The sequence below is a fragment of the Phragmites australis genome, chromosome 13, assembly GCF_958298935.1.
Source record: "Phragmites australis chromosome 13, lpPhrAust1.1, whole genome shotgun sequence".
NCBI lineage: Eukaryota > Viridiplantae > Streptophyta > Magnoliopsida > Poales > Poaceae > Phragmites > Phragmites australis.
Window position 1 is genome coordinate 2,904,885 of NC_084933.1, and position 72,089 is coordinate 2,976,973.

A 72,089-nucleotide genomic window follows, 5' to 3' on the forward strand; every position below is an offset into this window, starting at 1 on the left:
GGCGCAACCAACACATGGTTGTGGTCCCGAGTCAAGCAGCGTCATATAAATAAAGGGTTCTGGCGCCTCCCGGTGGGCAATCAAATCCCGTGAGGTCCCAAACGCTCTAACAAACTCTTTCCGATCCTAACAAGGCGCTGAATCGACTCGAAGACCGTCGCCACTGCAGCGACTAACTATGGACCGAATGGGTTCTCCAAGCTCCGATATGTGTTCACGCTTTCGCTATTAGGATGTTTAATCTTAGGGCTAGCCAAGCTCCGATATGTGTTCACGCTTTCGCTATTAGGATGTTTAATCTTAGGGCTAGCTATAGTGATAATTAAGTGAAGTTTTACTTCTAACAGTATTAACAGACAAAAAGCTTCAGAATTTAACTGCACGTATGGCAAAACATCGCTCCTGTTTGCGGCCATATATAAAGGAGTTGTTGAAAAGTCGAAAAGGATGGACACTTTAGACCTTGGTGTTTGCTGCAGCTAGCTTCTCTAAGTTAAGCTAGCTATCCAGGCTCCAATTATCAGTCATCCCTGCAGTTCAATAGAAAAAGGAAATGGAGCTAAATCCCACTTTCTAGCGCGAGGTTGTTATTTTGTTGCTAGTTTTTGATATTTTTTGCCTTGTGGAGCAGAAGAAACCGCAGGACATGCGTGCGCACACACAACAAGTGTTGCGAGATTGCAACAAAGATCGATGGTGACAATAGGAAATGCAGCAAATTAAGGGGAGGCCAGGCAAAGTTGATGACAAGGTACGTACGTAGCTAATTGTTGGTCGCGACAGGTCGGCCGGGAGTTGAATGAACAACGCTTTGGACTTGCATGCATGCACGCACGCACTACTACCAACAGTATGATTAGGTTGGTTCGCTGGAGTGGTGATCAGCTAACGACCAAGCTCACTACCTTACTGACAAATCAACAGGTTCGAGTACTCCCTTTCCCACCACTTCATCTTCTCCCGCCGTCACTGCACAGATTAACGGAGAGAACAAAAAGAAAGGAAAGTGTAAGTACGTACGCACGCATGTATCTGATGAGAGATAAGTCTGGTAATTAAGCACCACTTTTAACTTGTCACGTTGGAGCATAAGAACTCCGTTGGAACTTAATTTACAAATGCATGCGGTCTTGCATTTCGCGTATGTTGGCAACCTGCATGCCCTGCCGTCGTGTAGGGTTCGGTACATGCATGGTAGTTTTTTTCGATGTGAGGGGGCCGGCACGTAGACCACGTTTGCACGCACAGCCGTCAGCCACTTGGTTCATTTGGCTGCCTCACGAGTCGGTCACATTCGCCGCCTGAATATGCATGGCTGCTTTTTGCACCAACCTGTGTCTGAATTTTACTTCCGAGTCCTACATATGTCCCTTCATCTTAACAATGCCATCAGATTAGTGATTAGTGTGCCAATGTTTGGGTGATGCACATTCATCGCATCTCTTCTTCTCAAAACTGTTGTTGTCTAGTACAGTACTCTATCTCGGTAGTACAACTTTACAGAAACAAACGGAGGTAGAGTACTTGTTTAGTTCTATTTTTTAATCTATTTCTTATCTCTTCAACACTGTTTCCCCCTTGTTTTTTAGAAACTCTGGAAACTAACTTGACCTATCGGATCGGAAAGGATGTGGTGTGTGATAGAATTTTTTTACAGGAGAGAGAAGAGAGAGATAGCAGCATCAACCGGTCAATGGAAGATGTGTTCACATGCCAAGCTTTGTCCAGTGACCATAGAGATATGCATCGTCTGTTGTACCTACGCATATGTAATAATGTCACGAGGAAATCCCCTGTGTCCATATATATCAATCTTGGGTACACATCAATTGCGCTCACAAAATCTCTCATGTTTTTACTGCTACCTAGCTGCTCTTCATGTTGTCTTGTATGGATGTGTTTAATTGGAGAGATATTTTTGAATGGGATATTTAGTTTTTGAAATATTTGGTTAGAAGTACACTGGATAGGCTGGTCAGCTAAGGGGAATATTTTTCTTAGATGTTGGATGAACTCATCTCATAAAATAGGTTGAATGAAGTTATTTATATTCTGAATGAGCTTTATCTCTACTAATATGATATATTCCGATTAATTAGAGTAAACATATTTTTGTGTTAGCACGTTTTAAATGATATTATCTCCTAAACTATTTATCATATTTGCAATTTAATTGTAACATTGTATTCATTACAATTAAATCAACAATACAAAATCTCATATGATTATATTTGATAAAAAAAACTAAATATATGATAAGTAGGTCCCATAAAATTTTGGCTAACTCCATCCAAATTCTATCAGTACAACCAAACAAGAAATTGAATCACTCTATTCATGCTACTAAACAAAAAATTAGATCGCGCTATCCAACAAAACATAGATGATCATATCATGTCCAATATATTGTCTTTGCTCCCTTTAGCAAAGTCTTCATGTGGCCATGTAATTTCCTATATTTAGGGTTTATATTTAAGTACGACAAAATATGTAATTAACAGAATTATTGAAAAAGTGGGGCTAAAAGCTTGTAAAACGTAAAGAGAGATTTTACTACATGACTCTAATAAAAACTACTCTTTCTATAGGACATTGTCAAAAAAATCTTTGAAAGTAAGTGAATTCATCCTCACATTTTTCGACCTGCTTAGGTTTAAGAGGTCAACTGTTGACGCATGGTATAGTCAGGGTTCACTAAACCGTTGAAAACCACTTGATATTCATGAAAACCGGTCAAATCGATCTGCACCACATTTTGAATTCGACCGGTCTTCAAATTTAAATTTAAAAATAAAAAATAAAAATACTAGAGATAATTCTAAGATCTTCTGTGAAAAAAGTTTTCAAATAATGTCGTTTGCATCATATTTCATAGAGAGAAAGTTTGAAAAAAAAAAAGAAAAATACTAAAATGGTCGTATGAACAGGATGATTTGGCCCATCATGTTAAGGAAAAGCTTAAGATGCAAACAAATATTTTTTGTGTATGGTGTATCTTAAGAGGATCTTTAAAATTGGTTTCACTTCATTTAGAGTTTTATTAATTTCTCCATGATTTGTACAAAGTTCACAAGCATAAAGTGAACATGTTAAGAAACAACACTGTAATTAACTTTTTCATGTCTACCGTTATTTTTTCTACATAAATTATAGTATAATTAAACTAATAAAAGTGGTTTCACTAATTTTGGAGGTGTGATGGGTTAGTTATGAATTAATCTAGTTGCAATACATTTACACGATCATGCATGTTACAATAACTATTTCATGAGTTCATGTATTTTTAAAAGACATAGGATCATGTAATAAGACTAAAAAAATTGGTTTCATGATTTTTGGATTAGCAAAGAATTAACTATGCATTTAACTAGGTTTAGAAAATACATTTTCTCACAGAAAATATTCAACTTTTTATGAGTATAAATACTTTTATCATGTAGGTCATGTTACAAGGAAACCAACAAAATTTGTTTCACTTGATTTGAAGTTCAAATGAATTAGTTATTGATTTTACAAGGTTGAGCTTTTTTATTTTGAACTTCACTGCAACTCAGGAAATGCACTCGGTTAATTGGTAAATTCGACCGGTTTTTGATAAATTCGTTCAAAATGTGGCTAATTCAAAAAATTTGGTTAGTTTTTAGTGTAATTCGACCGGTTTTCGGTTGGATTCGAGCGGTTACCAAATGGTCGACTTGGTTGGTTTTTGTCTCCGATTTACAAATTTAACCGAATGAATTTGATCAAATTCTCACTAAATTTTGAGCATTTTTCAGTATTAGCGAATTTTGGAAATTCATTGTGTAACGATTTCCGTTCCCCAAACGATTTTGTAAACCCTGGGTATAGTTTCCTATCTGAGCTACTCAAAGCGATATACATTTCGCCACATAGGCCTATAACTTCGGGTTTCATTAGTTACATACGTCATGACTATTAGGCTATACACAATTAATAAAATAATGAGCACGCCCGATAGGATTTTTTATGACATGGTCAAAAAGTTTTTATGTGAAATCCTATTTGGATTGAATTGTTTTTTCTCTGTGAAATTCCTACAAAAGTTCTACGAGGTTCCTACATTACATGTAAGAATCCCCCCCCCCCCCCCCCCCAAAAAAAATTACAATTCCTATGTTGATGACAAGGAAATGCAGCAAAGGTGAGGCCAGGCAAAGTTGATGACAAGGTACGTACGTAGCTAATTGTTGGTCGCGACAGGTCGGCCGGGAGTTGAATGAACAACGCTTTGGACTTGCATGCATGCACGCACGCACTACCAACAGTATGATTAAGTTGGTTCGCTGGAGTGGTGATCAGCTAACGACCAAGCTCACTAGCTTACTGGCAAATCAACAGGTTCGAGTACTCCCTTTCCCGCCACTTCATCTTCTCCCGCCGTCGCTGCACAGATTAACGGAGAGAACAAAAAGAAAGGAAAGTGTAAGTACGTACGCACGCATGTACCTGATGAGAGATAAGTCTGGTAATTAAGCACCACTTTTAACTTGAGCATAAGAACTCCGTTGGAACTTAATTAACAAATGCATGCGGTCTTGCATTTCGCCTATGTTGGCAACCTGCAAGCGCCTGCGAGCCTGCATGCGCTGCCGTCGTGTAGGGTTCGGCACATGCATGTGTTACCGTATTCGTCATTTTTATTACGTCACTAATAATAAAATATTAGTGATGAGTTATGACTTGTCACTAATAACAGTCATTAGTGACGGATTATAATTGAGACTCGTCACTAAAATACTTCTTCTATGGCTTGAGAAGGCTTGTTGCCTATCACTGTGACCGTTATTAGTGACGGGTGTATGATACACTCGTCACTAATAATCGATCACCAATGACATGTAGTTTTTCAATCCGTCTCTGCTACTCGGTAATTAGTGACGGGTTTTAACCATAACCCGTCACTGGTGGCCGATTCATTAGTGACGGATAGATTTTCAACCCGTCTCTGAGACTCTGTCATTAGTGACGGGTATATTTACCACCCGTCACTAATTATCCAGAACCAGTGACGGGTAGCTACAACCCGTCACTGGTGACCGAGTCATCAGCGACGGGGTGTTACCACCCGTCACTAGTTATGAGTCATTAGTGACGGGTGAATTTACTACCCGTCACTAATGTTTTCATCCCCCGAAGGGATTTACCTGTTTCCTGGCTGCATCCTGAAGCAATGTCAGGATTTGGCAACCGTCTTCTCCTCCAAATAAGACACATCCAGATACGAACATAACCACAAATTACATAATCACAGTGTAGGGACATTCAAATACGACCCACATTATAGGGACAAAGTCACAAGATATGCAACCACAAATTACATAATCAAAAGTCCTCAAAACGTACAACGGCGCAAGTCCACATCAAGATAGTTACAAATTACATAAGTCGAAAGTGCAACCACAAATTACATAAGTCAGAGCACTGCCTCCCTACAATAGAACTCGTCTTTCGAAGAGATTACTTTGGTCATTAAGAACGAGGCGATCCGTGCTCGAATGTTAGAGAGTGTAGACTCCTCGATGTTGCCATCCGGTATGCTGAATTTCTGCTTAATGAAAGTAGTTATGAAAAAAGTATGCAATTAGCGTGAGCAAAATCATTTTATCATTAGATATTTGTAATGAATAAAAGCAACAATGAAAATACTATGCAATTAGCTTACATCTCGGGATTTCATATCCTTTGCTGCCATGAATAGCTGCATGACGCGCAACATAGAATCCGCAGGAGTTGCCCGGTGGTTGTTGGTGACACTGAAGAGGGAAAAAATTGTCAATTCGAAAGGAAAAAAATGTAGTAGTAGAGTATTTGCAAATATGTCTGCTGGCAGTTACCGTGAAGGCGGTCTTATGTGTCAGTGTGCGGGGCTCCTTCGGATCGTACTTTGGATCACAGCGTATATACATGTCGAAAGCCCTACATACGAAGAGGGATCTAATAGTCAATATTTGGTGTAAATTTGAAAAGTTCAATATGTAACCTAAGTCATGAAGAGCTTACTCGTCGAGGATTTGTTTGACGACAGTATAGTCATGTTGTCCCAGTTCGCCGTTAGGTCCCACCACTGGCCTTGATGAATCGAGGTACCAAACCAAGTTTCACTTGGGGGCAATGACCAGTAAGATCCAATGGCCACCCGTGTTGTGGGCGGCCATCAGGTAGTCCCTCTTCGAAAAGTGGCTCATTACGCTAGCCACATATTCCACAACAAATTGCCTTTGTTGTTGCATCATAGAAATCGACATATTTTGGGGGTCAAGGAATCTGAAGCGTTCTTTCTTCCTCGTTTCTTATATCAAGTGTCTACAGATAAGAAATTAGTTAGATTGGAGAATTTAGTGGTAATAATTAACGAACGTCTAGTTTGAAAGGGCTTACAATGTAAAGCATCGCAATAACCCCACGTCCAGGCCATCGAGGTTGAAGAGGCCGTATAAATCGTTGATGCCCACGAGAAAGTAGCCGTCCCTAGTCAAGAAGTGACGATTTTGGTAATATAAGACAACGGAAATCTTCTTCTCTCTACAGCCTTGTAGGTAGAAATTATGCAACTCAACACAAGTTTGTCCCGCCCGCCGAAGTGGATCTGCCGGCAGCAAGGGCTTCCCATGCTTGAATTTTGGGTTTGTCGTAGTCCAAGCTTCCCCTATCCGGCACTTCTCTGCGAATGAGTCCTTACCATATGACTTGGATTTCTTCAACAACTACTTCTTGGACCCTAGCCTGGACTTCTTCTTCTTCTCTGGGTTGCCCTCAAGTTGCTTAACTGTAGATGGCGAAGTGGGCAAAGGATTCTTCTTCTTCTTTGGGCTGCCCTCAGGTTGTTTAACTGTAGATGGCGGAGTGACCAAAGGTGACACAACTAGCACATCTCGAGGCTGAGGTTGGGGTAGGGAACTTAAACATCCATGAGGATCGATCCTATATGGTTCCGTGTGCACCACGATGTCCCCCCTCTTCCATTGGATCCTTTGAAGACGAGCTTGACTTAGCTTTTGTATCTCATCATTGGCGGGGGGAGGGGACAGGCAAATCTGTGTCCATGGCATTTGCATGTACAAAATCCACGAAGACCACGGCATAGCCAGGACGTATCGGGACCATATGTAACACCTAGATATTTGGATGCACCTGGCCCTTTACAACCTCAATATAGTAGCCTCCAGGTCTTATGACCAGCGAGCACGGCGTGGGCCCATCGAGAAGGTCTATGGTATCAGGCTCCACAGATGGAGAAAAGGCAGGTTATTCAACCTCCCTGGAGGCTTGACTACTCTTGTGTCCAGCAATGGAGCTACCACCCGTTAGTGCGCTAGGAATTACGACTCCCTGTGCCGCAAACCTTTGCAGGACGTCTTGATAAATTATCTCTCTGATTGACTAGGTCAATGCTTCCACATCTATTGGGACCGACCTCTTCCTCTTCTTATAAATCTCAACGTGTTCGGGGAAGCCTAACTTCCAGCCCTAGGAACTGGACACGCCTTGAATGCGACCTGGGTGCTCAGGATTTTCCAGCGCAGTGGAGAGCACGTCATGTTCCCTGACCCCGGTGAATGAACCTTTGGAGGAGTGGGTAGCTATTTCTTTCACCTTTTGAGCAACTGACTTAGTTTTGCTAGATTTGAAGGTGATTTCTCCACTATCTGATAGCATACCCCTCGCGCGCAAATATGATTACGATCGTCCCGGGAATTGTAACCAAGGATTCTCGCGACCTTCGTTTGCTAACTTTGCATTCTCTGCCTGCCATTTATCCCTTTTCCCCACGTACGCGCCTGTGCCCAGGTTGTGATTCTGCTTGTTCTTTGCTTCAAGCTGCTTCTTTGCTAAACTATCATTTTGGAACGTCTCAGAGCTCTTCAACGCCACAAAAGCTTCTCAATCCTCTCTTTTAATATATGGGTACTTGTTGAAGGGCTCCAACTCTTTTGCCATATACTCGTTCACAAGCTTGCTCTTGTGGTTTCTCCAAAGTTTAGTGATCATTTTCATAGCAGCCCTACAAGCCTTCACCTTCATGTTCACCAGGAACTCCATAAACGTATTGACACCATCATTGAACAATGCGTTCTTTTGATCCACAGTGAGGTCATCGAACTTCGGAAAGGCCAATGGCACCCTCTCTCGATCATTAAGGCCTATGAGATTCCATAACATCTGCAGGGCCTTCTTCTCTGTAGGCACGCCGTCATCACTGATTTCCGTGACGGTAATCTTTTCAGTCGACCACTTTGCTTGTGCCCTTGGCTTTCGTACTGTTGCTCCACTAAGACCTGGTTGCGCAAACGTCTGACAGGGAGCTTGTGCTTTGTCAGAGGATCCCGACAACTCGTTGGTAGACATCTAGTAGATACGAATACGCAGATACAATTGTATAAATTGTATAAGTCTTAGTAACTATATTCACTTTTATACAAATTTATGAAAATATGATGTATTTTTAATCTAAAGCAAATGATCCTAGCTAATTTCTAATAGGCAAAGATAGGTCATAATCTCATTCGAGGATATGTGGCCCGAGTAGGTTTCCATGTTCTTGTACGGTTCTGGAGAAAATTTCGGCAGCACCTCCTCACTATTCTCCAAATACACGTCTCGACAACGAGCTGAGAGGTTGTGTATCTAGAGAACAGCAGGGAGACACCACCGAAACTCTCTCTAGAACCATACAAGAGCACAGAAACCTATTACTCGGGCCACATATCCTCGAACTGTCCAAAGTACGTAGACAATTTGGGAGCATCTTCTTATAAATATGACGAGTTGCCAAGTCATATCTATAATCAAACACTCCCGAGCGGGAGACGACGTAATAGGTTACGCAAACTAAATTTATTTTTGGGATTTTCTTACAAATTTAGTTTTTATTTCCTAAATGTCATCACCAAAGCAATATGCATACATATAAACTTGAATAAAATGACTAGAACTTGCATATAGATAAATAGGACTAAAAGAAGCATATATGATTACTACTGGAAGTATATGAATTGATCATATTGGTTTGGCTGCTTAGAACTACATTTAAGCATATGCATAACTTCTGACCAAATAACATTCATGCAAACAGGTATGCTCTAAAACAGGTAGAGATGAAAGAAGGACAAGCAAACAGTAGCTTAACTGAAATTTAAACTTAACTGAAATAGTAGCAAACAATAGCTTAACTGAAACAGTAGCAAATAGTAGTAGTAATCAATTTAAATTTCAATTCCTTTTGTGTTTAGACTGCAGCAGTTTTCTGAAGTAGATTTATACAACAATAGGAACCCTTTTGGATAAAGTATAGCCACCTGCATTTGCATTCTCCAGCACTTCCAAAGGGTCCTGGAGCTCCAATATTTTTGCTAACCACACAAGTTGGTGGACTTGGACTTACACTCGGTGAGGACGATGGCGGCAGGCGTCGGTGAGGAGGGGACGACGGGAGTCCTACCTCGACGGATGAGGACGATGGCGGCGTAGAGCACGGTGGTGCGGGCTCCTCGGCGTCGGGGTGCTCGTTTGGGAGGAGGCGATGACGGTGTGGGCTCCTCAACATTGGGGTAGTTGGGGACGAGGTCGCAGGGGAAGACGGCGTCGGGGAGAGGGATGGGGACGGTAAGGATACGGCGGAGGCCTCAGGGACGACCGGGAGAAGGAGGCGAGGAGGAATGGGCAGTGGGCGCGGCAGGACTTAGGCAAAATTGGAGGCTAGGGTTCCTGAGCTTGCTATTTATAAACATATCAATAGTGACAGGTAAATTTATCAACCGTCACTAATGTTCGGATCACAGTGAAAGGTGAACTTACCACCCGTCACTAATGATCGGGTCACAGTGACGGGTGGATTTGCCACCCCGTCACTGGGACTTGTTAATTAGTGATGGGTGATAAATTAACCCGTCAATAATAACCTCTTTACTAACGCGTGACCTTATCACCTATCACTAATGTGCTCATCACTCAAAGAGTTTTACCTGTATACTGGCTGCATCCTGAAGCGAAGTCAGGATTTGGCAGCCGTCTTCTCCTGCAAATAAGACACATCCAGATACATTCATGCCATAATCACCATTCATTTGAAGATATGCAACCACAAATTACATAATCATATTGTAGGGACATCCAGATACATTGAAATTGAGACTTAACATATTACAAATTTGATGATAAGTAAGTTCATCACTACAAAAGTAGGTCCGAATTACACAAAAAAAACACCCATCCGGACTACAAAAGAAGGGTGTTAAATCCAAATTGCTAAATTCGGATTACCACCATAAACCTAGGTAAGTAATGAACTATGATTCATCAGTGTTGTCATCTGAATCGCCATCGGCGATGGCCATCTCCTCCTCCTCATCGGTCATGTCAGAGTCGCACATCTCCTCATCCTCCTCCTCCTCCTCACCGGTCATGTCGAAGTCACCGCCCATCTCCAACTCCTCCTCCTCGTCGTTGGTGTCAGAGTCGCCGCCCATCTCGTCATCCTCCTCCTGCTCCTCCTCCTCGTCGTCGTTGGTGTCGGAGTCGCCACCCATCTCCACCTCCTCCGCCAAGAGGTGTGCGATGGCCTCGTCAGTGACGATGGCCTCCGCCGTTTCCTCGGCTGCGCTGATGAGTTCCACCTCATGGACAGCACGAGCGATCGCCTCGTCGTTGTCAATCGCTTTCTCCTTTCCATCATCCTCCTCCGCCTCCACCATCAACAGGTCCCAATCGATGTAGTCATCGTCGGGGGCTGGCACCAAGGATGACGATGCCAGGTCCTTGTCGTTGGCGGCCATAGACGTCACTGGATTAGAGGAGCAGGGCGGGGGTGAGGCGGCGTCGAAGAGGATGTGTAAATCGGAGCAATGGGTGGCGGGCGTGGGAGGACTTAGGCAAAGTTGGAGGGTAGGGTTCCTGGGCCTGCTATTTATAATCATACCATTAGTGACGGGTGAACTTACCACCCGTCACTAATGTTCGGATAACAATGACGGGTGAATTTACCACCCATCACTAATGATTTGCCATCACGTCATTGGGGCTTGTTAATTAGTGACGGGTGGTAAATTCACCCATCGCTAATGACCTCTTTATTGACGTGTGACCTTATCACTCATCACTAATAACCTCATCCCTCTAAGGGAGTTACCTGTATACTGGCTACATCCTGAAGCAAAGTCAGGATTTGGCAGCCTTCTCCTCCTGCAAACATATAACAAATTTGAGGTTACATTAAAATTCAAACTTAACTAAATATCACAAATATTACAAATTTGAGGTTACATTGAAATTCAGACTTAACTGAATATTACAAATTTGAGGTTACATTGAAATTCAGACTTAACTGAATATTACAAATATTAAAAATTAATTTGAGGTTACATTGATTCATGTACTCGTCGTTTTCGTGCTTTCTTGATATGGATCCCTTCGTTATGGCCGGAACGTAGGTATGGAGTCTTCTCGTTCTATGCAACCTGTGGCATGATTGTAGTAGCAAAAAGGGGGATTTCATCAAATTGATTGTACTCGTCTTCATCAACCACGTTTTCAACTCTGACGATCCATCTTTTCCCGAAGAGAACCACGTGAAGTTTCTTATTTGTCGTGTCAGTCACATAAAACACCTTGGCAACCTGTTTAGTGAGTATGAAAGGTTCGTCCTTATCCAACAAGTTTGAGATTTACGCTAGTGAATTCGTACTTGTCTTTCGTAACGCCCTTTGTCCCATGTACCCAACAGCACCAAAGCAGGGGTACCTTGAATCCAAGGTAATCCAGTTCCCATATGGCCTCTATCTGACCATAGTATGTGTTCCTGTGCATGTTGTTATCATAAGCATCTATATGGACACCGCTATTCTGGTATTCTGGTATGTGCTTTTCTGATCTTGGGCAACCGTGTAAAATGTGTAACCATTTATATCGTACTCTTGATATGTTGTAATTGTGTATATAGGGCATGCTGCTAGTTTTCTGATCAAATCACTTGTAGGAGTACTCGATTGATTGATTCGATCTCGAAACTAAGTGTTGAACCTTTGCATATGTTGCTTCACAAGCCAAGCTTCGGTCCACCCTGGATTCTCCTGAAGAAGCAACTGCTTGTGCTCGTCGATATATGGGGACACTTCGCTCATTTGTTGCAACATGAGGAAATGAGCTTGGTCGTATGCCTTCAGCTCAGGAGTAATTGCATGTTTCCCCAGAATTCCTTGCCCTGCGATTCTACCCTTGTGGCAAGAATGAGGCACACCAATTGGGTTATGGTCCGTGTAATTAACGCACCACTCCACTACCTCCTCTGTAGAGTAACCCTGCGAGATGCACCCCTCAAGTAAAGCTCGATTCTTTATGTACGACTTGAGAACGCCCATGAATCTCTCATATGGATACATCTGATGCAAGAACACAGGGCCAAGAAAATAAATATCATTCACAAGGAGAGCTATGAGATGGACCATAATATCGAAAAAGGATGGTACGAAATACATCTCGAGAAGACATAGAGTCTCGAAGTGTCTTTTTTGTAGCTCGCCAAGCGCTTCCGGATCGAGTACCTTCTGATCAATTGCATTGAAAAAAAAGCATAGGCTCATGATAGCCTCTCTAACACCAATTGGCAACATGTTTCTAATTCCAACCGCAATCATTTACGTCAACATCACATGGCAATAATGAGTTTTCATGCTGGCAACCATTTTCAGCTCTTTCACCGAAACAAGTCTTCTAATATTGGATGAGTAACCAGAGGAACTTTCACACCGTGCAAGAACTCGCAACATTCTTTTTTCTCCTTCTTGGATAGGGTGATGCAAGATAGGGGTAGGAATTTCCCTTTATCCGTATCCTTGACATGAAGCTCCGGCCTTAAGCCCATTTCTTCAAGGTCAGCTCGTGTGTTTTCATGATCTTTGGTTTTCCCCTTCATGTTGAGCATTGTACCGAGGAGACTATCGCATATATTTTTCTCTATGTGCATGAGGTCAATACAGTGACGAACGTCTAAGTATTTCCAATAATCAAGCTCCCAGAGAATTGATTTCTTATTCCACATTCCATTTTCATCACTCGTGGAGTATCGTTTTCGCTTGCCAAGGACAACATTGATATCCTTAACCTTATCAATGCCAAGGTGCAAGGTTGTAGATAGACAGTACAATTGGCCAGGTGCTATGTGAGGTACTCATATTACCGAATGGATTCATGCCATCTATGCTCATAGCAAATCTAATATTTCTTAATTTTTCAGCGAACCACCCAAATGTGGAATCAATGGTTCACCACTGAGCTGAATTTGCGGGCTGCCGTATCATTGCATCGTTTTTACGACCCTCCTTGTGCCACCGCAACAATTAGGACTCCTTTTTGTTCTGGAACAAACGTTTCAACTGGGGAATTATAGGGAAATACCACATCACCTTTCTAAGAGGCCCTTTTCTCTTGCTGCCTTCCTCCACATCGCCACTGTCATTTTTACGCTTCTATCAATGGGTTTCACAAATAGGACATTGATCCAGGTCTGCATACTCTCAACAAAAAAGGACACAATCCTCCTTACATGCATGTATTTTTCTACCCAATCCCAAAGGACAAATTATCTTCTTCGCGTCGTAGACGGTCTTGGGCACCTTATTCCCCTCTGGTAGCATGACCTTTAGCAGATGCAACAATGCTTTGAAACTCCTATCAGACCAATGATGGGTTGCCTTCAATTGCAAAAGCGTAAGCACTGTAAACAACAGCGTGTATTTCTCGTTACAGCTAGGATAAAATGGTGTCTTCGAGTCTCATACGAGTTCCCTCAATTTGGCAAACTCACCATCACTATACTCGCCGTGCCTTTCAGCATCACGCGCCATTTGGTCCACATTCTCCACGAAATCCACGTAGTCATCATTGAATCCTAATATGTCTGCATCCCTGAGATAGAATCCTTGATCCGTACCGCCGTTCGGGAGGACCTGATCCATTTCCCCTTTGTTAAGGCCTTCCTCGCCATGTTTGTTCCAAACGTAATATCTCTCTTTGAATCCACGCCTTAACAAGTGATCGTATAAATTGTTAGGTTTTGGGAACTTCTTCTCATTCTTGCAATCACAGCATGGACACCACATTGCCGTTTTACCCTGACTTTTCATATCCGCCACCGCAACAATCAAGAAAGACTTCACCCCACTTATGTACTCATTACAAGTATGGCAATCAAGGTATATCCAACTTTGGTCCACCATCTACAAATTGAAAAAAATATTAACTCTAAATAGAAACGACAGAGAAAGTAGAATAAGTATAAAAATTCTAACTCAATTTAACTAAATTAAGTGTGTACGTGTGTTCTAGTGATATTCAAGCCAACAATTAACATCCAAGTATGATACATGTTATCTATGGCGAAGGATCTTAGCTAATTTCTAATGGGCAAAGATAGGTCCTAATCCCATTCGAGGATATGTGGCCCGAGTAGGTTTCCATGCTCTTGTACGGTTCTGGAGAAAATTTCGGCGACACCTCCCCGCTGTTCTCCAAATACACATCTCGACAACGAGCCGACAGAGTGTGTATCCAAAGAATAATAGGGAGACGCCACCGAAATTCTCTCTAGAACCATACAAGATCACAGAAACCTACTACTCAGGTCATATATCCTCAAATTATCCAAAGTACGTGGACAATTCAAGAGCATCTTCTTATAAATATGACGAGTTGCCAGGTCATATTTATAATCAAACACTCCCGAGAGGGAGACGTAGGCTACGCATGCATGTACACTAAGGTGGACAATCCACATATATCAAGATCTGGGAGAAGAAGAAAAATTGTTGATTTCATCTCAAACCCTAGAATCCACCATGCATATATAAGCAAGAGGAGGAGGAGAGGGAGGAGGCAAACCTTCAAAGGCCAGGGACAGACATCAACTTCAAATCACTGACATTTGATTTGGCCTCAACAGAATCGCCAAAAAAATTGCCCCTTTGCCGAGCTGCCGTGGCGGACAGACACTGTCTAGTCGTGGTGCTTGGTGAAGGAAATAACAGTAAACATCACTCATTTGTAGCGAGTGATAAGGACACCCGTAACTAATGAGTGTGCCATTAGTGACTAGTCTCATCACAACCCATCAGTAATGAGTGGCCTCGGCAGTGAACCTCCAAGGCTACAGACACCTGTTACTAATGATTTAACATTAATGACGGCTGAAAACTAAGACCCGTCACTAAGAACTTCTACAAGAAGAGATCGAATTTCGGATCAAAGGCATGCATGCAAACAGAGAGTACTTCAACAGATCTCATTCAACATAACAGAACAGGGAGTACTTCAAGAACACAAATATACATCCAGAAACTTGAATTTAACTCAAGTCAGTCATACAATATAGTTATGCATACATTACGTACTTATCTAAATATCCATACATCATTACACTTGAGTATTTACCGGAGCATGTAACCTCTGATATTTAACATAGATGAAATCTAGAATATTGTATCCTAGTACTTCATCGACATACATTAGCGCATGAATTAGTGCACTCTCTTTTGCTTCACATGGACAACCAGATGCTTTGCCATAGACAGTAAATAATATCTTATTAGCTGATTCATTTCCACTTAAATGAAATCTTATATCAACCTTGTAGTTGCCTTCAGCAGTGAAGTCCACTCCAGGTCCATAAAAGTTTAACCCAAGATGCTCCATGGCTTGATCTAAGATAGCATGAAAGCTAATTGCCGCAAAGGTGTCACCAAAAATATCCTATAAGCAAAGAAAATAAAATTATGAAAAGAATACACGCTAACAGTCATGTATATCAAAACAACCGGATTACATATTATTGTACCATATCATATTCATTGAACCGAGCAAGCCTCTCACTGATCGAAGCCAAATCCTCTTAGCTCTCAAGCGTTTTTATTCAAAAATAGTTGTAGTCAGGCAAAAAACAACCCATGCTTCTCAAGCACTTTCAGGCACCCTTCAACGACGGTTTTTTGGAATGCAACAAAATCGGTGATGCATTGCCACATGCCCTAATAGTGATATCCCCACTACTTTCTCCCATTGAAGGTATGTCAAAAGAGATAGATAGCTTCACAAAATTCCTTCCATCTAGAGTGGATTGCACCAAAGGTATATTACCACCTATAGCAGGAATTACCTCTTTGAGCCATACGATCAATTTCAACACCTACATGACAGGATGATATGAATTGAGCCTAACATACTATAAACTCAATTAAATTGTTGTATCCTAATTAGTGTTACTTTGAGCCTAACAATGAGGGAGAAAAAGAAAAGAGGTTACTATGATCGGTCTCAATCGTGGCTGGTAGGGAAACATCAGTGGGGGAATGCCTGGAGGGTAGTGTACGCCTAGTGCACGAGCCGATGGAGGAGTTGTCGGGATCCATCCAAGTCCGCCACAGTGACGGCAACGACCCCCGCCACTACCTTGATTCATCGCCCTAACCCTAGCGGGTAGAGGGGGGCAACGGCGTACGTCAAGCTATGGTGGAGGGGGAAGGATGGCGGCAGCGTCGGCGGTGAGGTACGAACGGCGGCGGCAGGAGGAGGAGGAGGCGAGTGGACGTGAGCGGAGATGAGAGTAGTCGAGACAGAGAAATGGGTGGATAAGATTGGTCGAGCAGATAGTTGTGGTCGGCTAAGAAATTAGTAACGGATGATAAGGACACTCGTCACTAATTACTTTAATATTAGTGACAGGTACCATAACGACTCGTCACTAATGAGTAGGCTACATTTAGTGATGTGTGCCCTATATACCCATCACTAATGACTGAATTATTAGTGACAGACTTTAATGTGATCCGTCACTAATATCTTTAGTGACGGGTCATGACTGCATCCTGGCCCGAGCCAAACATTAGTGACGGGTCGTCACTGGACCCATCACTAATAGTACATTACTGATACATACTGAGAAGTCGTCACTAATAATATGTCTCCTTTGATAGTTTCTAACATAGTGGCTACTTTTTCACCAACCTATGTCTGAATTTTACTTCCGAGTCCTACATATGTCCTTTCATCTTAACAATGCCATCAGATTAGTGTGCCAATGTTTGGGTGATGCACATCCATCGCATCTCTTTTTCTCAAAAGGAAAAAATGCAAAAAAACCCATCAAAAATCATTTGAATTTTGACTTTTCCTTAGAAGTTGTTTTGTTAAAAAAAACCTCTGAAAGGTACGGCTTTGTTGCAAAAACACCTAAAAATTCAAAACAAATTTAAAAAATCACAAAAAATTCTAAAAAACTAGAGACGATTTTAAGACTTTCTGTGAAATTTCTTTTTCAAAAATAATATCATTTGGATCATATTTTATGGAGAGTAAGTTTGAAAAAAAAAATGTGCAGCTCATTTATTAATTCGAGTTAAATGCATAGTTAATTATTTACTAATCCAAAAATCATGAAACTAATTTTTTTAGTCTTCTTACATGATCCTCTATCTTCTAAAAATACATGAAATCTTGAAATAGTTATTATAACGTGCAGGATTGAGTAGATGTGTTGCAGATAGATTAATTCATAATTAATCCATAACACCCCAAAATTAGTGAAATCGCTTTTATTAGTTTACTTAAACAATGATTTGTGTAGGAAAAATAATAGTAGACATGACAAAGTTAAAATAACATGAGTTCATAAATTAGCTGCACGTTTTTCTTTTTTTTCTAAACTTACTCTCTATGAAATATGATGCAAAGAATATTATTTTTGAAAAAAAAATCACAGAAAGTCTTAGAATTATCTCTAGTTTTTTTGATTTTTTTTTGAATTTTTAGAGGTTTTTTAACAAAGCTAAATTTTTGGAGGGTTTTTTTAACGAAACAACTTTTTTTGAGGGAGAAAATCAAAATCCAAATGACTTTTGGGGTTTTTGTATTTTTCCCCTCTCAAAACTGTTGTTGTCTAGTACAGTACTCTATCTCGGTAGTACAACTTTAAAAAAACAACTTGTTTAGTTCTGTTTTTAATTTATTTATGATCTATTTATTATTCCTTCAACACTGTTTCCCCTTGTTTTTTTAAAACTCTGGAAACTAACTTGACCTATCGGATCGGAAAGGATGTGGTGTGGGAAAGGATGTGGTGTGACAGAATTTTTTTTACAGGAGAGAGAGAAGAGAGAGAGAGAGAGAGAGCAGCATCAACCTATCAATGGATGATGTGTTCACATGCCAAGCTTTGTTGCGATGTGACCAGTGTCCAGTGACCATAGAGATATGCATCGTCTGTTGTACCTACGCATATGTAATAATGTCACGAGGAAATCCCCTGTGTCCGTATCAATCTTGGGTACTCATCAATTGCGCTCACAAAATCTCTCATGCTTTTACTGCTACCCAGCTGCTCTTCATGTTGTCTGGTATGGATGTGTTTAATTGGAGAGATATTTTTAAATGGGATATCTAGTTTTTGAAATATTTGGTTAGAAGGTACACTGGATAGACTGGTCAACTAAGGGCCTGTTTGTTTCAGCTAGAGATTCTGAAAAGCAGTTTATAGAAGCTGGATTGTGAAAAGCTGGATTGTAAAAAGTTGGATTATGAAAAACTTTTAGGTTGTAGATTCAAAAAAAATTTATGGACAATTTAGTAAAATGGACTTTCATAATCTATCAAAAGCTGAGAAAAACCAGCTTCTCAGATTCCCACAATCCAACCAGCAGATTTTAAAAAGCTATAACCAAAAGCTGTCTGTTTGTTTCAGCTTTGGATTGTAAAAGCTGAAAGCCACAATCCGAATCTGAAACAAACAGAGCCTAAGAGGAATATTTTTTTTGATGTTGGATGAACTCATTCCATAAAATAGGCTGGATAAGTCATTTAGGTTCTGAATAAGCTTTATCTCTGCTGATGTGATATATTCTGATTAATTAGAGTAAATATATTTTTGTGTTAGCACATTTTAAATAATATTATCTCCTAAATCGTTTATTAGATTTGCAATTTAATTGTATCATTGTATTCATTACAATTAAATCAACAAAACAAGATCTCATATGATTATATTTTGATAAAAAAAACTAAATATATGATAAGTAGGTCCCATAAAATTTTGGCTAACCCCATCCAAATTCTATCCATACAACCAAACAAGAAATTGAATCACCCTATTTATGCTACTAAACAAAAAATTAGATCGCGCTATCCAACAAAACATACATAATCATATCTTGTCCAATATTATCCTCTAACCAAACGCAACCTATTGTCTTTGCTCCCTTTAGCAAAGTCTTCATGTGGCCATGTAATTTCCTATATTTAGGGTTTATATTTAAGTACGATAAAATTATGTAATTAACAGAATTATTGAAAAAGTGGGGCTAAAAGCCTGTAATACGTAAAGAGAGATTTTACTACATGACTCTAATAAAAACTACTCTTTCTATAGGACATTGTCATAAAAAATTCTTTGAAAGTAAATGAATTCATCCTCACATTTTTCGACCTGTTTAGGTTTAAGAGGTCAACTGTTGACGCATGGTATAGTCAGCGTTCACTAAACCGTTGAAAACCACTCGATATTCATGAAAACCGGTCAATTCGATCTGCACCGCATTTTGAATTCGACCGGTTTTCAAATTTAAATTAAAAAATAAAAAAGTAAATAAAAATACTAGAGATAATTCTAAGAACTTCTGTGAAAAAAGTTTTTAAATAATGTCGTTTTCATCATATTTTATGGAGAGAAAGTTTGAAAAAAAAAAGAAAAATACTGAAATGGTCGTCTGAACAGGATGATTTGGCCCATCACGTTAAGGAAAAGCTTAAGATGCAAACACATATTTTTTGTGTAGGTGTATTTTAAGAGGATCTTTAAAATTGGTTTCACTTCATTTAGATTTTTATTAATTTCTCCATGATTTTTACAAAGTTAATAAGCATAAAGTGAACATGTTAAGAAACAACACTGTAATTAACTTTTTCATATTTACCATTATTGTTTTACATAAATTATAGTATAAGTAAACTAATAAAAGTGGTTTCACTAATTTTGGAGGTGTGATGGGTTAGTTATTTTTAAAAGACATAGGATCGTATAAGAAGACTAACAAAATTGGTTTCATGATTTTTGGATTAGCAAAGAATTAACTATGCATTTAACTAGGTTTAGCAAATACATTTTCTCACAAAATATTCAAACTTTTTATGAGTATAAATACTTTTATCATGTAGGTCATGTTACAAGGAAACCAACAAAATTTGTTTCACTTGATTTGAAGCTCAGATGAATTAGTTATTGATTTTACAAGGTTGAGCCATTATTTTTAAACTTCACTTCAACTCAGGAAATGCGCTCGGTTAATTGGTAAATTTGACCTGTTTTTGATAAATTCGTTCAAAATGCAGACAATTCAAAAAAATTGGTCAGTTTTCAGTGTACTTCGACCGGTTTTCGGTTGGATTCGAGCGGTTACCAAATGGTCGACTTGGTTAGTTTTTGTCTCCGATTTACAAATTTAATCGAATGAATTTGGTCAAATTATCACTTAATTTTAAGCAGTTTTTTTAATATTAGCCAATTTTGGAAATTTGTTGTGTAATGATTTCTGTTCCCCAAACGATTTTGTAAATCCTGGGTATAGTTTCCTATCTGAGCTACTCAAAGCGATATACATTTCGCCACATAGGCCTATAACTTCAGGTTTCATGAGTTACCTACGTCATGACTATTTGGCTATACACAATAAAATAATGAGCACGCCCGATAGGATTTTTTATGACATGGTCAAAAAGTTTTTATGTGAAATCCTATTTGGATTGAATTGTTTTTTCTCTGTGAAATTCCTGCAAAAGTTCTACGAGCTTCCTACGTTACATTTAAGAATCGCCTCCACCCCCTAAAAAAATAAAAATTACAATTCCTATTGCATGTCCCATCCAACTTTGAGACAACTACCACTAAAGGCGACTGATCCAATAGTACAAGAAAGTCATAGGCCTCGGAAGAAAATGGTCTATTTTACATTTGTTGACTCCTACTCTCTGTTTCTCAATGCCCCGATGCATGATGGCAAAAGTTTAATAAAGTATTCATGGAACCTAATAAAATTATGTAACCTAATTGTTTTCATGTACCCCATTGCAATATCCAAAAAAGTATCAACAGCAAAAGGGAGTTAAGGAAACATGGAAAAGGATGGACTCCTTAGGTAATCTCCAACAGATATTTAAAATTTCATTCCTTATAATACTATCACAGCATTTTCTAACACTATTAAAATATTTTCTATTTTTTTTATCTCCAACGGTTACTATATTTCTTATCTTCTATTACTCTACTTCTCCATTCAAATCCACATGTCAGTCTCTAGGAACAGTAATACGGAGGCCGGTTTCCATCGGCAAGTTTGCCTATCGATGCTAGATCCTGCAACCCTATAGCACTGGGAAAATCAATGTTGCAGCTTCCGTTGGAGAAGGATGCGGCAGGATCGAGCGCCAAACATCGCTGTCAACAGGAAAACGACCGATTTCGCCACTGCCGTTGGAGACGGCCTTAGACCTTAGTCTTTGCTGCTTCTCTAAGATATAAATGCTCCAATGGAAGAGGCAGCTTCACACTTAGCTTTCTAGTATGGACTATAATTTGTTGCTACTACTTTGGCCTCTTGGAACAGAAGAAACTGCAGAACATGCATGCATACACAAAGGGGGGTGTTTGGATGCGTGCATCCGAGCGTGCAGCTTTCGGCGTATAGGATGACTGAGACAGACGTTTGGATGGGTGGATGACCAGAGCAGCCTTGCATGCGTGGGTGCAGGCATACGGTCAGATGCTGCATTCGCGCGTGCATCCGATTCGGCCGTAGCTGCCATCCTGGCTCGCAGGATACAGCTGGGTCCACTCGTCAGCGACAGCGAGCTCCTTCATACAGTTTCAGATTCAGCCTACCAAACACAAACTCAAATTCAACCTGTATCTGCTTATCCAACCAATCAAACACACTTCTTTTCTAGAATACGGATTCCCTCAACCTGCTTCCCTTCATCCAGAATATACGATGTAGCTCTACAAAACCTCGTGCGGACAACCAAACACACCTAAAGTGTTAGGAGCTTGGAACAAGCATGGATCGACGTAGATGGTGACAAGATGAAATGCAGCAGCGCAACCACAGATAACTGATATATGGTCGTCGTCGCAACTGAAAGGCTTCATTTTGTTGATAGCGACTTTCATTTGTGGCTTGCCATGCCACTAACTCATTTAGTTCGTTGGAGCTAGCATGCAGTGCGTACAGTACGTGATCAGCTAACGATCGAACACGCTCACTGGAGCTCAGTCGTTGCTACAGCAGAGGGAGTGAGGCGAGACGTGACCTGGGAGCGATTTGGACGGTGTGACAGGCCCATATGGAATCCATCGCCTTTGCATGCATGCGTCTTCGCGTGGCTTGTGAAAACACGTCCTCACGACGTTGCCTCGATCGGCTGTCCTCCTCGAAAGCCCGGAAGAGGAACTCGAAAGACGCAATGGGAGAGAAAGGAAAAGTGGACGGTGCCTTCAATTTGACCGGCATGACCGCGAGTAGATATTGTATGAAATTGAGAATTCAAAAAAATCAAAAACGGAAGAACACGAAAGATTTACTCCATCGTCACCTCGTATAAAATCTCCATTAGGAAAAGAATACCCTGAAAAAGGCCTCCTGTACCCTGAAAAAGGTCCTGTGGAGCATGGGTAGGCCTGCATGGTAGTTTTCTCGGTGGCTGAGCGCGCAATTAACTCCACAACGGCCGGTCCGGGCCCCGCCAGTAGCACACACACTGCTGAGCCGTCAGTAGCTCACGACTCACCGCCTGTCCAAAAATCAGTATGGCTTCTTCAGTTGTATTCCTAGGTGTTTTTACACCAAACCTTTGTGTTCATACATGAAAAAACTTATTTCCAAGTAGCTTTGTTCCACATGAGAGAGAGAAGCCTAGCTAAACCAGTCAGAATAGTTGTAAAAGAGTGTGTGTGCAGATGCGACAATATTGTACTTGATAAGGGGCGACATGCTGCATCAAGTGCTTTTTCCTGCTGCTAGTTTGTCTGGGACAATATAATGGTATAGTCATGCATCATGGCAGCAATAATTGCCTCCTCTTTCTGACAGTCCGGAGAGCATAATTGAGGTAGCATTTGGTTGGTTGAACAAAGTTAATGTTCTGTTTGTTTCAGTTTTTTATTGTGGCTTTCAGCTTTTACAATTCGAAGCTGAAACAAACAGACAGCTTTTGGTTATAGTTTTTTAAAATCTGCTGGTTGGATTGTAGGAATCTGAGAAGCTGGTTTTTCTCAGCTTTTGATAGATTGTGAAAGTTCATTTTACCAAACTGTCCATAAATTTTTTTTAGAATCTACAACTAAAAACTTTTCATAATCCAGCTTTTTACAATCCAGTTTTTTACAATCTAGCTTTTATAAGCTGATTTTCAGAATCTCTAGCTGAAACAAACAGGCCCTAAATAGAACGAGATTATTATCTCGGATGGGATGATCTTAGATGAGGTGGTACAAGTATGATGTTTGGTTGTATATATGGGATGGTACATAAATATATTTGGTTGGATGTATGACATGGTATGAAAACGTATTTAGTTACTTAAAAATCATGTATTATATCCATGTATAGCTTAATTATTTTATAGAAATAATATTTTTTATATTTGATATAATCAACAAACTATGCTAATTAATATTAATCATTACTAATTTTAAAAATCATATAACATATGGTTGAAAATAATTTTAAAAATTAGTCTATCACATTAAAAAATATTAGTGAATTCTTTGAGATTTTTTAATATAACATAAGGCACGATTAAGGTAGCAGTGATTACAAGTGAGAGACGGGCGCGTCAATCCCGGCTGCACATGCGGCATGCGACTACGTACCAGACCCAATTTTACTCTACTAGCAGCCTGCAGCCACACACAAACTCTCGATGGATAGCACGCATCCGCATGCGTACAAGTTACGGGGATTCTTCCATTGCGCCGGGGTCGGGGCCGGGGGACACACCCACACCCACGGAGGTTCCCCCTCTCAGCCTGCCGGGGTATCATCAGGCCGGCCTCCCTCCCATCTACCACAAGCATGTCAGGCCTCCTGATCTTCGCTTGTCGAGCTAGTCCCTGGGGAGATGACCTTAAAACATGTTATTCCGAGACCGGAGGGAGTAGAATATATTTCAGTTATAACAATATTAACGATAGATCGAGTCAGGGGTACAGACTAGTATTCATATATATATTGCGTGTCTTAAATAAATACTTAATGTGTTGGCTAATCCAACCTCGTCGAATCAACCTGCATTCAGAAAATCTCTTTTAGAGAACCAGAAATCGCATCTTATAAAATAGGAAAACTGAAAAATCATTAATACAAAACAGAAAATCACATAATATAAAACAGGAAAACTAACAACCATAAGATCTCTATTAAAAAAAAACACTTATTCTGAAACCGAAAAACCGACGAACGGAAAAATCCTATTTAACATGAGTGGGTGTTAAATTAAGTATTCTACACCAGGGAGCTTATGAACTACAGAGTTACTGAGCTCAGTAGTGTAGTAGCTCAGTAGCTCTATAGTATATTATAGAATAGCGTTCCTGTATATATATAGGAAAGCTAGTATGTACTCTAGAGTACATATTCTAAGCCCGATTCATATTATAATTGAAATATATACTACTTTCTAAAATATATATATATTACTTTGTGATATGATATATATATATATATATATTATATTATAGATGTATATACTTCTTTGTAAATGATTTTTTTCTAAAATGTATATACTACTTTTTTAATATATATACATACTTCTTTTTAACATATATTAGAAACGAAGTACATACAACCGAAGGATACAAAAGTGTATATATATATATATATATAGACACACTCTCGTGGCATGATCACTTCCGGGCCAAGTTGAGCGACCTGAACGTGCGCAGCGATTTGCTCTTCTCCGTGTCCTACTGCATGGATCCATGCATGTGCGTCCGAGAGCGCGCGAGACTAGGAGCTAGCGCAGGGCCTACCGGCCTAGTCACCAACACGATGGGCCCGGGATCCCGGACCTACCTGCCAGTGAGTAGCGATCCAGCTAGGACCATTCCGCTGCACCGTACTGGCCGCTGGACAACTGGTTTTGGGATCCTTCCAACTGGTTCCCGTCACCGGCTGCCACGCGGGTCCCACCTCCGACCCCCTGCACAGGCGTGGCGTCACCGGTCACGAGCGATTCTGTTACGGGTGGAAGCAAATTCTATAGAAATCTATCCAAAAGGATTATTGTAAGACTCTATTTATATATCTATCATGTAATTCAATGATTGAATGAAAGAGAAGAGAAATTGAGTGGACAGGTGTCATCACAATAGAGAGAGTCGGCAGCTCAGCACTTGGTTTTGTTGTTCGTGAAGTTGATCAACGGTTTGGACTTTGGACATAGTATTCTTACTATGTTCCAGTTCGTAATTGTTGTGGCTGGTTTTTTCTACGAAATTCATGCAAAAGTTTTATGAGCTTCAATTGAAAATATTGACCGTGAGTATGTACTGTTACGATCAAACGTCACTCCCCCCTGAACAGGAGTTACTGAAACATGGAAAAGGATCGACCCTTTTGACCTTAGTCTTTGCGGCTTCTCAAAGAAACGAACGGCAGATTCCGATGGTTTTGTAAGGAGCAAGGCGAGGACTAGTTTGTTGCTACTTTGGACTTTTGGAGCAGAAGAAACCGCAGAATATGCATAGGGAATCGAAAGTGCTTGGAGCAGCATACATCATGCAGCTGATCATTTTGGATGGTGAGAGTGACCTGCTAGCTAACTCTCTCAGTCGATCCCCAGCAGCAGCATAATCACAACAGGTCAATAGCTAATAACCAACGGTCGCAACAGGTCAATTTGGATGGTGAGAGGGTGACCGGCAAGCTAACTGCTGCACGAATCACAACAACAGATAGCTGATGGTCGCAACAGAACTTGGCCGGGAGCTGAATGCATGAACGACGATGCATTGGCCATGCACGTATGCATGCATGCATTCACTGGCGCGTTATGAACTACTAATATGGATCGAATTAAATGGTCTGAATCGGTGATTTGACGTGTGGCCTGCCATGCATGTCACTAATCTGTAGTTTGTTGGAGCTGTGATTAGTGGCGGAGCTTGAGGAAGATTGCAGGTTGCCAAGTTAAGAAAAAAGATTACAGAGAGCTACACGTAAAAGAAGATTGTAGGGAGGATACTGTTCCTAAGTAGGAGGGCCGGGGATATGGGCATGACCCACCTTGGTCCAGAAGAAGCTCCGTTCCTGGTTGTGATCATCTAAGGGCAGGTCTAATAGTTAGTTGTAATCAGTAGAGCACATTTCTCAAATTTTATACGGATCTCACCGTTAACAATTTTTCATACTTTACAGAGAAAAGAAGTGTTAAGGTGAGCCTATTTCATACTTAGAAAGAAGTGTTAAGGTGAGCCTATTTCATATTTAAAACTATCTCTTAGAGATGGGACTTGTTTCATACTTAGAGCTCTAAGCACAAAGCGGATTCCACCTTAGCACTAGGGCGATCCACCTTAGCACTAGGGCGGAATCAATAGGGGCTAGAGGGCTTAAGCCCCCTACTCGTCAGAAACAGCTGAGAGCCCCTATATTTTTTAGCATGGAAGAAGAAAAAAAGAAGTAGGAGAAGGTGGAAGGAGAGATAAAAAAGAGAGTAAAGAGAAAAAAGAAGTTAAGCCTCCTCTAAAATTTAAGATATAAATAAACTTTAATACATACACTCTAATGATTAGAACTAACAACTAGCTCTAACTATTAAAGTTACCCTAACAATCATACTCGATCGTTAGCTTTCTGACCATATATATGTTAGTATGCCAGCTGAAAACACTAGATTCGACCAAGAGTTGAAGATAAAAGGTCCGTTTGCAGCTGTCGTGTTATGAATTATGATACGCTAGCTGCACTGCCGCAAGTAGATATTGATGCGGTCACGGAAATCTGTACTGACTCAAGGAAGATTTATTTGCCATGGCCGGGTTAGAAAAGATGATATCAGTCATCAGAGGAAACAGTGCTTCGCCTTACAGTTAGACGTAACATGCATGCTGAGCTAACGTCCTACCCAGTGAACTGAACACGGCAGTGACATGACAGATGTGACCTGGGAGCGAGTGATTTGGACGGTGACAGGCTGCATGCAGAGTAGTCGCAGGTCCATCGCCTTTGCACACATGCATACATCGTCACGTGGTTTGTCAAACCTACGTCGGGGAGCAGGGAGCTACGTACCCATACGCCAGATGACGTTGACTAACTCGTTTAAGGGCCCATTTGGCTGTCATGATGCTTTTTTAAAACCGCTGAAAAGTTACTTAGACCCTTTTGGATATACTTTGTTTTAAAGTTTCTGGCTACCTTACGAAGTAGCTCTAATAGTTGAATTTTAGTTATTGATTTGTATAATAAATTTTTAACTTCTCAGTACACTTAAAAGACAGAAAAGCTAACCAGAATCAACTTGTTAGCTTTTATTTTATTTCAGTCACAGACGCTTCCTCAGCCAGTTAAAAGCCACTAGAAGTCGGGGCCCGAAACCAGCCATTTGGATAGTTTTCGGCTTGTTTTAGGAAAAAACTAAAAAAGGCCTATCCAAACAAGGGGTTATAAAAAAATATTTTTGAATTAATTTTTGATACAGATGAAATGTATAATATAATGTAATACCTTTAAAATATTATCGCTCAGAAGCTAAAAAAAACTCTTACAGACCAGCTTTTAATTAGTAAGAATGATAGTTTTTTTAACTTTTACTTCTCAGAAATTATTTTCAGAAATAGACTGTTTGGTTCAGTTTTATACTTCTAAATAGCAAAAGATAGTCGAAACTGAACCAAACAGAGCTTAACTCATTTTCGAAAACCAACGTGATAAAAAGGATAAAAAGAAGAGATAGAAAGGGGAATATGTACTCCTCCAACACCTGGTATGTACCTAAACTTCTAGGGCTGAGTAATACGTAGGATGTCAGGGAATTTCACTGAAATTGACATTGTCAGGGAATTTCACTGAAATTTACATGAAGTAGGAGAAATCAGTTTCCTTGGAACGTCACTAAAAGATTAATGTCACGCATGGTTTTTTTAAAAAATAAATAGGTACATTCCACATATATACCAGAATCAATTTTATTATACATGCGATGACATATCAGTGATATACAGTTATATATTAAACAAAAATAACTTTATTGAAAATATTACCAAAGTTTTAAACAACAACGGAAGACTGAAACACCATATGCAATTGACTGGGGGCAACGTGACCTAGGACACTCTGTCTTCATTGTAGTCTTCAGCTTCCTTGATCTTCATATAGTCTTCTCTAACTGAGTAGCATTTAATATTAGAAACAATAAGTATGAGTACATAATATACTCCGCAAGTATAGGAAAGTATGACATGAGGGCTTAAATCAAGAAAATGTTAGGCACCGGTTTACTACACTAAACAATCTTAACTTATAACTCTAAAAAATAGGCATTCTATTTACTAAGTGTGAAGACATAACTTAAACAAGAAAAATAGCTCATCGAATTTCATCCGACTACCAAATTCACCAAATATTCCATATCCAGCTACCAAACTCACCAAGTAATCTCATTACCAGTCTACCATACGATCCATACCAGAACCCTGATCTCAACTAATCAAGAAAAAATCCAAGTCCACTTTTGACCGTGAGCACGGCTAATCGATCAGTTTTATATGCAGAGTTTGCACACTTTACCCACGAGTCGTAATTTCATCACCCGCATTACCACGTGACAGTCTCCATATTATCGTGTTGATCAAGCACTTGCACACTTCCTATGGTGTGCTGCCAGGAGATCACTACAAGACCTTTACAAAGCTCCCACCGATCTGTAGGCACCCACTGAGGTTTCACCGCTAACAGACGATTCCATCGCTGCAGAAGCTCCCTCTTGTGCCACTCAACCATTCACTAGTGCCCATAGAATCAGAGAGGTGACGAATTAATTGGCCAGACCGTATCCATATAGGTCTAGTGGTTGCGTTGTTTAGCCGGGTTACATGCTTCAAGAACCGGTCCTTAGAACCCCACACAGGAACATACACATTCCCACCGTGAGCACAACACATGAGCCTTCTTGCACCATCCTCAAACAAATCATCCTGTAGGATCCCTATACCATATTGCTACAAAAGATTACCACACCCGATTCATATTGTATAAAAATTAGTCAAGTTTAACTCATAACCTAACCATGACATCGACTAGCATATCTACCATTTATTTCCCATGACTTGATCAACGGTGACAAGGATAACCAGATAATTGCTAGTAAACTCTATTCGTAGGTTTCAAATTAGACAAGCATGCATGAAGGATAAATAACTATCATAAAACCCTAAGTTAGGTGTAAAATGAGAAAGAACACTTGCATGGCTGCTGCTCAGTTATCTTAATAAACTCGGTTCTGCCATATCTTGAAGTCTCAACCTTATAGCTCATCGAATCTCTAGAAATGTCATATTCTGCTCATAAGATCCACAGACAAAAGAGAAAGCACAAAACAAATAAGAAATAATACACCAAACAAATACAACACATCATAAAAACACTATGGTTGGATATGGTACAATTTTAGAAGAAATTGAGCGCAAGAACTGCTTAAATTAGAGTCCAGAAGGAGAAGAATAGGCTTTTAGAAGATTAAATTAGGGTTAAAAGGAAAAAGGAGATAGAATATTCTCTGGGAATATCCTTGATGAATTTATGACATTATTTGCTGAAGGAAAACCCCAACTATAGCGATAGCATGATATCGGCAGGGAAAGGGATAAAAGACTAGATACATGCGATGATGTGACCGTGACGTAAGGAAATATGGGGTTTGCTAGAAAAAGGTGTGAAAGGACGCTCGAGAATATTAGCGCGCGATATCCAATATAATTCTAGCGTATTGTTTTAACACCTCGAATCCATAGCGTATGTGTAACGACATGTGGACCCTACATGTCGAAGCATTCTAATATGTATTCCATTATTAAAATAATGTTTAGAGATTATATAGTTCGACGTGATCAATTTTGATAGGCTGGTATGAACAAGTATGAACTATTAGAACATGTTGAATTGGATGACAGTGTAAAGTGGTATTCGAATTTAGAAAAAAATCGTTGAACAAGATTTGAGATGATGAACTCTAGTTCAATTATATGAGTTGGGGCATGATGGACTATAGAAGGCAAGTGCTAACATGTAAACATTCTAAACAGGAGATAAGGACATAAATAAAGGATCTCTGGAGAGATTATTTGGGATTCTCACCGAGAGAGAGAGAGAGAGAGAGAGAGAGAGAGATCAGAGAGCAGAGCAAGGGAGTTTGGCATGAAGGAGTCGGCCGACAGTGGGCTCTCGGCGTCGCCGGTGGGGGAAAGGCCTAGGGTGGATTGAGATGGTGCAGACAGAGTCGCTGCGCAGCCATGAACTCATGGAGGGCTCAATTTGACACAAGGTACAAAAGGACATGCATACCGGCGAGCTGAAGGTGGTGAGGTGCACGATTAAATGGCGACGACGACGACGATCACTGATGTTGACATTGGGTAACAATGGCGTTTCAACAAATCAAGGAGAGCATGGTGAAAAACACGAGAAGACAAGCTTGGTTTTATAGTTGGTCTTGAGTAGAAAGGTTCCGAGATAGCGACAAAACAACGACAAATGCTCCTAGGTTCGGTGGTGATCGCGCACAGATGCAGTGAAGAAGACGTGCATGTTCTCGGAGATTGGCTTTGATATTCAAGAAATGGTTTGAATAGAAGGTTTTGATATTTCTTAGAACACGTCTTGACAAGGCAAAACAACCTAGCACTAACCAGAGTTGGAGATCAAGCGGCGGAGGATTCGGATAGCAGTGTCGGGATTGGGGCTCATGTTCCAGATATGACGCTACAGATCTAGGTGTGCCCTCCTGGGGTTAAGCAGAAAACATGATTCAACATGCTATGACATGCTTGGCGCATCAAGACGGCTATTGGATTGATGGGGAATGCATATGCATTCTGGGTGCACATGTAAACACACTAGACAAGAGGGCAGCGGCGCAGCGACCACAAAATTGTTGGCGTCGATGCTCTTCTGGACGAACTGCTTTTACGGGTCTTTGAGGATAACTAGGGGCACTTCTCAGTTAAAGGGATCGGTGATTGGAGCCCCGGTTCGTCGGGGAACGCGGCTGGCATTTTAGGTGCGCAGGACGTGTGCCCACACTGGGCAGCAGACATTGCGATGTTGAAAACCGGGGCTTTGTTGTAGCTTTGTACAAAATGATTTTGGTAGGGTGTATAGGACTAATAGGGGCACTTCTCGGCCAAAGGACTTGTGGATTGGAGTGCTAGTTCACTGGAGAACGTGATATGAACCCGCGTAGCACGTGCAAAACTTGTCCAGACTTGGGCAGCGACACAACGATCATGATCCCGGTGGCATCAGTGCTCTAATAGCCAATCTGGTTGGTGAGCATGTGGGGAGCATCTTGGGACACATGCTAGTCAAAGGGCATGGCGATCCGAGCTCTGATCAACTAGGGAACGCCGATGCCATTCATGATGGCACACCTGTCCACGATAGCGAAGATCATGGCGGTGCGACGATGGATCCGTGGAGATGGGGGTTTGGCTACGGATCACTTGGGACAACAACACAGGGGAAAGGAGGAGGGGAAGGGGCTGGTCCTCACCTTGCTACGATGATCGGGGAGGAGGTCGTCTAGGTGCCGAACGGCAGGATCGGTGGCAACGTGTTGCGTTGGAGGTCCGGCTCATGTTCCCATTGCATCGCTTCCGATCCAAGCGAGCCCTCCTATGGTCGCATAGAAGAGATGATAGGACGCACCGTGACGCGGGTGGCACGGCTTGATCTTCGCTGAATCATTGGGAACGCCGATGACATCCCCAGAGCGCTCGCTAGACACACCCAGGCGCTGGGTAGCGGTCGCAGTGATGTAGATCCCGGTGGACTCTTTGCTCCTATGGCCGTGCCGCTTCAAGGAGTTGTGTGCACCGACCAGGCGCACACCTTGGTGAAAAATCAAGGCATTTGGCTGGGTGGATTGCCAGGAACGCGGATGCCAATCTTCGACGGCATGGCGGTGAACGGCAGCGGCGTCAGCGCATAGGTAGGGCAACGACTGTGGATGTGATTTGAGAGGAATGGGAAGGGGAAAGATCTACAACTTTGATATTCATTGGAATTTCTAGAAATACCATCTTGATTTACAAAATGGCATCACAAGATAAAATATTTGAATTCAGCCTTATCTGCATAGTACTGATCTCGGGGGCAATAACTCCTAGCTTCATTATCCAATTGGAGACTTCCATAGGTGCAAATAGAATCTCTCGACGAGACCTACAACTTTGGTATTGTTAAGATTTGCATTTGAGGCCGTCTTGAACTCCAAATCTGAGTGAGAAGACAAAGCTCGCGATAAGGAGTAACTGGCAGCCAACTTCAATTGCCATTATGGCTATTAGAGACATTTAGAGCAACAATTTTTGATCTTGACTTGAGGGGAATAAATATTGGATTGATGTAGGTGATTGAATGAAGAAATGATGGGGAAGAGAGGGGAGGGCAAGTGCCATAGAGATGGGTAGCTGGGCGGCCGTGGCTGCCAGGCGAATGGACGACGTCGCTTGGAGGTGGATGGAAACGATCATGTATATGCACAAGCAAGTTAGCTGGTTTGGGTTGGTTTTAGCACACAAATGGGTCATCCTGCTAGCAATCCAACGTGATGCAAGGTTGATAGCATGTTGTTAGTCTGGAGCCACATGCTAGAGAGAAAAATATTGAGGAAAGACAATACACGTTAGGTTGGATAAAAAAGGACGTGAGATGAGATTATCCACGGAGAATTTTTGGATGATATGGGAAAAATGGAACGTGAATTTATCCAACCATGAAATTCCTTAACTTATTATAACATTTTATAAATACATTTTCATCACATAAAAAATTCTTTTTAAACTCTAAAATTTATTTGAAAAGCTTTCAAATTTTAGAAAAAATATTTTTATTGTTTTAAAATGCTCACAACCTAAAATTGGAATTTTGGGGTGTGACAATTAACCAGTTTACTAGAAGTTTTTATTTGCAAGTGGAGGACCCTGGGAAATTAGTTTATTGTCAACTATGTTCTTGGTGTTTTATTATTACTATCGAGAAAAATACAAACTATACTAAAACATTATCAGCCGCTCAAGAAAAATAGAAAAGAATAATAAATTGAAGGTCACTTATAAATTAATAACAAATATAAAATTGAAACTCTTGTAGTGTGTGCGAAAGCCCTCGCGTCTGAAATGCGCCCTAGTTTTGCCGGGTGCAACTCAGGTGAAAACACCTCAACTGTTGGAAACGGTGCAAATGCTATTGCCACTGAGGACAAAAAATTGCACTGCCCATGAAATTTGTCTTGTATATAACTTTTAAGTGTTACCGAATTTGAACTTGAGATTTTGCATGCATGTAGAAAAATAACCTCACCTAGAGCTGTGCAAAGTTTCAATTTTTTTTGAAAGCTTATAGGTTTGCTTTTCGACGAATCAGTTTCCAATAGTTGAGGTGTTTTCACCTTGGTTTGCCTTCTCTACGTTGCAACATGCGGATTCTCACGTCAAGAAGATTAGCAAATGCCTCATGTCGAATGAGGTATCTGTTGGAAACAGGTTGTTCATACGATGTAGAGTACAACGGTAGTAATCATGTACTCCCTCCGTTTCACTGTTTCAAAATGTTTGCCCATTGAAAAAAAATCAAGAGTTTAGTTATTGTAATGTTTTTATTTTCTACTTCTAATTAAATGCTTTGTAAGAGAGAAATTTGTTGTATCATGTTAGGTATGGATAGTAATTTCTAGTTAATTTTTTCTTGAAACTAAGTGTGCATGGTAGGCTATGGATAAATATAATGAAATAGAGGAAGTATTAAGTAACCAAGTTTATTACGTTTGAGTCGATTGAAATCAGAGTTTCGTTTCACTCGACGTATTGTCCATCCGATTATATATCTGTCTTTTGATCTATCCTCAGTCATAAATTTTTATCTAAGTATACAGGAGAAAATTATATATATCTCTACTGTAGAAAAATATTATTCACTTATAAATCAATTTTTTTTACTATTAGATCTTCATCTAACAGTTACTACTATTAAATAAATTATACCTTTATTTCCCTCGATTAAAAATTAATAACTCCTTTTAAATTACTAGACAAACTAGTAGTGCCATGGCAGCCAGAGCTTGCAGGCTGACCTGGTCCGCAGGCTGCCTGGTGCCTCCTAAAAAGGCTGCTCTAGCTAGCCGATGTGTAGGGCTGCAGAGCACCTCCCCTGCGCCCGCGGCCTTGCCATGCGTGGTAGTTTTCTCGATGGTCGCGCGATTAACTCCCCAGCGTCCTGCTCCGGCCTGGCACAGCCGTTGGCCTCCTCTGTCGATCTGACGCTGTGAAAGATCAATTAAACTACCGTAGGAGAAAGAGATTTAGTATGAATGCATCGTAGAAACATACATACATCCTTGCGTCTGTTCTGTTGTACATGTAACCATATCACAAGGAAATCCCATCGCGTCTGCCACGTAGGGGTCACAGAAGTTTGCGCTCACAAAATCTTTGTGTTGCCCGTACATATCTGCCATATATATTCATTCGCGCTCATGCGTATCGCTTGACTCTATACGCACGGTGTAATCAAGGTCGTTCGCGTGAAGGGTAGACACATGTATATTTTTATTTTCTTCAGTGTTTTATCGGTTTCTCTTTACGATAAAATTCTCGGAATCATTTTTTTCAGGACGGGATTATCTCTTTTTTCTTCGTGATTTCTCTCGAAAGGAAGCTGTTGAAAATAAGAGAAAATAAAAAGAATGAGAAAGTGGAAGTGAATAAGGAAGAGAACGAAACGGAGAAAATATGGTTGAAGGTGTTCTTAAGGGCTGCTAGATTCCCCCCCCCTGTCCTCCTCTGCTATATACAGTAGATTCCATCTCTGCATTTGGTGATCCTCCTGTCTCTTGGATTGGGTTATTTCTATTACTTGTACAGCTTCAGTGTATGATTCTATGTACAAGTCAAGATACACTCACGTCCACATAGCTAACTAGCCGTCCTCTATCCTTAAAGAAACTAGCCGGCCTCCTCTGCTATATGCAGTAGATTCCATCTCTGCATTTGGTGATCCTCCTGTCTCTTGGATTGGGTTATTTCTATTACTTGTACAGCTTCAGTGTATGATTTATTTCCATCTCTGCATTTGGTTTATGTTTTTGTCTTAGTGCAGCTTCAGTGTATGATGTAATTTACCCACCCATTGCTGCGGGAGTTTTTGTTCTCTGCTTGATTTAATTATTATCCAAATTTTGATTCAAGTACGATGAAATTATCTAATCCATAAGTTCCTTTTTGTTTGACGTTCTAAAATCCGTGCCGTCAACCTTTCTAAACTTTGACCATTAGTATGTTAAAAAATATAAGATTAGATACATGGTAAAGACTATATTTGTCTTTGAAAATCCTTTGTAAAAGTGTAGTTTTTTTAGTATTTACTTATGTAAAGTTGTAAAAGGCAGCCGTCAAAGCGCTGTCTTCCCTGCTTTGTTTTAACCGTCAAAGCGCTGTCTTCCCTGCTTTGTTTTACGATATCACTCAGTTGTTCGGAATTTTTTGCCACCGTCAATAAGTGGTTTCACTTATTTTTTTATTGTATCTTGCAGTTATTAACTTAAATGATTCTATATTTTATTAACATGAGTGATATCGTAATAAAATAGTTAATCTTTTCGGTGGTAAATAATCAAGTTATTCTATTCACGTAATTTCATTCCTCTCTAGAATAAAAATACAACTACTCGTTAGATCTATCTAGTAAACCTGGAAAAGCGATCGAATCTAATCGTCGAGAAGAGGACGATTGTGGCAGCAATGCCTCCTTCATTTTCAGTGAGTGCAGAAAGCAGGAGAGGTGGTTACTTAAGCCGTCGATTAAGGAGTAGAGTAGCTCTGTAGCCGGGATCACAAGTCTGGGTGAGACGACGGTCACGAAGCGGGGCGCTAATTCCGGCTGCGCATGCGCCGTGCGCATCGGCGCGACCCGAACCAAACAAACCCACACGCATCCGCACGCGTACAAGTTACGGCGACTCGCTGCTGCCGCATGTAAATGTTCACGGGTGATTCATTCCTTACTCTGTTTCCATTTCACGGAGACATGCAGCATCATTGTGGCAGCAATGCCTCTCCGGCTGGCTTTTCCGTCGGAATCATTAGGCCTCCCTCGCACTGTCTCACACAACACTGGAGCATGCATGTCAGCCCCCTGATCGTCTCTTGTCGAGCCGGGGTGGAAAGGATAAGATATGAATAGAATAGTTTATTTTTAATGTAGCTATCTATATTTTAATATGTATAGGAATCTAAATATCTTTAGATGCTAATACGAATCGGATTGCTCGATTCTAAATCCATATCCGAGTATGCATTGGATTTAACTGTATACGAACATCCTCTAACTCTAATAATAAATTGTGAAATAACAAACTTATCTGAATCGAGCATGTAGGCAATTCAACATAGGGACCTCATTTTTAATAGATCATCATCTACCTTAAGGAAAAGAATCACTTTTACTACCTTTCATAACTTTAAATGATTTTAGATCTTTAGATGTGACATGAAATAATCATATTTATCGCTACAGTATAGATGGTACACTACTAAACAACAAAAGAGCAGATAGGATTAAAAGAATAAAGTAAGAGGACAAAAGATAAGAATAAAATTATATTACTCATATTTATATTCTAGAGAAGTTCTATACGGATGCTATCCGTCTATATTTTTGGGAAACGAATTCGGATATATCCATATTTATATCCGTTTTTCAATCAAATGTATATTTTTCTTACTATATATATTTACAGTCCATTCTCCATTCTTAGCCCCATGGCTACGTACCCAATGCTTGGGGAGATAACCTTAAAAATTTCACCCGTAAGAGAAGAAATGACCTTAAAAATTGTTACGACGAGGACCAGCGTAGCTAGAAGGAAGACGCATGATGCATCATCATGCAGAGGCACGGCACGGGGGCATGCGCCGCATAGCTCTAGCTCCCGGACCCGTCCTCCAGTGAAGACAGATCCACTGGTCCGTCCTTGGATGCTTCGGACGGGGTCCCACCCGCCCCCACGGAGCCCATTCGCCGACTGGCCAGTGGGCCCACCCCAATCGTCGCGGCACGTGAGATTCCCTCCGCCTCCGCCTCCGCGTGTATAGTTCCCGATCGTTGGATGGATGGAGCAGGCCAGGCGCTGCGATTAAAAGTGCAGGACTTTCGTGCTGAGACCCCTTGGTTTTTCTAGTAATTATGTCTCAGGGGGCGATGCCGTTGTTCGTACAGGTGAGGTGATTACCGGCTTGGCCGCCTGTAATATTTCTCCAGATGCCCTTCTGGATTTTGTTTGGCAGCCATTTTGGATTTTGTTTCCTATCAAAGAGGGAAGAAATATTTGTTTGTTTACATTAGCAAGAAGAATCTGAATCTATCGTACTTGTCAAATGATTAAGTAAATTGATTCTTATTTAATAGATAAATAATTTTTATGAAAGAAAAAGAATCAGAAACTAATAACTGGAGAATCCAAATGCCTGGCAAACAGGGCCTTAGGTCTTTTCTAATGCTCCAACATGGTTGATTTTTTAGATATTAATTAAGTATCTACGTAAGCAAAAACTAATGTGGCAAGCTATTTAAAAATGAGAGAGATGAAACTTGTTTTTTCGAAAAAAACTAGTTTTCTTTAGTAATTCTAGCTGATTGTGAGATAATTAATTGCTTTGAAAGATTTCAAAAAGTAAGCAATATAAGTGCATGCATTAAAAACTTATTTTTAACTTTAATTTCTTACTCTCTTTTCTTTAAAATAGCACTAAGGATAAAGCATTAAGAGTAGCATTAGACTTCTTGCTCTTGTAGTAAAAAAGTTGGATAGCTGGAGCACACTTACCCTTCAATCAGCTTAATAGAAGAATAGTTTTACCGATAATCTATGAGCCTATTCAAAGTTTATCTCGAGGAGAAAATGATTTGCATTTATAGGCGGTCTTGTCTCTTGTGATACCCGCCAGTTTGGTGGAAGGCTGACTTTCGTGGACCGTACGCACAGCCGCTCCTTAATCTCCTAACCTAATGTAACCCCGCAATTAGTCGGCGCGCGTTTAGAATTTGGACACAAACTCCAGAACTAGGGCTCCCTATCGTTTCCAATATTTCCGCTCACGTCCTTCCGCTCGGTGTCCCGAGGACCTGTTCGCGAAACCGCTGGTCTCGAGGGGCAATGCGGGCACGACCGGTGCGGGGCTCCAGCAGCGAGGAGCAGGGGAAGTAGTAGTATAAATTCGGCGCGGCTCTCCAAGCTGCCCTCGATCAGCCCCGCTTCCCTCCCTCTCTCTCACCACGCACGCAGCACGAGCTCATTTTGAGAGAGAGAGAGAGAGAGCAATGACGGAGGCGGCTTCCGCGGCGGCGAGGAGGAGCCGGGTCGGGCTGGCGGCGGCGTTCAGCGCCGCGCTGCTGCTCGTCGTCGTGGTGCTCGCCGGCAGCGTGGCGCTCGGGGGCGGCTCCGGCGGACGGCTCCTCGATGGGCTCCGGTGAGTGCCGTCGCTCTCCTCTTCGCGTAATGTGGGTGCGCCGGCGAGCTCGGCTGGTGGCTTTGGTGGGCAGATTGATTCGGGTTTGGAGCAGTACGAAATTTTTCGCCATGCCTTTTCGTTTTGATAGTATTTTCCTGGGCGCAATTTTCGAAAAAAATTCTTTCGGCGTTTGGGCTCGAGCCGTTCAATCTCCGTGTCGCCGTGTTTTCCGTCCAACTTTTTCGAGCCGCGCCGACCAGTGTGGTGGTGGCGACCACGCGGCGCTGTTCGCCACCTGGTGTTCAAGTTCAACCAACTAATCCTCCGCACGGCCCCTCTCTTTCCCAGGCACCGGAGCGCGGCCGTGGTGGCGACCGGCGCGAGGCGGTGGCTGCGGGTCTCGTCATGGCCGGCGGCTGTGACGACGCCGACGCCGAGGTGAGCGCTGCTCCTCTGCCCTTCTGCTTTTCCTCGGTTCGCGAGGTGGATGAATCCGGCGCGTCGGTTCCTCTTGACACCGCGATCCCGGCCGTCCAATTTTGCCTTTTCCGTTTGCTCGTCCAGATCCCAGGGAATTGCTTTCCCCCCAGCTTCTTTTCTTACCCGAAAAACTTTGGGGTTCCATGGTTTGGTGCGCGGTAACAAGCGAAATTTGTATTTTGGGGCTGGGAATTTGGAATTCTATTTGGATTAGATCCGTGCGCAAAGCAGTAGTTCTGTATCAAGGTAGGATTACAGCAGAGCAGAGCAGAGAAGATGCTTTCGCTTTTGCGAGTTCGTTACGTTGGCAGGCAGAGATGGAGATCCTCGGACGTTGGGCCTTTTAACGTGAGTGCAGTTGAGCAGTTTTGACCGTTACATCGCAAATGGATGGTTAAGATCTGCTGATACAGCAGCTATGTCAACAGCAGAATCGATACAGAATTTTAGTAAACAGTAAACTCAGTTACTGTGCGTCTCTGCCGTTGCTCCACCAATGTCAGGAAGAGGGAGGGGGGCATTGCGGTAATTTTCCACGAAAACCCCGTCCTGGCCTGCACCGGCCACGGTCAAGCGGGGTAAAAGATTTTGGAGGACGGGGAGAAGAACCCCGCAAAAGCTGGCCGAGGAAGCAAGCGAGATCGCGGCTTGCCGCCTCGCGTCCCCAGCAATGCACCCAGGAGATATGGTGTTGCAGCTTTGGGTGTGGCCTCGCTGCCCTCGCATGCGCAAAGCGTTGCTCTCGAGACCTTTTGGGTCGCCACCGACCAGACCACACCTCGAGCGGTGCAGCATGCAGGAACCCATGATGAACGGGGTACGGCTTCCAACCGTGCTTCACCCGCTACAGCTTTTCTACCGTCACAACTAGCAATTCCATTGCCCTTCTTCGTTGCGAACGAAATGCTAGTGCTGGAGAAGTAATTATCGTCGTCCTAGTACTACGAACTGCAACTTTCCTTTCTCTTTTCTCTTTTCTTTGATGGGAGTGTCGTACACTGCTGCCGCGAACAAAGAAAGCAAATGGTGGTGTTAGCTATTGCTATCGGTTGCATGTGCATGTGCGTCCCTGTCGTGCCTGTGTCTCACCTGGAATTCTATCTTTGCTGCAGGGGCGGTGACGCCGACGGGGCGGTGGCGAAGACGAGGACCGTTGCCGGTGCGGTGGACGACCCGGAAGCAGTGGCCGACGAAGTGCACATGTACGTCCCTTTCCTCTCACTCTCACTAGCTAAATGACAGTGGTAGATCTGCATGATTAGTGCTTTGTCACTGCAGTTGTCTCCATTACTGGACCTTTTCTTTTCAGCGAGTAGAGTGTCGTAGCAGTAATAGTATCCACCGCCCGACACGCCGGGCCCACCAGCAGGCTCACCGTACAAAAGGTTAAGGAAAAATGAGAAGGGAGATACGAACAAGAATACCGCCCTGACCGGAGCAGATCTGGTTTGGCTAGTACCGGTAGGAGTGTACTTTACCCTGCCACGTGGGTACCCGACGGAGCAGGGACTGACACGCGGGCCCCACCCACATGCAACTCAGGGTGACACGGGCACGCAGCTTCAACGCTTTATTGCGACGCGACCCACCCCGCCGCACCGCCGTGGCGGTGGCGGAGGCGGACGCCATTAAACTCCGTTTCCTTTTAGTGCGCATCGCGAGCACTGTGGCGTTGCCGCCACACACACACCGAGCAGGCGAGAGTGGCTCTAGACCGTAGAGTAGTGGCGGTGCGGGGGGCAGGCGGTGACACAACACGTTCTCCTCACTCGTGTGGGGGCAGCCTGCCTGTCTGCTCGCCCCTGCATTTGCCACGCGCCACCGTGGGCGCATTCATGGCGCTCACCAGCAACCTTGCTCAATTCCCACCTAATCTTCTATGCAATATCTGCTGCTGGTAGAGCTGTCTGGTAACGGCAGCTGATCCGCATCTGCATACTATGGCGCTGTTTAGTTGGGATTCTAAATCCAATATTGAGTCGGTAGGCTAAGAAAAAGTGATTTATATTTTTAGATTAAAATAAAAATAAAATGATTCGTTCAAATATCATCGGCGTATTCAACTCTACAAAACATGCTCTAGATTGCAATGGAATGACGAGTAGCTGGAATCTTGAAAATTGCACTGACGGAAAAAGAATGCTCCACTGTTGCTGCTGTTGTGCTTGGTGCCAAGAAGCAATTAGTGACCGACATGTTAGATCCAACGGTCGGACAAGGGCAGGGTAATTGGTCCCCAGAGGAATAGTATAGTTCTCTATCTGTGTACTTATTTTGTGTAAACCTTCACTGAGTCTTGTGGCTGCATTTGTCATCAAATTACTGCAATTGAATCCTGAATGTTACACCTTGTCATTAAAATTCAATTATAGTTATGGATTGTTCTTTCTGTGATTTTCGTGAATGCTCATCAATTTTTGTGGCTGCATTGCCGATCACATTACTATACATGAATTCCTGAATGCTAGCACAAGTGACTGATCACATTATTGAAATGTTTGAAAACTGAAAGCTTGCTGCTTGGATTGATGAATGGCTGCCCAGGTCCATCAAGAACATCACGGCCCGGCGGAACCTCGGGTACCTGTCCTGCGGGACGGGCAACCCGATCGACGACTGCTGGCGCTGCGACCCTGACTGGCACCACAACCGCCAGCGTCTGGCTGACTGCGGCATCGGCTTCGGCCGCAACGCAATCGGCGGCCGCGACGGCAAGATCTACGTGGTCACCGACCCCGGCGACGACGACCCTGTCACCCCGCGTAAGGGCACACTCCGCTACGCTGTCATCCAGGACGAGCCGCTCTGGATCATCTTCAAGCGCGACATGGTCATCACGCTCAAGCAGGAGCTCATCATGAACAGCTTCAAGACTATCGACGGCCGCGGCGCCAACGTGCACATCGCCAACGGCGCCTGCATCACCATCCAGTACATCACCAACGTCATCATCCACGGACTGCACATCCACGACTGCAAGCCCACGGGGAACGCCATGGTGCGCAGCTCGCCCAGCCACTACGGGTGGCGCACCATGGCCGACGGTGACGCGGTGTCCATCTTCGGATCCAGCCATATCTGGGTGGACCACTGCTCGCTGTCCAACTGCGCCGACGGCCTGGTCGATGCCATCATGGGATCCACGGCCATCACAGTGTCCAACAGCTACTTCACCCACCACAATGAGGTATTACATCCTACTAGATCCTGTGCATTTGTTTTTGTTCACCCTGCAATAATTAAGTGCCTGCTCTACGATCTTTTGTTTTCTTCACCAAAGACATCTGAAGTTTGGAGGAATCTACAGGGTTTTGGCGTATACATGCCAGGACTAGTTTGTTTTCTGCCAGCAGAAGTGTAGTTTAGCATTAGTTCCATGCATGTCAATTATTCTTCCAAATCTAACCAGACGTTGTCGGTTGCATATGCTGTGGATATTGCTGACTTTAGCATCTCACTGTCACGTGCATACGAGATTCTTTCAGAGTTTTTCTGCAAACAACCTGGTTGGATTTCTCAGGATGATAAAACTGAAATGATGCAGGTGATGCTACTTGGCCACAGTGACTCCTATGTGAAGGACAAGGCAATGCAGGTGACAATAGCCTTCAACCATTTTGGCGAAGGTCTCATTCAGAGGATGCCAAGGTGAATTTACGAACTGAACGCCAGTATACTGAAACTTGCCCCAATCTACACCAGTAGTATGCTTGTTGGTGTCCACCATTGCAATGCATTGATCACGGATTCATTTCTTATGCGTCCCGAATAACATTTTGCTAACCCTTGTCAATGTCTCGATTTCCCTTGTTTCAGGTGCAGGCATGGTTACTTCCATGTGGTGAACAATGATTACACTCACTGGGAAATGTACGCCATTGGCGGGAGCGCTGAGCCGACCATCAACAGCCAGGGCAACCGCTACCTTGCTCCGACAAACCCCTTCGCCAAGGAGGTACACACGATATTCTCATGATCCGCCTTTAGACTTCATCCATTCTTCGCCTTCACAACCATTCGATCAGTGGCTAACTTTCAGTGTAACTAAATTGCAGGTTACTAAGAGAGTCGAAACCGCTTCGAGTGTCTGGAAGAGCTGGAACTGGAGATCAGAGGGCGACCTCCTGCTCAACGGCGCCTACTTCACCCCATCTGGCGCGGGTGCCTCAGCCAGTTACTCGCGTGCCTCCAGCCTCGGCGCCAAGTCATCATCCATGGTTGGCTCCATCACCTCTGGCGCTGGCGCCCTGTCCTGCCGCAAAGGCGCTGCCTGCTAGCACACTGCAGAGGAAAACAGATCCCCCCATACTGCATCTCCTACAACAGGAAAGAAACAAGACAACAGAAAACTAAGCTACCGGAACACCGCGGTTATAGTTTTTTACTTCGTTTCTCTTCCCTTTCTTTTTGGCCTCTTTTGACAAGGGTTATATGATGGTCCTCCTGATTCACCATTGCTCAACCTCCCCCTGCTCCTGACATGACCACTACCTGGAGCAGGCGAGAAGCGTTGCTGATTGATTCGTCGCTCGGTCTCCTGTTAGTCACCTGATCTGAGTGTGCTCGATTGTGTCATTGTTGTTGCCCCCGCCCACAGCAAGTGTACGTTGAGGTCAGGGGTGCTCTGTGTGTGCGTGTGTCTCATACTTGGTTGTGGAAAAACAGTCAGATTGTTAGTAGTACTACATGTTGTGCCTGGACTGAAATGGAGTTGCCCTGTAAAAGACATGGATGAATTGCTATCTTCTTCTTCAGTGAAAGAGAGAACCGGCTTAATCTTTTGATTGGTAAGTGCCACTAGTGCTGATTTTGAATGGTCTCTGACAATGTGCTCGTTGTGCCTGAGTCGTATATGCCATATTTGGTGCACCTACACGGTTTGATCTCAGCATCTATTGTCCTGAAACAAAGGCTGAAAGAACAGTGTCATCTGTTCATTGAAGCTGCATTGGATGATCCAGAGTGTCTGCATTGATCATTTTTGCTGCTGGAAATGCAGTGGGTTCTTTGTGCAGGCTGAAAATTTGAGATCTCAAAGGTTTTTTTTCTTTATAGATCATGAGAAACTAATCGTGTACTATTCCTATTCGCAGCGCTTCGAGCAACCGCTCACCAGGGAAGCTTCAAAGCCCTCGTCGACAAGGGAAAACAACTCCCAAAGAAGAATGGAAAGGCAAGGGTTGTGCCTGCAGAGCCGGTCATGGTAGTGGGGAACTCGGCATAATGTGTTGTCCACATCTGACCAAACCGTCGCCAGCGCCTGTCATGGAGCGATGAGTGCACTGTTTAGTCCCGGTGCTGTGTTTTCAGTTTCAAGATTTGGTCGTTCCTTAGCTGCTGTTTAGTTTGTTTTCAAGCCAGGAGTAGCAAAGCTCTCCTATGTGTTTCTAGCGCCTGCGTTGCGCAGCTCTGTCGTGCTCTGTCGTTGCTTAGTTCTGCTCTACCTGGCACTTGCTTTTGCCTAGTAGTGGGCCGTACGGTGTGTTCTACCACCATGCCTCTCGAGTTGCCAGGTCCCCCAATGCCTACTTGTTTACCTTCTATATATCAGTTGTTCTATTTTGACTGTTTGCAAGGTGTTGCTTCTCAAATTTTTCATGTCGCAACGTAATTGTCAGATTTTGTGCTGGAATGTTAGGGGACTCAACTCGCCAGCTAAGAGAGCAAGCATAAAAAACCTAGTGATGTCGACCAGAGTTTCCATAATCTGCTTACAAGAAACCAAAATACAAGATTGGTCAAATGCCTTAGTGTTAGAGACTTTAGGGTAGAATTTCACTAGAAACTATACTGCCCTTGCAGCGTTTGGTGCAAGTGGGGGTATTTTGTTGGCCTGTGATGAAAGGTACCTAACTTTATCAGACCCTCTTGTCACAAAGCATACTATCTCGGCTACCATTACTATGCTAGCTGAAAACAAATCACGGTCCCTACCACAGTTTATGAACCACAGTGATGATGACAAGTCGATTTTCTCGGAGGAGCTTGTCTCCTTGGCGCCTCTCATGAAGCCCGAGTGATTGCTCAATGGTGATTTTATCCTCATTTATCAGGCCTAGGACAAGAGCAACAACCATTTGAATCTACGCATGATGAGAAAATTCAAGAAAGCGATCGATGATATGAGTCTGAAGGAACTTGAACTCCATGGGCGTAGACACCTCGAGTAATGGCCATGCTAATCCCACCATGACAAGAATTGACCGTTTCTTTTGTTCAGCAGATTGGGATTTGCTTTTCTCGGCGGCTTATCTATCGTCTCTCTCATCTAGTGACTTCGACCACATTGCGCTCCTCTTCAATGGAGAGACCCTTCTACATCAATACAAGCGATTCAGACTAGAATCCTTTTGGGTGGGGTTGCCGATTTTAGAGAGACTATTTTGACGGCTTGGCAACAATTAGTGCTTGTCTCTGACGTCATTCTTCGTACGCATGTCAAGCTAAATCGTACTGCAAAGGAAATCAAGCTTTGGAAGAAAGAAAACGTTGGAGACATAAAGTTACGCCTCCTCATTGCCAGAGAAGTCTGACGCAAACACAAGATTTTTTCACATCAAAGCAAATGGTAGGAGAAGAAAGAAATTCATCCCACCTATAACCTCCAGTGCGGAGATTGCAACGTCCCATAATCATAAGGAGGCCTTGCTTTTTAGGAACTTTGTTGAACACCTGGGCACAAACAAACAAGGGAGCTTGCAATCAACTGGGTTGCCGTGAACTATCAACCACAAGACCTGTTAGAATTAGAAGTCCCCTTTGAAGATGAAGAAATATACTCTATTATAAAAGACTTGCACTTGGAAAAGGCCCCAAGACCGGATGGGTTCATAGGTTTGTTCTACAAAGCCTGTTGGAAAACCATCAAAAGAGATCTAATGGAAGCTTTGAACAATTTCCGCAGATTGAGCTCAAACAAGCTAAATCTAATTAACGATGCGAACATAGTGTTGTTGCCCAAAAAGGATGGAGCCATTTCAGTGGGTGATTATAGACCGATAAGCTTGATTAACAGTTTCTCCAGGTTAATCATGAAGTTGCTAGCCAACAGATTAGCCCCCCGTCTCAACGAGCTGGTGCTGATAAGTCAAAGTGCGTTTATAGAGAGACGATGCATACATGATAATTTTTTCTATGTCCAAAAGGTTACATAGGCCCAGCATAGAACCAAGCATCCATCTCTTGTCATCAAATTAGATACTTCTAAAGCTTTTGACTCAGTTGGCCAATACTTGATTGAAGTCCTACAGGTGATGGGGTTCGGACAGAGATGGAGAAATTGGATCTCGGTGTTGCTTGCAACCTCCTCCTACAGAATTATCTTAAGTGGGATCCCTGGACCTCAATTCCGATATGCTTGAGGGTTGAGATAGGGTGACCCGCTCTTGCCCATGATATTCATCCTATCTTTTGATCCTCTTCAAAGAATCATTGCTGGCTCGGCGGACAAGAACATTCTCAGGCCAATCTTGCCTAGAGCAGCAAATCTCCGTTGCTCCCTTTATGCAGACGGTGCAGCCATCTTCACTGCCCTAGACAGAAATGAACTAAACGCCCTACGACAGATCTTAGACACTTTTGGCAAATGTTCGGGACTAGTAACAAACTTGCAAAAAACAGAAATCTACTCAATACGTTGTAGTGAACTGGATCTTGATGAACTTCTAGTTGATTTCCAAGGAAAGGTGGGCAACTTCCTTTGCAAATATCTCAGCTTGCCTCTCCACACAAGACGCTTAAGAAGGGTAGAAGTACATCCCCTTATAGACAAGATTGGGAGCAAATTGTCAGGATGGCAAGGTAGACATTTCACACTGGTGGACCATTAGACTTTGGTCAATACTGTTCTATCATCGCAATCAACATATCACCTAACAATTTTGCTGCTGCAGAAATGGTTGCAAAAGAAAATTGATCGCATAGGACGAAGCTTCCTTTGGAGGGGGGAAGAATCAGACAAGGTATGTGGGGGTCATTGCCTAGTGAATTGGCCAACAGTTACAAAACTGAAAGAATGGGGAGGGTTAGGTATTTTAGACCTTAAGAGATTTGCTCTCTCTTTGAGGGTTCGTTGGCTATGGTTCGAATGGGATGATGATCGCCCTTGGAAGGGCCTCCCTTCAACGTGTGATCAGGCAGACCCTGCGCTTTTCAATGCGTCCACAATTGTTACAATTGGAAATGGAGAAAAGATAGACTTCTAGAACTCAAGTTGGGTACATGGGCAAGCTCCAAGAAGCATTGGGCCACTAGTCTTTGAAAAATTGAAGAGAAAAAACTTTAAGGTCAAGCAAAGGCTACGAGACCATCATTGGCTATCATACATCGGGTAAATCTCAACGGAGGAGGAGCTATCAGAGATTGCATCCCTATGGGGAAAGATCAAACATATACAGCTTGTGGAGGAACAATTAGATTCAATTTCTTGGCTATGGACTGCGAACGGTCAGTACATGACTAATAGCGCTTATAAGATTCAGTTCTAGGGGACTTTAGTAAAACGTGATATGTCTGCAGTATGGAAAGCGAAAGCACAACCTAAATGCAAAATGTTTGCATGGCTCTTATTGCAACAAAAGATATTAACAACGGACAATTTAGCAAAGCAAGGGTGATCCCATGACTGATCATGTCACCTATGTGATCAAGAACACGAAACTTCAACGAATCTTTGTAAGGACTGCGCCTTCACATGAGAGGTTTGGTACAAATTAACTGCATGGCTACACCTTTCCAACCTGCCACCCCTTGAGCTTTTTTTGTACTCCATACAGATGGTGGCGCGCGATAATGAAGAAGATCGATAAGCAGTTGAGATGTCAGTTCAATGGTCTTGTGCTTGTCTTTTGGTGGAATATATGGAAAGAGAGAAACGCAAGAGTCTTCCGAGACATGAGCATAACAACGCTCAAGGTAGCGCATAAGATTAATGACGATTTGAATGAGTTCTTTGTAGCTCTGAGTAGGCATTAGTTGTGTTTGCCCCACCTTCTTGTGGTTTCTCTTAGTCAACCATAGTTTTTTACTTTTCTCTCGCTGTCTTAACCAGTTCTTGACGTCTTACTGTATTTATTGTTTTTTAAACTTTTTTCTAGTCTAATAAAATCGGTAGATCTCCTGCCGTCATTTCGAAAAAAATTCCAGTGCCGAATGTCGATGTAACTATTTATTTCGGATCGAGACTGGTGACAGGTACGAGTTTCATACGGAGCAAGCGATCCTCTGGGAGTAAACGATAAATCCTCCCAAGTAGTGAACTGTATGAGGGGCCGATCTACATTGATGAATGCTGCACGTTGGGTGCCTAAGCATGCAGATGCAGTGCCGTTGGTCCCAGCTTCAATGCGTCCATGCTCACATTCACGCTGCAGGACAGAACAGGAGTAGCAAGCATCCTTCTCATTCTTGTGATCCAGTTGCCTAGGTTCTTCCAGATCGGAGCCAGGCACGGTGTCAATGGAATCGGCAGTGAATTGCTGCGTGAGCTCTCTCTCTCTCTCTCTCTCTCTCTCTCTCTCTCTCTCTCTGTGCATGGGATCTGGAGGGGAAGGAGGACGGTGTCGTTGTCTCCGGCACGGCAGTAATGGCGCGCGCTGTGTTGGGGTCGTCGGATCCGGAGTTGGGCAGGGGCAGCGTGTCGTGGGGTGTGTGTGGCCATGAAAGCCTCAAGCTGTGCTGGCCTGCCAGATATATGGACGGATCGGTGGATCTCGCCGCTCCCACTGTTTGCTGTCGGCGCTGCCTTTCTCGCCGTTGTCACGCTCTGGCCGTTGATCCAGCCATGCTCGCAACGGAAAGTGGTGTGTCCACGATGATGCTTGGCTTCCTTGTTCGTTTTCTTGGCTCATCTACTTTGATGTGAAAGTGGCAGAGTCACGGTGCCAACTGCAAGTCTTGTACTCGAAAATCTTAGGTGTCCCGCACCATTGCATCTTTTTAAAGATAAAATGAAGCTTTATTCCATAACTAGCAAATCCAATGAAATAACGATCCATCCTCTGCATGAGAAAAAAAGTTTTTTTTTCTTTCTTTTGCAACTAGTTGAGCTCTGTCTTTCCCTTGCGCCATCGAAATTTTGCACTTGTATGTTTACCAGGTTTTCCTCCTTGCAACCTCCATTGTATTAACAATTGCTCATCAAATCCGACTGACAGTAGGCCCCACATGCAGCCAGTGGGTAGTGGACTGTTGTGGGCCGACGGAAGAGGGCAGATCCGGCGCTTATGATCTGTCGGCAGATTACTCAAGCCCATAGATTATTCGATTTTCTCGGCCCAAATGTATGGTGCGTTGTTTTGTCTGTTCAGGCCCGGTGCAGTGTAGGGTTACATTCCAGTTTTGATTTTTGTTTTTGTTTTTATATTTCGAAAATCAAAAAATTGCAAAAGTAGGCATCTTTTTGAAAAAAATTCCATATGTTACCCGCTGGTGCATGTCGCCCTTCCAATAGATGACAAATTTTAAAAATAAATATATCGCCCTTACAACGGGCGACATGTTTAAAAATAAAAAAATACTTTGTTCTCTTGCTCACAAAATTCTAAACACTATCCAAATTATCATAAAAAATTCTGAAAATTTTAGGTGACATAGAGGACACTATGATCTAGATTTATAAAAAATAGACAAAATATGATTTTTACAACGAGAAACAAAAATGATAACTTTCATTGTACACAGTCAATGAAAACTGTGTACAATGAAATTTATCGTTTTTGTTTGTCATTGTACAGATCATATTTTGAATTAATTTTTTGAGAGCTAGATTATAGGATCCTCTACGCCATATATATATATATATATATATATATATATATATATATATATATATATATATATATAGAAATTTTCATGATTATTTCAATAATATTTAGAATTTTGAGAGCATTGGAATGCTACATTTTTATTTTTTAATGTGTTGCCCATTGGAAGAGTGATATGTTTATTGTTTTTAAACGCGATAGGTTCTTGTCACCCTTCCATCGGTCGATAGATGCCTATTTTACAATTTTTTGAAATGATGCCTATTTTTGCATTTTTTTGATTTTTGAAATACAAAACAAAAAAATTCTTGAAGTTTTTTAGGCCCATTGTGAGGTATAAATGTAGGATTTACTATGGAGGCCTCTAGTGAGACCAGAAGGCTAGGCCATTCTAGTAGTCACGCACGTGTTACACATGTGTAATCAATAATATTATAATAGGAGCTGAAAATTTGTAAATGTGCATGTGTAACACACTTGTTTTTTTAAAAAATATCAAAGACCGCACGTGCGGTGCACAATTCACCATAAATCTCGTGCAAAATATGACATTTTATTGATTAAAAAATAAATTTTATCCAAATCAAAGAAGAGATTCATTAGAATTTTTTTGGTTTATATGGTCATTGATATGCAAAGAGTTACATGCCTACATGATGCTCGGTCATTTTTTTACCCCAACATTCAATGATCATATCGCATCTGGCGGCTCCCATACTTTCTTCCTCCTTGATCGTTCCTTTTTTCTTATGCCCAATGCTCCTCCACCACCGCTGCTCGAGGCCTCTCCACCACATCCTCATCCCAAAGCATTGATGTGCCCAAGGCCTCTCCACCACACCGAGCCCAAAGTAGTGTTGATGTGCATACATTTTTTCCTAATTGTTCAGCATCAGGAAGTGCACTACATACGAAATACGAGAATATATTATAATTACTCAAAAATAGATTTATCAAGCCATAAGGATGCGCTGCATGTGATCTTCTTAAAATAATGATGCACTACATCAGATCTTCTAAAAATAAGAATGCACTACATTAGCCAAGTACATAAAAATAAGGATGTGTGGCTGAATTGCATGGATAGAGTATAACCGGGGGCCAGCGTGGTGGAAGGCTAGAAGGCCTTGATTGGTGGGGCGAGCGCAGAGAAGGAAAGAGAGGAGAAGGGAGGAAGGCAAATATTGGATATCTAGGTATAGAAGATAAATAATAGGAGATTAAAAATATTTTTGAAAGGAGGAACATTGTCCAACTTTGTATGGTTATCGTTTGATCAACTCGAGTGGATGGTGGATATCGTCTGATTCTACCATAATTGATGAATTATATAGGAGTATAGAAAGGTTTCTCCATATTTTTAAAAGGTAAGGATTCTTATATATAGGTCGCCCTTTTTTAGCTTCCACATAGCTAAGTGTTTGATATTCATACTAAAGAGAATGTATGGTTGAGATTGAGGTGGTAGGAGGAGAGGGGACACGAGGAACAATCTGATTGGAAGGAGATGAGTGGGACGAGATCTGATATGATTTTCAATCTTTAGACCCACATTTCTCCCAAAATAAGTTCATTTTCTAATCTGGTTGAACCACATGTTGTTTAGAATTAATGCAACAAAATAATATAAATATGAATATGTTTTCAAATTTTAAAAATCAACATTTTCAATGTATTATTTTAACATTTTGAATGTACCATTTCAACATTTCACATAAACTGTTTAAATTGTTTTTTTTTCAAAATGTTGAATAGGTATGGCAAAATGTTAAACCGAATCTTTCAAAATGTGGAATGCATATAATATAAGTCTACTAAACTGAGAATTAATCACGAGGATTAAAAAAAGAAGAAAAGAAAAAGGAAAGAAAAAACATGCCTAGCCACGCCCACTTGGTGATAGGTCGATGCGGGTACGACTTACCTGTAAGCATTTGTAGTTATTTTGGAAAGCATTCAGGCATTTTGAAACAACCCTTATTGATGGGCAGAAAACTTTCACAAGATAGGTGTCTTAAGACTAGTTGAAGGAATAAACTAATTTCATCTATATGCTAAGCCTATGAATCAATTCTAACACAGTGACTTTATAGATGAATATCAATACAATATCACTCTTAATCATCATTAAATCATCTTACAAAAGTGACCTTAGAGGATATGATTTCCTCATCTATCGGGAAGTGACCTCCAACCAAAGGTCGGCGAGGGGGGTTGGCGTTCGGATGAACGAACTCGTGAAGGTACTTGGTACTCACTTGAACCCCTAATGCCTCAAGAATGTTGTTTCGATATAATCTGATCTGCTCGCTTTGGAACATAAATTGAATGTAATCCTGCTCTGGTGAGATCCAAACTGTGGCATAGAACACTCTAACCCACTCCTCGATATATCCGTTCACATCCGTGAGCAGAGCTGATAACCCAGGGAATGTATCAAAGTGATATCTCATATCCACTCCTCCTGCAGCCAACTACACGTAATGCTAGTTGAGCGTCTTATGCTCGCTCAAGATGACCTTCCTCCTCATATAGGACTCATGGAATCTCTCCTGCAGTATGGTCCAAAACCTGGGATTTACCCTCTCATCTCTGTACGGGATAAACCACTTGCTGACTGGCATGAACCTTAGTTTTTGATGCTTGGTGATTTGAATGACGTCAAGTCATGCAACCTGATCTCTGCCTGTGCTGGAAGCTACTTTTTCTACTCCTGCTGCTGCTCCTCCACTGGCTCTTGCTCCTGACGAGCCCTCTTCTGGCTACTTGACTGGTCAGAAGGCATCGAACCCAATCTCGTGGCAGACTAATTTTGGCACAAAAATGAATCAAATTGGAGCAACGATTGACTAGTTATTGCTTTCCGAAGATGAAATCAGGATAAAAAGATTAACTACATGTGAAGATAAGTGACTAGTATTTTTTCTAGAAATTTTTAGAGTGATATATGATTTTTGGGATTTTTCAACATTTTTTGGAATTATTTAACTAAAGAAAAAGATTAAACATATTAACCAACTATTCATTTATTAAAGAAAAGCATTATTAATAAAAATTATTATCAAATTAAAACTAATGAACATAATTATTTATAATGAAAGTTCTATTTATTACATCATTAACCTTATTTATGATGTTAGCAACAAAAAACAAAAAGGAAAGAAAAGATGACTGTGTTGCTGACTAGTCATGACACAAGCAATTAGGGCTGACATAGTGTCGATGTGGTATCTGAGGTGTCGATTCACTTGGTAATGCTGATTGGCAAGCGAGGGAAGCCAAGGTGGAGCTAACTAGACCCTGACGTGGTGTTACGTGGCAAGATGACGGAGCAACTGACTGGGCTAAATGGTATTTAAATTCGGAACATAGGTTTTTGGATCTGATGGCTCTGATTAGATCTAACCGAAGGGTTATCTTAGATCTAATCTAATCCGTTCACTCGATATCGAATGGTCACTGTCCTAATATCTTTGTTCTTCGATGAATCGAACAGGGCTGTTGTCATACCCCGAAAACCCTAAATTAGTCACCGAGCATGCATATGCATCATTACATCATACATCGTGTTAAGCGTTTGAAAAACGTTTTGAAGTGATACATTGATAAACAACTCGCGTTCCCACCACACACACACACACACACACACACACACACACACACACACACACACACACACACACACACACACACACACACACACATGAGTGGGAATTGTTTAACAATAGTTAGGAAGCCCCAAAAATGTTTTGGAAAGATAAGAAAAAGAAATGGAAGAAATGGGGAAAAGAAATAGGACTTTCTGCATGTGGGCCTAACCCGTGGTATGATTGGTGCCCCCCACGGTCTGACTACTAGAACTCAGAGGCCCCACTTATTACCCCCTAGACTCTCTCACTCACTCCCTCTCCCTTACTCATTTCCTCCTCCACCAAATCTGAGAGAGAGAGAGAGAGAGAGAGAGAGAGAGAGAGATAGAAAGAGAGAGGGGGGGGGGGGGGGGGAGAGAGGGTGACCACCTCGACCACCACGATTGCTAGAGATTGATGGAGAAGGCTTCCCCAAGCTTCCTGAAGACTTCCCCGAGCTCCTCCCAGCCATCTTCCTTGTCGGAGACGCTTCCCCATGTCTTCTTCCACATCAAGGGCAACCACCACCCCGGAGCCCGATCTTCAAATCAAAGCTTCCCCGGAGTCGGTCAACCTATAGATAGCTTCCCCACACCAAGGTAAGACTTCCCAAACGCTTTCCCAGTCATCCCTGAGCTCGAATTGATTCCCATTAGTGTGGACCTGAGCTCCACCCTTAGCCATGGACGTTATCTATGGGGTCCTTGAGTTTGGCCCCGTGCATGTCGCCCAAACCACCAAAAATACACTCTACAAGTCCTGTAGAGTGTTTTGGAACCACTCTTGGTCGAAGGCATCGTCAAAGCCTTCGTTGGCGACCTCGGCCAGGCCCAACAGTCTGACAGCCACTTGGGCTGGTTTGACTGCGTTGACCTGACTTGGCCAGTTAGACTCAAGTCAGATTCCACAATCAGAAGTCAGACCACCATTGTGGCTGATCTGACTGCCAAACCTAGCGATCTGACCGCCATGGTTCCAGTCTGACCGTCAGGTTTACTCAGTACTGATTTTTTCTCTGTTCGACCACACGGTCTGATCGCCACCCTACCCTAGTCCGACCGCTAGCCACTCAGTACCCATTGAGCTTAGGTTACCTCGTGAGATGTTTAAACCTTTTCTAGCCCAATCGAAGCCTTCTTTTGCAAATGTTTTCATAACATATCACATTGCATCTCATTGGCAATCATGCATCATAAATCATATCTCTTTGCTCGTTCTTTTATTTATTTGATGCGTATTCCTTTGATTAGAGAGTGACGTGTCGCCGATTTAAGAAGTCGAGACCAACATTAAACCGGAGTTGTACGTCAATGAAGCACCAGAAAGCCAAGGCAATCATCTATCATATTGCACCCCTACTTTACAATGGTGATATGTCTTAACTTGCTACTATTGTATGTGTTAGTTGCATTAAGTAAGTTTGAGTTAGGAAGATCAAGTGGGTAGATCCTATATTGTTGCATTACCTTCCTTGCGATTGATATTATCGTATCTGTAACCATGGGAAATGAATAGAATCAAGTCTACTGTTCGATAAATGCTTAGCTATACTTAGCGTGTCGGTAAAAGTCGAGCGGTGGATGTCTCTATCGTTTGCAAGTTATAGGACATGCATTAAAAACTCTACGATGATGGTTAAGTTAACATGGTAAGTGTGTTGGTTACGAGACTTGAGCGGGTGGTAGGGATAGATGAGAAAGGAGTCTCAGATGTCGTAGCCCCGCTTGAGTTGAGTAAGTACCGTACAAATGTTTGCCTATGCCTAACACTTACCATACTTACCACATATCCGTACATGGGACGGATGAGTTGAATATCGTATGTTGTGTGCATCGACTAACTGTGGCCTTGCGGTGTCTCGAGAAAAATAATGAGATGGAGACGTTTATATTGGGGCGGCGAGGACTCTAGGGTGTAAAATGGGGAAGAGCTCCAGCGGAAACTAGGTATCCTTGGCAGTGTAGGCACGAGCCGGTCTGATGCAACACATATGAGAAATGTTGTCACGAGGGCTGAGAGGATGGACTCCTGTCGTGTGGGTAAAGATGTACCCTCTTGAAGGATTGTAAAAATAATTCGAATTACCACGCTCTTGGTCATAAGCATGCTTGGTGTCCTGATAGTTCGTCATAGAGCCACGTGATGTTCTTGAGATGATGGTCTGGTTCATCAGGGATGAACATGAGAGGGAAAGGTTGATGTGATTCCTTCGGGTTGATCACTTGTATAGATCATTCATTAAGCTATGGGTAGGATTTGAGAAAAAGTGGGTCATGTCAGTTGAGTCGCCTAAGTCTTCATACTTAGGTGCGTACACATTAAGATGATGAAAACTGCATTTAAGCAAATGTGTCAGATTATGGCCTAGTTTCCTTGCCACAACCAAATACATTATCCTTCGAGTCAGGAATATATATACTCAAACGTGTAAGTCTTGCAAGTACCTTTGTACTCACGGTACTATTGTTGAGTTTTTGTTGCAGGTGAGGATGAGCTGGTGTTTGGTTACTTTTACCCCGCCGATACCGGCGATAGGCAAGAGTAATGCCAAGCGACACGAGACTAACCCCAATGATGCTTAAGGGCAAAAGAATCTTTGACTTCTTTTGCTATTTTCTTGTACATATTTTTCCATTGCATATCTAGATGAACGATGCACTATAACGATCTTGTTGTAATATTATTGCTAGTCTTCATTTTGGGTCAAGTTCATGGATAACTTGACACTAGTTGTTTTTACTCTGATAACTTTTGTTGAAACATGCTATAATATAATTTTACACTTGTTGTCGCTTATTGTGATAAACGCATGTAAATATACATGTGTGATCCTGTACCGGGAATACCAGAATTGCACTTGTTTTAATCGAATGGTCATGCGATGGGTAGTTTAGATGTGTGTTAGTGCATGGCAAGTTGGCAGATGGGCACTGCTAGATCTCGTCTTTATATCCATTTAACACATTCGATTAAGCCGAATGCGATTTGGATGGCTCTCACAGGCATGGCATCAGAGCTAGGTTAAATTGAGTGACCTAGATTCCATAACAGGAGGGTAGATAAAATTTGGCAACCCACTAAGGAGTATTAATTGAAGTAAAAGTGTGAAATTAAGATTGGTTGCTCAAATATTCCTTCCCTTATCCTAGAGCTACGCCTTTCCTTATTGCTTCATGTCGTAAGTAATTAAATGGATTTCTAACTCTCATTGTTCTTTTATTTCTTAAGGATGGCCGCTTTTACCATGATAATGGCTACTCGTGCCGAGGATGTGGAAGGTTTTCCAGCACTCCTACACGAGATGCTTGGACCTGACTTGGTGCATGCTCAAGGAATGGGACCTGACTTGGTGGATTACTTGGCGACCGTGGACATATGAGCGTGTATCATTGAAGGCAGAGCCAACCCCCACTACTTTGAAGCAGCTGGAATTTCGGAAGAGATGTCAATTCAAGCTGTGGCATACAAGGCAATGGCTGCCCTTCACGGTGAGTTACCCATACTGAGTGGGTGACCATTTATCCATTTTCCCTTTCGTGGAGGCAACAACATCAACAACTTTGAGGACGTTCCAGGTGCAGCCCCACTAAGTGAGCACCGCATGGTAGAGTTGGTTCATTCTTTGGACCTAACATATTGTTGCACCGTGGCTGAACTGTGGGAGACACGAATGTGCTACAATCGACTGCAACATGTGATGGAATTGCAAGTGTGTCGTGGATTGGTTAGCCGCGAGAGGGCCATATAACTCCCTATGGGAGGGAACCTCTGTCTAACCACTTTTCGGTGATGCTAGGCACATGGGTACTTCATCCCTGTGGCCAAGGTGCGAGAGCATCCAATGGGTTCTAAGTGCATCAGTTTTATAGTTCAGATGTCACAAGGGAAATGTTGTTAGGTGAGTCGCAGCATCTTACACACCTAAGTGCTCCTAACGACACGAGATCTCCTCAAGCTCATCTTGTGGATTAATTTCCAAAGGATTTCGCTAGAGCTCCATATGACAAGTGGTTCTAGGCTAGTTGGAGCCAAGAACAATGTAATATGGCGTAGCTTCTTTTTTGCGAACTTGGGATGATTAATTAGCTATTATGCCCCTAAGTGTAATGTATTTGTAAACTTATTGAGAGAATGATTGTGAATGTTGGATCACATTTATTTTCATTGTTGAAGTGTGTGATGTGTGTGGAATGTGGTGGAAAGGCTACTGCATGCCGCCAGACCTCCCAGCGATTTGACCGCCATGGCAGTGGTCCGATCGCCAGTCTCGCAGTTTGACTCCTGACACATGTGTACGTTATGAGCAGTGAGTTTGGCAATGTGCATACCCATGCTGCACCTTATCTTTGAACATGCATTCTCCCTTGTTGTAAGATGTTCTCATGAGCATCTCATGCCTTGATCCAACATATTCGAATTTCTAAATTCAAGTCTATCATTCATCTTTTCTTTGACCCTTGTCATTGCTAACTTTGCCTAATGACAGGATGATAACCCACACTTGAGCCGGGAATGAATGCACGGAGGGTTCTGGAGGACAAGAACCACCTCCACCACCTCCTTATCCTACCTTGGCCGATGTGTTGATGCAGATCGAATAAAACCACCAAGACAAAACCCTCCTTCTCCAAGTTCTTGTTCAGAACACCGCTCCCCATGGCGATCGTGAGCTGATCATCAGGATGACTACTTCGACTTTCTCCGAACCCAGTCCCCTACCTTCACCAAGGCTAATGATCCCTTGAATGCAGATCATTGGCTTCACACTATTGAGCAGAAACTCACTCTTATTCGGTGTGGGGATCATGAGAAGGCTCTCTACGCTGTACATCAACTTCAAGGAGCATCAGGTGCCTGGTTGACCGATCAAATCGCTATGCAACCAGTTGACTATCGTTTCACCTGGGCGGAGTTCTGTGAGGCATTACGTGCCTATCATATCCCGAAAGGCGCGTTGGATATCAAGAGACGTGCCTTTCTTGATCTCAAGAAAGGACACAAGACGGTGATGGAGTATAGGCAGGAATTCAATTATCTGGCTCAATATGTAACTGAGGAAGTGAACATTATTGAGAAGAAGCAGGAGATGTTCTTTGGTGAACTCAACACCAAGATGCAAGAAAAACTTCCAGCTCTCAAGTTTGAGGACTTTAACAAGCTAGTGAGCAAGGCAATCATGGTGGAACACATAGTGAAGCACCACCAAGAAGAAAAGAAGCACAAGAGAGTAATACTAGCATCAGGGAGTGGAAACTCTCAACGCTCCTGCTCTAGAATCCCTCCATGAACAGCGACTTCGGCTCCTCTGCAGCCGATGTGGATGATTCATCGACTGTATCCTCCTCCTCAAGGGTAACCTCAGCGGTCTGCCAGAAACCAAGGAAGCAATCCGAGTATCGGTATTTGTAGCCCCTATTAAAACTACGGATGTGAAGGCCATATCACCCATGACTGTCATTTCCCCAAGAAATGTGGTGTGATGAACATCCCAAATCCCCCCACCTCCTGGATTGCAACGTTTCGGAAAGCATATTGCCCAAGATTTGAAGCGTGGTCATGTCAACTACACAACCATCAAAGAAGCTGGTGAGGACACAACCGTCATGTTGGGTATGATTTCCATCGATTCTCATCCCACCATAGTTTTATTTTATTCTAGAGCTTCTCATTCATTTATTAAGAGGAGCTATGCACAAGATCACCTGTTTCCAATGGAACGCATGGCTATACCACATATCATAAGATCACCTAATGGTGAGTTATACACCAACCACATAGTTCGAAATGCCAATCTCCTTATCAATGGGGTCAATTTCAGTGCAAATCTCCTTGTGATTGACACAAAAGGATTAGATGTCATCTTGGCTATGAATTGGTTAACTAGGAACAATGAAACCATCCAGTATGAATCGAGGTTAATTTCTTTCACAAGTCCTTCCAATGCCCGAGTCACTCTCCATCTTAAGGAGAATGATTCTTCTCTCTATTTCCTTAGAAGTTATTTCCGCATCCGACCTCACTTCCATTCTAGTTGTGAGCAAGTACCCCGACATGTTCCCAGAAGAATTGCTCGGAATGCTACTGGATCGGGACATCGAATTTGTCATTGAACTCCAGCCTGGGACAACACCCATCTCTAAATAGCCATATCGAATGCCTCCAAATGAGCTGGTGGAATTGAAGAATCAAATTAAAGAATTATTATAGAAAGGCTACATTCGACCGAGCTCCTCACCGTGGGGATTCCTGGCTCTCTTTGTCAAGAAGATGGATCAGAGTCTCCGAATGTGTGTGGACTATTGATAGCTAAATGTAGTAATGATCAAGAACAAGTACTCTCTTTCTAGAATTGATATCTTGTTTGACTGATTGACTGGTTCCCGACTCTTCTCCAAGATTGATCTAAGGTTGGGTTACCATCAAATCAAGATTCAAGCCAAATATATTCCTAAGATGATTTTCTCTACTTGTTATGGACTTTACGAGTATACCGTCATGTCCTTTGACCTTATCAATGCTCTATCCTATTTCATGCATTTGATGAACTAGGTATTCATGGAAGAGCTCGATGTGTTCGTTGTGATCTTCATTGATGACATTCTCATCTATTCCAAGACTAAAGAATAATATGCCAAACATCTTCAAATTGTTCTTGGATAACTTCGAGATCATTGCTTCTATGCCAAGTTCAGTAAATGTGAGTTTTGGCTCAAGGAAGTTATTTTTCACGGTCATGTACTTTCCAAAAATGGTGTTGCTATGGATCCAAGTAAAGTGCAGGACATTCTTAGGTCGGCGTAGCCTAGAAGCATCATCGACGTCCAGAGTTTTTTTGGAGTTACGGGATATTACCGCCATTTCATCGAGCATTTGTCCAAGATTTACAAGCCAATTAATGAGTTATTGAAGACATAGACCAAATTTGAGTGGTCTAGGAAGTGTGAAAAAGCTTTCCAAACTTTGAAATCTAGTCTTACGACCGCTCTTGTTCTGGCTCAACCTGATATCCATAAGAGCTTCGAACATCTATTACGATGCCTCCTATATTGGTCACAGGTATCTTCTTATGCAAAAGGCCAAGTGATTGCTTATGCCTCTCATCAATTGAAGCGCCATGAGGAAAATAATTGAACTCGTGATCTAGAGTTTGTCGCTGTCATGCATGCTTTAAAGATCTAGTGCCACTATCTCCTAGGAAATCCTTGCAAAATCTATACCAATCATAAAAGCCTCAAGTACATCTTCACCCAAGTTGATCTCAACATGAGGCAGAGAAGATGGCTTGAATTGATCAAATACTATGAGTTAGAAGTTCACTACTATCCCAGCAAGGCAAATGTAGTTGCCTATGCTTTGAGTCGGAAGGGCCGATGCACTTATCTCATAGTCGTGCCCGGAAGCGTCACACTTTGTGGTGAATTCCAAAGACTTGGGCTTCAAATGGCCGAATAAGGTTATCTCACTAACATTGAGATCAAATCCACCCCGTCGATGAAATTAAGGAAGCTCAGCGGAACCACAAAGGAATGACCTGAATTCATGAGAAAATGAAAGAGGTCAAAGCAAAGTGTTACTTGGTAGATGATCAAGGTGTGCTATGGTTTGGAAAGAGGATGGTAGTCCCTAAGGTCGATGAGTTGAGAATGAATATATTGGATGAAGCTCATGACTCATTGCTATACATCCAGCCAGGAAGCATGAAGATGCATCAATATCTTAGGTAGAAGTTTTGATGGATGTGTAGGAAGCGCGAAATTGCTCGCTACGTGGCTGAGTGTGAGACCTATCAAAGAGTGAAGCCCAAACATCTCAAACCATCCGGTACACTCCAACCCTTACCTATTCCCTCATGGAGGTGGGAAAACCCTAACCTAGTCACCGAGAACGCATATGCATCATTACATCATACATCATACTTATGGTTTTGTGTTAAGCGTTTCAGAAACTTTTTGAAGTGATACATTGATAATTCGCATCCACCATATATATACATATATGAGTGGGAATTGTTTAGCAATAGTTAGGAAGCCCCAAAACCATTTATGAAGGATAATGAAAAGAATTGGAAGAAACAGGGAAAATAAAGATGACTTTCTACACTTGGACCGAGCCCACAGATTGACCGGTGTCCCCACAGTCTGACCGCCAGAACTCAGAGGCGCCACTTAAGACCCCCTCGACTCTATCACTCACTCCCTCTCCCTCGCTCATTTCCTCCTTCACCAAAATAGAGAGAGAGGGCGACCACCTCAACCATTACGACGGCTGGAGATCAACGGAGAGCGCTTCCCCGAGATCCTCCTTGCCATCTTCCTCGCCAGAGACGCTTCCCCATGTCTTCTTCCACCTCAAGGCCAACCACCACCCCAAAGCTCGATCTTCGAATCGAAGCTTCCCTGGAGTTGGCCAACCCTATAGATAGCTTCCCCACACCAAGCTAAGACTTCCCCGATTGTTTTCCCTGTCATCACCGAGCTCAAATCAATTCCCATTAGTGTAGACCCAAGCTCCACCCTTAGCTATGGACGTCATCCATGGGGTCCTCGAGTTTGTCCCTATGCATGTCGCATAAACTATCCAAAATGTACTCCCCTAGTCTTGCAGAGTATTTCAGTACCACTCTTAGTCGAAAGCATCGTCAAAGCCTTCTTCAGTGACCTCGCTGAGGTGCTGTTGGCTAGGCCCAGATGCTTGACCGCCTCCTGGGTCGTCTGACTACCTGGACTTGCCTTGGCAAGTTAGACTCAAGTCAAACTCCACAATTAGGAGTCAGCTTGCCACTGTGGCCGGTTTGACTGCCAGACCCAGCGGTTTGATCTCCATGGGTCCGGTTTGACCGCTTGGTTTACTTAGTATAGATTTCTTCTCTATTCAACCTCACAGTCTGACCGCCACCCTACCATGGTATGACCGCCAGCCACATAGTACCCACTGAGCTTAGGTTACCTCATGCGATGTTTAAGCCTTCTCTAGCCCAATCGATTAGCGTTCTTTTGCAAATGTTTTCATAACATATCACACTGCATCTCATTGGCAATCATGCAACATAAAGCATATCTCTTCGTTCGTTCTTTTATTTATTCGATGCGTATTCCTTTGACTAGAGAGTGATGTGTCGACGATTCAAGAAGTCGAGACTGACATCAAACCGGAGTAGTACATGAATGAAGCACCGGAAAACTAAGGCAAGCATCTATGATATTGCACCCTTAGTTTACAATGTTCATGTGTCTTAACTTGCTACTATTGCATGTGTTAGTTGCATTAAGTAAGTTTGAGTTAGGAAGGTCAAGTGGGTGGATCCTATATTGTTGCATTACCTTCCTTATGATTGATATTACCGTATCCTTGTAACCATGGGTAAAAAATATAATCAAGTCTAGGTTTGATAAATGCTTAGCTATGCTTAGCATATCTTTAGAAGTCAAGCGGTGGATGTCACCATCGTTTGCGAGTTATAAGACATGTATTATGAACTCTACGATGATGGTTAAGTTAACATGGTAATGTGTTGGTTACGAGACTTGAACGGGTGGTAGGTATAGATGAGAAAGGAGTATCGAATGTCATAACCCCTCTTGAGTTGAAGGACAATTCCGATGTTTGCCTGTGCCCAACACTTACCGTACTTACCACATATCCGTACATGGGAAGAATGAGCTGAATATCGTATGTCGTGTGCATCGACTAACTGTGGCCCTATGGTGTGTCAAGAAAAATGATGAGATGAAGAAGTTTATACTAGGATGGCAAGGACCCTAGGGTGTCCAATGGGGAAGAGCCCCGATGGAAACTAGCTATCCTCAGTAGCGTATGCACGGGCTGGTCTGATGTAGCACATATGAGAAAGGTTTCACGAGGTTCGAGAGGATGGACTCATATTGTGTGGGTAAAGATGTACCCTCCTACAGGGTTTTAAGAACAATTTAAATTGCTGCACACTCGGTCATGAGCATACTTGGTGTCCTGACAGTTCATCGTAGAGTCATGTGATGTTCTTGAGATGATGGTCTAGAAAGGTTGATGTAATTCTCTCGGGTTGATCACTTGTATAGGTTACTCATTAAGCTATGGGTAGGATTTGGGAAAAAGTGGGTCATGTCAGTTGAGTCACCTAAGTCTTCATACTTAGGTGCATACACATTAAGATGATGAGAATTGCATTTAAGCAAATGTGTCAGATTATGGCTTAGTTTTCTTGCCACAACCGAATGCATTATCCTTCGAGTCAGGAATATATATACCCATATGTGTAAGTCTTCCGAGTACCTTCATACTCACGGTACTATTATTGAGTTTTTGTTGCAGGTGAGGATGAGCTGGTGTTTGGTTACTTTTACCCCGTTGATACCGGTGATGGGAAAGAGTAAAGCCAAGCGACATGAGACTAACCTGGGTAATGCTTAAGGACAAAAGCATCATGAACTTCTTTTGCTATTTTGTTGTAGCTATTTTTCCAATGCGTATCTAGATGAATGATGTACTAGAACGATCTTGTTGTAATATAGTTTCTAGTCTTCATTTTGGGTCAAGTTCGTGAATAACTTGACACTAGTTATTTTTACTCTGATAACTTTAGTTGAAACATATTGTAATATAATTTTACACCTGTTGTCCCTTATCGTGATGAACGTATGTAAAGGTACATGTGTGATCCTGACAGGCATGTACCGGGAATACTGGAATTACACTCGTTTTAATTGAATGGTCGTGCGATGGGCGGTTTAGATGTGTGTTAGAACATGGCACGTTGGCGGACGGGTGCGTCCTAGCTGTCATCTTTATAGCCAGCCGACACGTTTGATTAAGCTGAATTCTCAAATATGATGGCTTCCCAATGGTGGTCGATCACTGGAGTTCACCGAGTCGGTGCAGCGACAGTCAAAGCACTTCGACGAGCGGCGGAACATGACCTGCACGCTATGAGAAACTCAGCTGCGTGAAGAATTGGTGGTGGCAATTCTCGGTGAAGGCTGGTGACGTGCGATGGCAACGAGGATTTTGGAGCTAGGTGAAGGAGGGGTTTATAGGTCGATCTCGCTTCGGTGAGTTAGGCAAAAGATGCAAAGTGGGTTGAGGAGGCCGCATGGCCCGCATATTTATACACTGGAGATCCCAGATGGATTCCATCCCGAATTCATTTGGATTTCTCCGAATTTGGTTCAGGTGGTGTAGTTAGTTCGAGTGCGGTTTCCCCAATTGAATTGCACCTGGCTAGAGATAGCGGGGGCCAAGAGATCACTGATGTCATGCGAACTCGATTTGGCGGTCACCATGCGGACTCCAGCTTGGATATGGGCGGATTGACGTGGTGTTCTCCGTTGTCATGCATGTGCCAGACGAAAACAGAGAGAGCGAGAGGAGAACGATGATGATGTGTGGATGGGCTACGTCCTTGCATGAGAGATGGGCCAAAGCGGCTTCGTCATGGCCCAGGTAAGAGAGAGGGAGACCAGGAGAAGAGAGGAGGCGACCGGCTGGATTGGGCTAGCCTGAAAAACCTACACTAGGCATTGCAAGAAAATAAATATGCACATGAAATCCTAGATAAGACAAAGGTATTAGATGCAAAAATAAATGCATGAACAAAAATCTAGCTATCATTACCTTTTTTACCTTTAGATGGGAGATTTTGGGTATATGATGATCAAGATTTTTATCAATATGTCTAATCTTATACACTTAACTTCTTTACTTGAACCTTCACTTTATCTTGTGAGTCAAGTCTCCAAATCCCCCGAGCCATTCCATGGACTTCAAGTCTTTTTTAGAACCCAAATTGATTGGGGCCCATTCATATTGGTGATGATTTCCTTGGGCACCCAAATAGGTCGGTTCCACCTCCAATACTTTTTTCCAACCATGTGTACAACCACTTGGTTATTATCCTTCTTCTTGAGCTTGTAGTGGTTGCTCTTGGTCTTGATCTTATAGTTGGCTTGGTGTAGAAGTTGTAGGTCTTGTTTGAGAGGTTTGTTATCATATTCTTCTTCTTGATCTCCTTCTTAACTTGCTTGCATTGGAAGGACTTATGACCTTCTTAATGACACTTGAAACATGTCACACTGGACCCCTCCGTAAGCTTATTTACCACGTTATCATGATTATCTTGAGGAGGTTGGATATGATTCTTGCCCTTCAATCTTACTAAGTTTTTCTTGAGCTTCTCCACTTCTTGCTTGAGCCCATCATTCTCTTATGCAATGAGATCATTACTTGATTCTGCAACAATATTCTCAACACATGTCTAATTGCAAAGGGGTGAGCTAGATAGATCACTCAAATCATCACAAGAAGTAGAAGCATCTACCTTATGATTGAAATTAAAGAGAGAAGTATATTTCTTCAAATAGGCCTTAGGTTGAGATTCAATATCCTCCAGTTTTGTCTTAAGCTCTTCATACTCCTTGTTTAGTAGTTCAAATTTGTTCAATATTTTTTTGTAATTAGAAACAAATGTAGCATAAATATCATTAAGGGCATTGAATTTCTTAAGTTCTTTAGCTTGTTTCTTTAAGGCCATTTGCTGCTCATTGATCAATTCAAGAATTTCTTTTTGAGAGGGTGAATCCTAATTGAATTGATCATCACTTACATAACTTTCGATACCTTTGGCCATAAGGTACTTGTGTGATGACAATATTGAGGAAGAGCTTCTCTTAGAGGAGTGGATGGTGAAGCTCTCATCACTTGAGCTTGAGTCTTCATCTTTACTCACCCATCTTCCTATGATTGCAAATGCTTTGTCTCTTCCCCTTGTCTCTCTCTCCCTCTTGCTCTTGATCTTCTTCTCCTTCTTGATATGATCAATTATATTGATCAAGTCTTTTATAGAGATTAGATGATGAATCTTGTTGTTGATCCTCCTGAGGTCCTTAACTAATCTTGAGATGAGCTTGGCGATCTTGAGATCAATTTTTCATCATTTGAGATGCTTTGCTCACCTTCTTCATCGATCTCTTCATCTTCATCACCATCATCTTTGCTTGATCTTGACTCTTGATCTTGCTTATGCCTTCTCATCTTCTCTTTCATGTGTGGGCAAGGAGCTAGCTTGATTGTGAGAGCAAGGTTCTTGGCGCCCAATGATGAGGGAGTTTCAACTTTCATGTTCATAATCATCTCATGAGTGGTGATCTTCCCAAGAACTTGACTTGGAGTCATCTTGTTAATATCGTTGTTGTCGTAGATTATGGGGACTATCAACTTTTACTTTGGAAATAGAGCTTAAAGTATTCTTCTCACCACTTGAGCATCTCCAATTGGCATCAAACCTAGCCCATTTATCTCATTGACAAGAATATTCAAACGTGAGTACATATCATTAGAACTTTCATGGGCAAGTTGTTTGATGCTATTAAGCTTAGTGACTAGTACATGATATTTCTCATTACTCACATCTTTTGTACCTTCATGTATTTCAATGAGGCTAGTCTAAATATCATGAGCATTGGTGAGATAATATACATGATTGCATGCATCAACACATAGAGATGATAAAAGGATACTCTTTGCCATCGCATCGAATTGCCTTTCCTTGATTGTGGGACGTTTCTTCATCCTCTTCTCAGTGACTCTCCAAACATCTAAATCTTTAGCTTATAGAAAATAAATCATTAAAAAATTTCAACGGGAGAAATGAGTGCCGTCAAAACGTAGAGCACTACCAATATCCATCCCTACCATAGACGTCACAACTCACAAGGCGGTGAAGCCTAACTGATCAACATGAGCACACGGTTCAAATGCCACTTGAATTGGCATATCCTTATGAAAGGTGTGAGCCTCAGCTCTGATATCAATTGTAGGGATCGGTGATATCCTAGGAGGGGGATGAATTAGGATACTTAAAACTAATCGGCTTCAAAAACTTCACAAGATAAACCTATATCAATTTCTATTTAAATATTCTCTAGGTTCATCTAGTGTGTCTACTCTATCATTCAAAAGGTTTGCATCCTACAACCAATCCTAGAAAACTACTCTATGAAGATAAACATGCAAGGATAAATTGCAAGAAGTAAATGAGGAAACGTAAATAAGGTAGAGAGAGCAGACTTGACACAAGGGATTTTTATCCTGTGATATCGATGGTATAAACGCCACCCCTAGTTCACGTTGGAGCAGTCATCTAGGCTATAGCTCCTGGACAGCACGCGGTCACGACCCTTGAGCCACCAAGGCAAGGCCTCATCACAAGCCTCTCTTTCGATCACTTGCCTCCGTCTTCACTTCGGAGCTTGAGTCACCAAGGCAAGGGTTTCTACGTCCTCGTACAAGCGTCTTGCCACCGTTCCACACCAAGTCAGAGGGTCAACAAGCTTAAGCCACCAAGGGTCATGGTGCCGACGAGTCACCAAGACTCCAAGGTGCCGGCATACCACTTGGTACAATATAAGACCACTTGGTCCAATGTAGTATCACTCCTTGATCCCTTCTCTAGGCAGCAACACCTAGCAACAACTCTCTCTAGGTCTATTAGCACTAATCACTCTCTAATCTTGTACTTAATTGCCTTGGAAAATCACATTTAGCATTTTGGTGACTTAGATGTCTTCTCAAGTATCTATGAGCTTCCCTGGACTCCAACCCACTGAAATAGTTGAGTAGGGAGGAATTTATAGCCTCAAACCCGCAAACTATATGCTGCTCCAACGATCACAAAAGACTATGAACACCAGATGATCTATCGTCAACAACAGTATAAACACCGGACCATCTGGTGAGTACAATAGTAGAAACTAGCTGTTAGAACCCCACTCAAACACATTGTGAGCACTGGATGTTCCGGTATAATCTTTAACTCCATCATCGAACTATCCGGTGTGTATACTTGAGCCTAACTGAGCCACTCCTCACTGTTCATTTATCCGGTGTGTATAACCCCTCTAATCACTGGACAATCCGGTGTGTACAACTTCTCACACATCTAAAAACTTTCTAGAAAATCCTCTGATGAAGCATCTGGTGTATTTTTTTCTTCATTGCCAGACCGTCCGGTGAATTCAAAACTCTTATGCAGTGAAAAGATCGCTCTTGGAAAATGCTCTGGTGTGCATTTCTCCTTAACACCAGACCATTTAGCGTGTTGAATTGTAGAACCTCTTCTAAGACAAAATGCTCTGGACTGTGCACTAATCAGAATACCAGATCATCTGGTGAGGTCATTTTTCCTGATACTTTTCCAATTCAATCAATGTTTGTTCCAGCTACGATAGCTTCTTCACGTATTGTATCCATGAGACCTACTAAGACATATACTTGACAAACATGTCAGTCTTATTGACTATGTTGTCATTAATCACCAAAATCACATATATGTCCTAAAATAGTCATTACAATCTCCTCAAGAGCATGTTTGCTGCATGCATAACACAAAACAAACACTCATGGCCGTGATGCTTTTCTATATAACACAAAACAAAGTGTTGGCCTATTGCAGTGTTGCATGTTGGCGCTTTAGAGCAAAGGAGCAAGTGCCGTTTTGGCCTGTTGGGCCAGGTGGGCTTGGCGCTTGGCAGAGGGATAGAGGCACTGGGCAGTGGGCACTCGGACCTTTGGTTTGTTTGGTGGATTCGGTTTACAACCAATTTTTACCGAGAAAACAAAACCTCCAAAATCCCAGATTATTGGGAACCGAACTGAACACTAAAAATTGGTCAAACCGAGTTGACCTGTCTGGTTCGGCTTGTTCGGTTTGGTTTTTTGGTTCGACGTCATACCTTCATTCGAATCATTGTCTCTCTCTTTCTCTCGTTGTCTCCCTCCCAAACCCTATATAGATCTAGATTTAGGAAAGGTTCTAAAACTAGGTTTACTAGGCCTTGTACAAGGATTAGTTCACTAAACTAGGTTTACTAGGCCTTGTCATTAAAAAAAGTTTTTTTTCTTTTCCACTTCGATAGTTGGATTGTACCACCAACCACTGGCCACTGTTACCTCATCAGATTTCGAAACAAAGACCAAAATGCTCATATTTTCTATTTCGAACTTCTGTTTCCGTATTGAACCAGAATTGTCATATTCAAATGAAAACCGGTCTCACATATAAAATTCTTGTTTTTAGGAGATCCACATGCAATTTTTCAAAACAGACCTATATGTTTACAATTTTTATTTGAAAAATATAAAATAAAAAAATCGTGGACTAACTTTGGGGCGGCCTATAGGAGTGTGCAGATTTTGGGGAGTATTTTTTATTTTTATATTTTTTCGATTAAAAAATTAAATAAATAGATTTTTGATGAAAAGAATGGTAAAACTAGACGCCTGGTAAGCCTACCCGCCCCCTCTCGGCAGCACAGTAATCGGCGATGAACAGTACTCTGAAGTTCAATTTCCCCTACTATCTTCTCTATTCAAAACAGTGATGTTTTGTTGCTCCAAAAATTCTAAACTTTTTGTACGTGTTCTATAATTCATGTGCAACCCATTTTAATTAAATTCACCAAAAAATCCTGTGTAGAATTTAAACTAAAATTCTCCAAAAAAAAGGCTACTTTTATAACTTCTAGCAATTGTTAGAGCTCAAATAAAATTTTAAAAATCTGGTAAAATTCACTAATATTCTTATTATATTATGTGATAATTATAAAATTATTTTCAGCCCTATATTATATGGTAAAAAGTGGATTCCTTTGTAATGCACCATTTATATGTATTTTTATAATTTCATGTGATATTCTTCTTTTAACTTAATTTGAATTCAAACATATATAAAACTACTGATAAAAATAATTTTAGAAATTATCTCATCACATAAGAAGAATATTAGTGAATTTTACCAGTTTTTTAGAAATTTATTTGAGGCACTAATAATTGCTAGAATTTATAAAAGTAGTCTTTTTTTGGAGAATTTTAGTTTAAATTCTACACAGGATTTTTTGGTGAATTCAATTAAAATGGATTGCACATGAATTATGAAACGCGTACAAAAATTTTTAGAATTTTTGGAGCAACAGAACATCACGTTTTGAATAGAGAAGATAGGAGGGGAAATTGAACTTTAGGTACTGTTCATCGCGGATTACTGGGGCTGTAAGCCTACCCCGCCCAGCTGTGAGAGAATGGTAGACGTGTAATTTTGCAATTTTTTTCATCAGAAATATATTTATTTAATTTTTTAATCGAAAAAATATAAAAATAAAAAAGCTCGATTTTGGGCAGGTAAGTCCAATTTGATCGGGCCTAGATTTTGGGCATGAAAACCCAATTTCCAGCCCAAAAGACAGCAACAAGACTACAAGAGAGTGCTCGGCCCGATCGATTTTATTTCCTCGTCGGGTTTCGGCAGCCCAGGCAGGCCCGATGAATTTTCCTTTCTTTTGAGAAATCTCACCACACGTGCATATGGACAAGCATCGTCATTTCTATGCACATCATCTAACTAATATAGCGAAATGCAAATTTCTGTTGCCTCCATTTGGTGTGTCGTTGTATTTGTTAGCGATTCCTCTCTTCTTCGTCGAGATGCGTATGTACTGAAAGTCTCGACATAATCACGCGGCACGCGTGTTATATATTCGACCCAACGGTTATTATATCAAAGTGGGGAAAATTTGCGGTATCCTACCTGTTGTTACGCAATTTCGAATTTCGGCACTACTTTCTGACTGATTGGTCCCATGCTGATAGAAACCATGAACTTCAATGGGTATCAGATTACATTTTCCCAAATTCCAGAACTGCACACCCCTTCCTTTTCTCCCCTCTATCCCTTTTCTTCTCGCGAAATACGTAATACCTTAAGACTATTGGGGGATCGCTTGCGTATTCCATATTGAAGAAAAGGAAGCTTTCTTCTATTTCTCTCCAAGACATTTCTTCTAGTGAATAGTGAATAATGAACTCTCCCCTCAGTATTTCTCTTCTCTTCTTCTCGCTGTTGCAATAAGTTTGTTTCGAAACTTTACATTGACATGCAAATGCATGTGTTGCGGCTAGTGGTCATAATAACTTGGTTGGTTTAGTAAAATTTTGCCTACATCTATTTGTTTACAGCCAAATTTCGAACTTTCCAGTCAAACGCAGCTCATTTTTCTGGTCTAGGAAGCAGCAGCTAGCTGCATTAGTAGAAACAATCATGCTTAACTTTTGGTCCTGAAAAGTACAGAAGCAAGGGTTTGTAAATTTGTTACTATGCAACTAGTGTACGACGGTTTAACTTACTCCATGATTAATACACGACGATTATTAGAAACAGCTATGCAACTAGTGTACGACGGTTTAATTTACTCCTTGATTAATATATTTGTAAGTAGAATATCTGCATCATCGGTCCGTTAGTTATTTGACAATTCGCCGACCTAGAAGCTACATATAGGTAAGCCTTTGACTAGATAACTATTCACTACAACATAGATCACCACTTTGTAAAATAACGCACCAAACCCGCATCTAATCTTCTTGTACTCATCGAGCCAATACCTAACTTTCAGCTACTTG

General features: G+C 41.9%; 2 protein-coding genes across 3 annotated transcripts; one reads left to right on the forward strand and one right to left on the reverse strand.

The window, feature by feature from the left end:
* Positions 1–10,307: 10,307 nt before the first annotated feature.
* Positions 10,308–10,793, reverse strand: LOC133888380 (uncharacterized). Its single transcript, XM_062328599.1, has one exon. It carries the CDS (start codon positions 10,791–10,793, stop codon positions 10,308–10,310), a length of 486 nt encoding a protein of 161 aa, XP_062184583.1.
* Positions 10,794–38,579: 27,786 nt separating this feature from the next.
* Positions 38,580–44,035, forward strand: LOC133889704 (probable pectate lyase 8). Of its 2 annotated transcripts, XM_062330160.1 has the most exons (7): positions 38,580–38,791; positions 39,122–39,211; positions 40,366–40,455; positions 41,798–42,440; positions 42,798–42,901; positions 43,070–43,208; positions 43,309–44,035. In XM_062330160.1, exons 1-7 carry the CDS (start codon positions 38,643–38,645, stop codon positions 43,528–43,530), a joined length of 1,437 nt encoding a protein of 478 aa, XP_062186144.1. In that variant the 5' UTR covers positions 38,580–38,642; the 3' UTR covers positions 43,531–44,035. The 2 variants fall into 2 exon arrangements, with proteins under 2 accessions (XP_062186144.1, XP_062186145.1); XM_062330161.1 differs by lacking the exon at positions 39,122–39,211 and having other exon boundaries at positions 38,581–38,791.
* The last annotated feature ends 28,054 nt before the right edge of the window (positions 44,036–72,089 follow it).

Excerpts from the sequence above, each read along its gene's own strand:
- LOC133888380 (XM_062328599.1), bottom strand. The coding sequence starts at position 10,793 with ATGGCCGCCAACGACAAGGACCTGGCATCGTCATCCTTGGTGCCAGCC.
- LOC133889704 (XM_062330160.1), top strand. The coding sequence starts at position 38,643 with ATGACGGAGGCGGCTTCCGCGGCGGCGAGGAGGAGCCGGGTCGGGCTG. Across the intron at positions 38,792-39,121 it reads CGGCTCCTCGATGGGCTCCG|GCACCGGAGCGCGGCCGTGG; the intron begins GTGAGTGCCGTC and ends TCTCTTTCCCAG. Across the intron at positions 40,456-41,797 it reads GTGGCCGACGAAGTGCACAT|GTCCATCAAGAACATCACGG; the intron begins GTACGTCCCTTT and ends ATGGCTGCCCAG.